Below are 72,089 nucleotides of genomic sequence, written 5' to 3' on the forward strand. Positions count from 1 at the left end.
CACTACAACTAAGGGAAATGAGATTACTTACCTCAATGTGGGTATATATATAGAACGATTACTAAAGCTACATTTGTATCATTATATAAATTTTTATTATAGTTTAATTATTTGCTCAAGCTTTGTTCACGTTTTTTAAAATGGCGGATAAAGGCAAGAAGAAAGCAAACGAAAATATTTCAAGTTTCTCAACAAAAAAACAAAAAGGTAAGAAATGAATCTGTTTGCATTAACAATGTTTCTCTGAATTGAAGTACAAAGAATTTTTTATTTGTAATATTTTGTAAATTGATACAATTCCATGAATTTCTTTTTTTGTCAGTTGGTCTGCCAGTGAATAAAAAGGACGAACCGAAAAACTTGAAGCAACTTCTGCACAAAGTCCAGACAAATCTGGACGATTTAAATGTGGCAAGACTCGATCTGAAAGATGTTACCAATAAAATGGGTAACATCATGGATTCTTGCATTGGCATTGTCTCTGATCTAAATAAACAGGAGAGTTTGGCTGCCGAAGAGGAATTGAAAATTCTTAAACAAAAAGTTCAAGATCTTTCCTCTACATCATCCAAACATACCTGATAGTAAAAAAATGATGATGTAATCGTGTTTACAATACAAATATAATAAATAAAATTCTTTTTCAATTGTCTCATTGTCAAATGTTTAACTGATTTAAAAGTTTATTATAGCATGTTCTAAATAATTTTTGTTAGATACAATATCAAACGTTAAAATACTATAATAAAAGAAGTTGATATTGTTCATCAATGATAGTAACTAATAAAAAACAGAATGAGCAATGTTTAAGTATATCAAACAATTAATCAAGCAATACCATGAAGAGATGAATGACAAGAAAGGAAAATAGACAACAGTTAAATATAACTCACTTTCGAATACCAACTGTTAAATTTTAAGTGTTGTAAACTTTATTGTTAAAAAAAAAAATATAACTTATTCGCGGCAATATTCAACTGTTGGTGAACAATTTTGAATTAATAATTGTACTTGCAAACCCATTGACAACAATATTTAATCTGTTTTCTAAACGTTTTCGAATTTATACATTTAATATATAATTATATACTTGTTTTATTGACAACAGTATTTAATCTGTTTTCTAAACGTTTTCGAATTTATACATTTAATATATAATTATATACCTATTTTATTGCATATGGTTCAAGCATTTGCTTTCATCTACTTCCATAATTGTGGTTTGGCAAACCATTGTATTGTTCTCAAATATTTTAGATGTGTTTAATTCCATAACATACACAAAAATACAAACCATTTAAATTTAAAGTAAATATATCTATATATATTTAAAAACATAACAATATCAATATGAATTTGTATTATTTAAAAATTTTAATATGTTTGTGTTTATTTTTTAACAGAAATCTATTAATATTCTGACTTTTACACTCCACATTATATGAAGAGTTGTTTAAATAGTTTTTAATAACTAATGCCTTTATTTATGAACATATACATGTTGGGTTCCCAACTGTTCATATTAGATTCTCATTTAAATCGTCTTCTCATGTTAATATCTATATAAGGATAAGTAAATTTGTATTTGTTTTCCCTTTACAAAATACTTGATTTATTTTCTATGCTTATCTCAATACGGCTGACAGATCATCAAATCCACAAAATTTTGTAGACGGTAACAAACATCTAAACCATTCTAATATTTTCATTTCTATGCAGAAACTCTGGATCTCTATATATATATATTTTTAAATTAACAATATTTGATTGTTATACTTAACAGATGAACCTGCTTTAATCGACAAATGGGTAGACTTGAAAGATATTCTTCACAATATCGAAACCAACATGGAGAAACTAAATATTGCAAGACAAAAATTGAAACAAACAATTGATGGACTGTTAGAAATCACGTAGTCAAGCATCAGTGTTATTTCTGATCTAACCAAGAGGGAGTTCAAGATTGTTGCAAAGGAAAGAGAATCTTTTGATGTTTACAATACAATACAATTAATAAAAATATAAATATATTCCATTCAAAAATAGAATAGCAACATTCCAAATTTGCAAAAATACTTAAAACAACAAACTAACAAAAATAACTCATTATTTGTAAATATTATAACTATAAGTTTAACGATTTTAGTTTATGATAACCTACATGCTGAACAATAATTTAACAACAGCGTTTATACTAAAAAAAATCTTTAACTTTGAATAATTACACCTCTTATATGATAAACATTATTTTATTATGCAGATTATAAAATTGCAAACTAATCAAACAATTCTAATGAAATATTATGCATCGACATTACAATTATGTATTCAACAAACAAGTCGAACAAACTGAACAATTTATTAAATAAAATTAAAACTTGCCATTATCAATGGTATATGTCAAACAATTTTAATAAACAATACTCTTGCCATTTCAATTACAGAACAACATATACCAACATTTTGTATCATGTATTTTGACTAGTTACAACGAATCTTCCAATGACCAATACTTATTACATACTGTTTTGGTAACATACCTATACCAAGATATGTTGCTAATGAAGAATTTGCCTTTGCCAACCATGGCAAGTAATTATTACAAAACCGTTAGCCGAACAATAATTAATAAACATTAATAATCAGTTAATACTGATTATAATGTTTCCAGGATACGTTTATGTTGACACATAGGAAGATTGACTTTGGCAAACCTTTTTCACATGATAAATCGTTTGGCACATGGTGTACAATTACCCAGATACAATTCAATGCTCAATAACAAAATCAACGTTCAGAAATACTAAAAGCTAGATGCAATTAACAATTTCATTTAAAACAATAATGTGTAATGACTATTCACTATCAACCAAAAAATTATATAAACTACAACGCAGATATCCAAAATCTAAAGTTTTCATAAACTCAAAAATCTTACAATGGCTGACGAAGGGTCAACAACACAAATCAGTAATATTTTACAATACCGGTAGATATACTACAACAAATCATTTTCAAAGCAACTCGAAGAAGCATCCAGACTCTATGCGCAATTTGGTTGACGTAAGTACTACTAACACGAATGGTATTGATTACTATATCAAAATACTATCACAAGATATAAATTAATTATACTTTATTTATCTAACATTTTGCAGATGCAAATATCTTAACAAACAAGCAAATACAAAAAAAGTACTGTGTAAAAGAAATAACTACAAGCAAAGATCCAAGCTACCAGCAATCACGCCGCAAGGACTTTTAATTCTAAAAAGTTTGCAAACGCAGAAAATATACATGCTTTATTACTGCTTGGAACACACTTAGTCTTCATCAAACATGATGTACACACAGGTTTACCGATGCTGAATGCAGCTTGCAAAACAAATACAATGCAAGCACTATATCCCTTCGCAATTGCTCTACTAACCATATATGAACGGAAAGGTATACGAATTCTACTAAAGTTGGTCAAACAACCATACTATTTTGTTAGGATGAGAAATTGTAGAGAAACCTTCAAATCCCTGACTCCAACAACAAAAATTCTTATCAAAAGAAAGATATTTGGGATTTGTGACAAACAAGATGAAAGTGTTGTGCACTAAGACAGAATAACAACACTAGAAAATATCATCTGCCAAAATTGTTGTGTAGATTACCAAATAGTATGTGTAAAATACAAATTGTAATAGAATCTTCAAATTAGGATTTCATAATATTTTATTGAATTTTAATATATTAGTGATTATTCAGAAAAAATCCTACTGATGATACGTGCATTCTAAACTATATTGTTGAACCAAAAATCTCAAATTGCATAATCCTATTTCCTAACTATAATAACAAAGGACGTTATTAACATAACATGTAAACGATTTTCCAACACATGATACCATGTTATAAGCCATGATTTTTGAGTTTTAGATTTTACTGCACGTCATTGATAATGATTTCTAATATATACATAAAAACAATTTGCTATGACATATAGCTTAATATAATTTGTGTTTCATAATTTTTTTGCATGAATAACATGTATTAACAACCTTAATCATTGAAGCTTTCTCAAAAATATACGTCACTATTAATTTAAAAGGCAAACTTCCCATTGACATTAAATATTTCATTTAGATAAAACTAAAATGTTTTATACCTAAAATTCATTTGATAATAATCTGAAGAATTACAAATATTAATGTAAATATGAACAATTTGAACAAAACTAACGATTCACAAACAAATTTACTTATTTATTAAACTTGATTTTTTGAATCCAATTGTCAACTTTTCATTGTGGTAAACTTCATTCTTATTGATTGTTGTTTGTTTCATATTGACAATAAATATTAATCTTTAATATTCAACATTCATGATAAAAAAAAAATTTGTGAATGTAAAGGGTCTTATACATTGTATGCTACTCAAAATGCATTTATGTGCATTTAAGGGGTTTATGAATATGAATGATTTGATAAGTTTTTATTTTGTTATATTGTATGTGTTGTGTATTGCTCTTTAATATAAATTGTTACAAATATTTATGAGAATGTGAAGAGTTACGAGCAATTTATTAATCTGACTTGATAATTGTGCGTTACGAACCATTGAATCTGTTTCCTTACACATTGTTTGAACAATTGTTTTGATCTATTGCCATAATTATTTTTACCAATCCTTTTAATAATAATAATAATTAAACTACCAAATAAATACTTATTACCGTTTCATAGCACACTATCCAACAATTTTTTTTTATCTTCTTTAATCCTTGTGATTATTTTTCAACATATGTCTTTTCGTTTTCTATTCATTCAATTGTTATTAAAACCGACTCTTGATATATATATCTATTTATAAGGTTAAGTAAATTTGTATTTGTAATGCATTCACAAAATACTGAATTTTTATTGATGCTTTATGTTTTTCCTGTCTATTTCGCAATGTTGGACAAAACATCAGATCTAAAGAACTTTGAGAGCGATACCAGACATTTTACTCATTTGGTTATATTTTTTTAATATACATAAACTCTATAATTGTTTAGTTTTCATAAACTAACAATTTTCTTTATTTTTTCAATAGTTGAATAAGCAATGCTTAACAGATAGTATGAATTAAGTCAAATTATAGAAAATGTTGAAAGTAGCGTAGAGAATATAAATACTGAAAGACAGAAAACGAAACATCTCATTGATAGGTTGGTGGATATCATGCATTCAACAATCATTATTATTTCTAATCTGATGATATTGGAGTTATCGATTACTGCAAACGAAATGGAACTGGCAAATCATCACAATAAGAAATGAAGAATGTGAATGTACACATTTCTTTTATAATTAATATACAATAAATAAAATAACAATATATTGAATTCCAAAGTACAATAGCAACACTTTTTGTTTTTCCATTAACTTACGATATTCAAATTTTCCAACATCATCTTAAGTTTTTTATTCTTTTTTTGTTAACAACCCATATTCCGAACAATAATAAATAACATATACATAATATTAACGTAAAAAAATCAAAATATATACTTGCTTAATCTTAAAATCATTTTTATAACCTAAAATAAATTACGATAACAAGTAACCCAACTATTAATTAATTTTAAGCATGATAAGTTATAATTAGACAATAAATAAGAGAAATTCATAGTTATACAAATGTAAATATCATATTCAACACTAAAATTTATAAAAAAACAACAAAGTTTCACAAAAACTAATTACACATAACTCACATATCCAATTCCTTTTGCCGGATAGTTAAATTTTTGGGTTTGAGACCACGTTTTTTCCCCGGTTTTGATTGACAAGGTATATCCACTGCCTTTTCAGCAGATTTTGAAACATTTGAACTTAAAAACATATCCTTCCATTTCTCCACATATCCAGAATATGATTCAACATGTTTCTCATGCTACAATAAAATTAAATATTTGTAAGTTATTTATCCAAAAATATAAAAAAAAATGATTAGAATAAAATTGTTCTATAATATAAAAAAACACATATATGTTATGCAAAAGAACATATATTCAAAACACCTTCCAAACAACACTAATTAAAAAACATGAATCCCGAATAAAAATAATTCAATAAATCAGACAAATATAAAAGTCATAACAAACATACCACTTCAAGTTTACCAAGCAAGTTTTCCAACTTTAAAGCAAGTTTATGGTTCTCCTGAGTTAAAATTTCAATATGTTTAACAAAACAACATCAAAAAAAAAAAAAAAAAAATTAAATAAAACAATTAAATCGATACAATAATGAAAATCCATATAGAAAACAATACTTTTACAACTATGCTGATAATACCTCTTTTCGTGAACTAAAATATAAATTTCGGTATTTGAATTGACGGCTACAAGAACTATCAAGAAAAGTAAGCTTGCTTTTTTTACTTTCTATCAGTTCAATCAAGTAATCAATTTTTTGTTCCAGAGTTTTGTTTTTCCTATTGGACTGAGAACTTTTCGTAATCACATATCTTGGTCATTGATCTTCTTCTTCTTCACTTTCACCATAAACAACATAATCAATAAGACACTGAATATCTTTATTTCACTTTTCAAGATCTGTTTCTTGAAAATGAATAGAGCATCTAGGATAAACATTAATAGGGCACTTTCCTTTCTTTGATGCTTGATTTGAGGTTGACATGCTGTCAACAATACCAGAACAAAAACAAAAGCCAAATATAAAATCAATCTTACAAAACTATAAAAGCCCAAACATATACTTAATCATCACTCTCATTATCCGTTGTATATCAAACATAGCTTTACAATATAATATGAACAACAGTACAATAGCTCAAACAATAAAAGAAACCAAATAAAGCTTCACTTTCTTCAACTCTTTATTTTAGATCTACATGCTACAATCAAATTTCAAAAATCAATCTTGCAAAACTATAAAAGCCCAAACAAATACTTAATCGTCACTGTCATTATCCAATGTATATCAAACAAAGCTACACAATATAATATCAATCACAGATAAACAAATCAAACAATAAAAAAAGAACGAAAACAAAGAGTTACAAACAAAAAAAAGAGAAAAAAGTGACAAAATAAATATTAGTTACATTCTTACAAAATATTGTTTAGATGCTAAAAAAAACAAAAAACAAAAATAGATACGAGACGGCAAGGTGAACAATACCCTAAGTAAATAGTAAACAAATTTAAAATAAAACCGGGCCAAACAATTCATACAACATTAAAAAAGTTGAAATAAAACTTGGCCCAACAACTGAAAGAGCATTAACTATTCGGTCTAAAAAAATAACAAGTTAAAGTTAATCCAAAAATATCCAATTCAAAAAAGACTATAATTAATAATAACATTTTTAATTAAATATATTTGACAATATATATTCACTATAATTAATTTTAGCAAATTGGATTAAATAATAAATATATATAAATGTGTAATAATGAAAAAAATTACTATTATTAATTCTATTGTCCAATATATCATAAAATAAATACAATAAAATATTGTTTTTTCACATAAAAGTAATATGTAATTAAAATAAAATATTATTCATTAATATAATATAAAAAAGAAAGATACCCATAATAAAATATTGTTTTTGCACGTAAAATTTATAAATAAATAAACAATCCGAAAGATAAATAATATGTACAAAAAAATAATATCAAAAAACAACTCACACAACGCCCGTCGCCCGAGGCTTAAACTAGTTGAATAAGTATACTCGGAAAACGCTCGGCCCATGTCTAGTATTTATTAATTTCTAAATTGAAAATCAGTGAAATTTTAAGGAACAGTAATGCTACCCTTACACGATCCTCTTACTTCATGATGTGGCAGCTGACATGGTATTACCACCTCATTTGACACTTCAGCAAGTTGCCACCTCACTTTCCCAAATGTATTTCTTTTTTAAATTTTAGTAACCTGTTTTTCCCCAAATTCAAATCTCCTCCCAAAATTCATCTGCCCTAAATTTGCAAACCAAACAATAATCCTAACCCATTTAGCAAAATCCATTTAGCCCCCACCACCTAAAACCTCGCGAGTCGCTGCTGCCGTCGCAACTTCGCCAGAGTAACTTGTAGAGATTTATCTGGATGGCAAAAGGAGTAAGCTAGCAAAGAAAAAACTTTGTGTCACATTCTCAAACAAAGGAGCGAAGATATCCAATACACAACCGCCATTTCTAACCAGGTAGAGATGGAAAGTAAAAGATGGGTAGGATTCTATTCTCTTTATTTTTTTATTTAGTGGATCATGCCTGTCAAAGTTGATATTAGAAATAATGTATAATATGTTTATAGCTTATTCTCATTCCATAACATTATCGAATTTAATACTTTTCATAAAATAATATTACTGAACCTTGTGATTCGTGGATCGTATAGGAGTTGATAGCATGACGCTGGTTTTTGGTTTATTTTCTGTTGAAAATCATCTCCAGGAAAAATCTTGTCCAGATACTTCATCCTTAGTAATGGACGCATCCAATTTCTGCGCTATATATGGAACAAGCAGAAGCAGTCAAATGGCATTAAGAGCTCACAGATGTATTAGACCAGAAAATCGAAACAAAAGAAATAAATATGAAGTCAAAATTTATTTAAATAGTAATGAACTTTCTCTGGAAAACATTACAACTGGGGGAACCTCATTATCAATTGTTATTGTGATTCAAGCAGCAAAAACTTGGTGCTTGGAATTAGTATAAGACGGTGCCTAGTCCATAAAGAGAGTGAAAGAAGTATAAACGGGAAGGTCTTCAGAACAAGCTGCCGTCGCAAATCAGAGCTCACTGCTTCAAAATCACACTCTCAATTCAGAGCCGGAGACTTTATAGCATTTATGGTAATTTGAGTTTGCTTTTCTATATTTTCTCCTAAATAAAATATGCATGTTTATGATTAATCATGTGTAATGCACTCTCATTTTGTTAGTGTTTGGCTTGATATACTGGAAGCTTTGTTGGTCGTTGTTTTCGCTAGTTTTGATTATTTTACTCTTGCTTCTAATTTAGCTCATAGCTGGCTAATAGGATGAAGTTTTGGTCAATGCATGTATGTTTGCATGTTGATTTCTTTATTTAATTTAGATTTGTGTTATGGTTTCTTTAAATGATATACAAAATTATTTCTGCAAACAAGTCTGAATGGCAATGTGGTTATTGAAGGTCAGTTTTGGTTGCTGAAAATCCAATTTTGAAGTTGTGTTGTGGTTATATGGGACTTTAATTTTGTTCTCTTCAACTCACTTGCAGTGCTTTCAAACAAATGTCTGATTTTTGAACCTAATTCATCTTCACACGATTAGAGCTCCCTATAAATGATCTAATGGTTGGAGAACCCATGGTCATATTGAACTTCGGTTGGACAGGGATTGCTGAAGTCATTTTTGGTTATTAAAGGATGTTGCTGCGGAGAAGATTTAGCTAATGCAGAGAATGTTGCTGCAAAGAAGTTTAGTTAATGCAGAAAAGATTTTTTTTGTTTTAAGATGCTGCATTACTGAAAACTGGAAAAGTTAGAAGATGTTTAGTTTGAGGAGGAATGTTAGAATAAAAATGTAAATGAGAGTTAATTGGTCTTATAAAAGCCTACCTCTGTATCAGTTTTATTTGGTTAATGAAAAATCAATTCTTGTTTTTCTCTTCATAAGTTTTTCTTTGTTTGTACCCCACGAAGCATAAGAGATAGCCACAAGAAGGTTAGAGACAACCATGATGGCCTGATATTTTTGTGGATATACTGACTGCTTGGGAATGTTATCATTTGGGAACGTTCTTCATCAATTTTGCCAAAGAAAATAGTTTCTATTAATCTGTTAGTGTATGCATTGTTACTTTAGATTACTACATTTTATGCAGAGTCCATAATTTTTGTGCAACTGGTGCAGATTGGTAGGTGCTGGAAATGAAGCTTGGGCATGTTGTAGTTTTTACATTGTGCAGATTGAGCAGATGTGAGAGGTTGCAGTTTGTTTCTGCAGTTTCCAAGAGTCTTGGGCAGTATGTGCAGGGTGGTGTGTGCTAGAATTGAAGTAGTGATCTGGACAGTGGTTTGTATGGAGCTGCAGCGTGATTGCTGCATTTTCTGCAGTTTCTGGCTGGAGTCTTCAGTTTGGTTGTCTTGTGTTTGTGTTGCTTTTGTGTATAAGGATTGTAAATCCTTGCTTGGTTTTGTTTCTTTTTGTGTAGTTTGGTCCCTTGTAATGTATTCCTTGTATTTTATCACAAGTTTCACTCTTTAGGGGAGATTACCCTAATTTTAATGATTCAGTTGTAATTTATTCCCAGATTGCTTGTAATGAACGAAATTGAGGCTTTATGATAATGTATAAATTTCACATCGTTATTATCTGTATAAATGCACATATTATTATGCATGGATGGTAATGTAGACCAATGTTGTCTTCCACCTAAAAGGACCAAAAACAGACAGTTTTGGTCAATTAGTATATAACCTTTTTTTTTAGGTAACTTATAATTTTATACAAAGATTAAAGAATATCCTACAAGATAAAAAAAAAAAAAAACCTAAGTTGCATGCCCTTATTTACAAGAGAGGGATGAAACAAACAATCAGAGACAAGGGAAAACCAGGATGCACAACCCTATAGACACCCAATCAAGCCCCAAGAGCAAAATAAAAACCAGCTAGGGGCACCTAAGCACAACAGCCCTTAACAGGCCCTAACAGCAGCAGAAAAAAGTCCCAACAGTAGTACCCGCAACAGCAGCTAAAAGACCACCAGCAACAGCAGTAACAAAAAGCCCCAGCAGCAGCAGTGAAAAAAACCCAAGAGCAGTAGCAAAAGCCCCAGCAGCAGCAAAACAAAGCCCCACCAACGACAGCCCCAAAAACAGAAAAAAGAACACCAACAGTAGCAAAAAGGCTCCAATAACAGCAGCAGCAGCAAAAAGGTTCCAACAACAGCAGCAGATCAACCCAGGAACAACAACACAAACCCTAGTAGTAGCAAACAAATGCCCCAGCAGCAACAGCCCCAGTCGCAGCAACAAAAGCACCCCATAAGCAGCAGCAAAACCCCCAACAATAGCAACCTGCACAACACCATATCCGCACAACCAAACCCAAGACCAGCAAACCATCCATAGCCAAAAAGAAACACCGCCTCACAACAAAACCATAAAATCACCCAAAGTGCCTAGCCCCAATCACCCACAACCCAAACTCCACCTGCCCAAACAACCAGACCAGCAACCAACAAATGGGCAAACAACAGAACACCTCCCATATTATACACACGCCAAGCCCCAGCGACCTCACCAACCATACTAACCCCTAAGTCCCCTCCCAAACACGCTCCTCGGGCAGCAAAAAGACAAGGATCTACAATCCTATATACCAGCGAGCTAGTCTCGCAGAAGCCTAAAACAAGCAGACCAGAAGCACAAAAAGGGCAGGCCTTGCGACGAAGCAAAAAAATAGTCTGCACAACTATACACATGAAGCAGCTATCAAAAAAGACCCGCTGCATATCAAAAAGGATTTTCCTACTCCTATAATATATTGTTCCTATATACAAGTCAAAAATTGTGATTGCTTGTAAGCAATTTTCCACATTGTTACTAACGATCGGCTACTCTGCATCTCCAAGCGATGCATCTCCAAGTGATGGCCTCAAACTTATTGACATGCCATTATAACCCTGACCAGTGAAAACATAATAACATTAATTTTTTACCTTAAAACAAGGTTCTAGTTACAACAAAAACATCTTATAAAATAAAGGATTCTTACCTGACTTAAAACATAGACTCCTGCATCATGATTGTGGAAGTTAATATCATTTACATCAGCTTCATTTGATTCTTGTGAACTCCCACCCTACAATTAAATATAAACGTAACATCTTCATAACATTTAGTAAAAGTGTTGTAGACATTAATGATGAAGAAGTTACACTCACTTGGTTAAGCAATTTCTTCCTTTTTCGAACAATTTGCTCGACCTTCGATTGCTTTCTTTTGAATGGAGGTCGACCTTTAGAACGAACAGCCCGTGGAGTCATGATTTTATTGCTAACTTGTACAGAAGTGCAATCAACACTATCAAAGTGAATTTTTCTTTTACATGCAACGTTAACACTTCTATCAATCCCCCCAACATTGTAATTCAACAATAATTTCTTCTTCATGTCACTTATCATTTGCATCACCATATTACAATCATCAACACTGGTTGATGCCAAGTCCGCCACCTCACTAAATGAATTAGACAATTGGTCAAATCGTTCACCTTCAGCACTAGTGCTCAAACTATTATAACTTACCCTAACTTTCATGTGGCATCTGAATATATTTTTCCTCCAACGCCTTAAAATGTGCTGTTCAGGGATAAGAGAAATTTCATTATGTATCAATACTGCAATTGCATGTCGACATAAAATCCCTTTAAACTCAAACAATCGACAATTGCAACAAGCCTCAGAACAACGGTTCTCAGACCAAACCACAAACGAAACCCGACGGTATGTCTCTCCAACCATTACATCTTCCTTCACAACATATTCAAGTTTGGACTCTATATCCTTCAAAGAATATATCTCACAATGGAGCTTACCTGCAAGCTCTTTTTGAAACTCTTTGAATTTTGCAGTAGTGTATGCCTCTTGAAATTGTTTCTCCATAGGATAAATGCTTATACAAGGGATCGATGATTTGATCGATTTGAAATCAGCCTCATTTTCTTTTTCAACTTTATCACGCAATGCATTCTCATATTGTTCTACAAATTGTTTTAATGTCGTTTTTGAATTTACGTACCCATCAAAAAAGGCATGCATACTTTCACTACGTTGCGTAGTAGACATTCCCGCCCAGAAAGTACCTTTCACAAATGCCGGCACCCAACGATATCTTTCATTATACAAACCAGATAACCAATCATTGTCGTGCAGGTTGTATTTTTCAATGAATGAATTCCACCATTCTTCAAACTCCTCACATGTCAATGAATCATATACAACATTTTGCAAAGTAAACTTTATATGTTCATATTCCCTATAACCTTTTAACTTTTCCGGCAACTTCTTCATAATATGCCACAAACACCATCTATGTCTTGTATCGGGAAACACAATCTCGACAGCATTTTGCATAGCCCTGTCCTGGTCTGTGATTATTGCCTTAGGAGTAGAATTTCCCATACAAGCAAGCCACATTTCAAAAAGCCAAACAAAAGTTTTTGTGTCCTCGTGAGAGATTAACCCACAACCTAATAATGTGGATTGGCTATGATGGTTAACACCGACAAACGCAGCAAACGGCATATCATATTTGTTGGTTAAATACGTCGTGTCGAATGTCACAACGTCGCCGAATTCCCTAAATGCGGCTCTGCTTCTTGCATCCACCCATAGAACATTTTGCAATCGACCATCATCATCTAAATCCATAACGTAAAAGAAATTGGGATTATCTTTTTGCATTTTCAAAAAATATTTCTGTAACGCAACAGCATCACCATCACCAAGTCGGATCTTCCTAACTTTTTCAATGTAATTTCTACAATCCTTTTGTAAGAAACTCAAATTCTCAACACCCCCAGCTTCAACTACAAAGGAATTGAAATTCTTACTCGGTCTAATCCCCGCTCTATCATTCACTTCAATCTTTCTTTTCACATGTGGTTGTATAAATCTATTGCTCTTGAAAAATCTTGTTTTGCTAGGACTTATGAGTTCATGGTTATGCTCATAGATGATTGACACTATTTCCCATTTACCATCTGAACGTCGAGAGGCAGTACTACGAGCCTTACAACCACTTTTTGTCAACGGATGCAATTTAAAGATATTTTTGGAGTTACTATCTCGCTTTCCACCGCAACAACAGGCAACGTTCGCATAAATCAACTCCCCATCATCTCCTTTCCTTGAAGATCTTATTGTAACTTCAAACCCCATTTTATTTCCATAGCTCCGGTAGTATTGAAGAAACTTATCAAATGATTCAAAAAACATTCCAGGCTTAGGCTTACCTTCATCTTCCGCACTACTTCTATCCCCTATTTGTTGTGCATCATTACCCTACAATACACAAATTATAATTGCAAAGAATTAGTATATAACATTCCACCCCCCAACACAAAAAAAAAGGTGCAAATAATACCATTAAAGGAATTAAGATCATATTAATGCTTAAAACAAATAGATAACAATTACAAGAATACCTCAATCACATTGATTTCTGGGGAATAATTATCTACTTTTTTCTGGCTGCACTCCTCCATGTGTAAACCGGCTAGGATTGGTTGTGGGGACTTGCTTATTTAACAAGTCTACATATAAAAAAAATCTTTCATTACAAAAAATGACAGTAGACCATCACTTGAAATACACTAGGTGCCAACCTCACAAATGTTCAAATTTATTCCCAATTCACAAACCAAAGTTTCCTAAATTGTCAAACAAGCAACTTCATCACAACTGACAACAGAAGTCTAAATCAGAATAAGTAAAAACTTAAGTTGCATCTTCCTAACGAACTACGATAAATTTGTTCTTGAAAATATATCACATTAGGCAATATAATATATCATTCCTCTTACATGAATGTTGCAAATATTACACAATCATTAGATTCCAAAAGTATGTGTATATATTTAACCAAAAAATGATATAAGCAAAATAATAGTATGTATATATATTTAACCGGCAAATGATACAAGCAAACTACTCCTATTGGGTCCTAAAATGGGGGAAGGATTAAAATAAAACAACCTACATACTCCATGGGATCAAGGACAGTAGCCACACAACCCACACCCCAAGCAGCAGCCCTGAAATTGACACCACAAGCAGCAGCCACGAAATCCACACCCAAGCAGCAGCCACGAAATTGACACCACAAGCAGCAGCCACACAACCCACACCCCAAGCAGCAGCCACGAAATCCACACTCCAAGCAGTAGCCACACAACCAACACCCCAAATCGATTTTGGATGGCCGCTGGATTCCGTGGGAACAAGTTGTGATTAGAGATTGAGCTGGATTTTCAAAGTTGACAGGATTTTTTGGAGAAATTTTTGGGTTTCTTTGTTTTGGGAGATATGAAACTGATTTAGAGAAATTAGTGTTTGAAATTTTAGGTGAAAATTTGGGTTTTTTTGTAGATTTTTTTTTTTTTAAAATTTGGAGGAAAGTGACGTGGTATCTTAATGATATGATAGCTGAGGTGATATATGCCATATAGGATGCCACATCATGGAGTAAAAAAAAAGGGTGTAAGCACTTTGTGTAAATGTAGCATTATTGTTTTAAGGAATGCTCTTGCTAATCCAATTTTACATTTGTTTATTTATTTTAATAAACTTTTGACATACGATTGCGTACAAGTTACGGCATTAAGTATTTATAAGTTCACAAGAAAAATAGCCGTTTGAGTTTGTAGGGCAACTTGGTATTAAAAAATTAGTTGTATTATTGGTGGATAATACTGCGGCGGTGGTGGAGACTCTAGAGAGGAGCGCGTGGGCCCTTCTTCTGTCTTTTATAACCTAACTTTAGCGTAAGGGTCAGGTAAATGAACGGTGATCCTTCTCTTACGTATACCATTTGCATTATCTTCTTGGGTTAGGTGACGATATTTCGCCGCCTCATTCGCCATTTTCTCCTATATATATCGTCTCCCTCTTCTTTGTTTCTTCGTTCATTCTTCTTCATCCCCCTTTCTCGTTTTTCAAAAGCTAGCTCCAAATCCTCTCAACGTAATTTATCTTTATTTTCTTTTAAATTTATCTTTTTATTTTATTTTCTGTCTTTGTTTCTGATTTGTTTGCTTGTGCTATTTTTTATGGTTTCAGATGCAGATCTTTGTGAAAACTTTGACCGGCAAGACCATTACTCTCGAGGTCGAGAGTTCCGACACCATCGACAACGTCAAGGCAAAGATTCAGGATAAGGAAGGGATCCCACCGGACCAGCAACGTCTGATCTTCGCCGGAAAGCAACTCGAGGACGGCCGTACCTTGGCCGATTACAACATACAGAAGGAGTCAACCCTCCATCTTGTCCTCCGTCTTCGTGGAGGGATGCAAATCTTCGTCAAAACACTCACCGGAAAGACCATCACTCTTGAGGTCGAGAGCTCTGACACCATCGACAACGTCAAGGCCAAGATCCAGGACAAGGAGGGGATACCACCAGACCAGCAGCGTCTGATCTTTGCCGGCAAGCAACTCGAAGACGGCCGAACTTTGGCCGACTACAACATCCAGAAGGAGTCCACGCTCCATCTTGTCCTCCGTCTCCGTGGAGGCATGCAAATCTTTGTCAAAACACTCACCGGAAAGACAATCACTCTCGAGGTTGAGAGTTCCGACACCATCGACAACGTCAAGGCCAAGATACAAGACAAGGAAGGAATCCCACCGGACCAGCAGCGACTGATCTTCGCCGGCAAGCAGCTTGAAGACGGCCGTACTTTGGCCGATTACAACATCCAGAAGGAGTCAACTCTACACCTCGTCCTCCGTCTCCGTGGAGGAATGCAGATTTTCGTCAAAACCCTCACCGGAAAGACCATTACTCTTGAGGTAGAGAGCTCCGACACCATCGACAACGTTAAGGCAAAGATCCAGGACAAGGAGGGTATCCCACCAGACCAGCAGCGTCTGATTTTTGCAGGAAAGCAACTGGAGGATGGGAGGACCCTGGCGGATTACAACATCCAAAAGGAGTCAACACTTCATTTGGTGCTGCGTTTGAGGGGAGGTATGCAGATATTTGTGAAGACGTTGACCGGAAAGACTATTACGTTGGAGGTGGAGAGCTCCGATACGATTGATAATGTGAAGGCAAAGATTCAGGACAAGGAGGGGATTCCACCGGATCAGCAGAGGCTTATCTTCGCTGGAAAGCAGCTGGAGGATGGCCGTACTCTGGCTGATTACAACATTCAGAAGGAGTCAACCCTTCACCTGGTGCTCCGTCTCCGCGGTGGTGATTTCTAAGGCCGTTGTCTAGCATGGTGGATTGGTTGGGTCGTTTGTGTCTTGTGTGTGGTCTGTCAAGTGCGTCGTTGTTGTGATTGAATTGCTGATATGATTGTAGTATGCCTAATATGGCAATTAGAACTTTACATTTAAGTTAATCTATCAATAAATTTCTCTGGTTTTTAATATATTCTGGGTTTCAATGTGTTATATATCAGTGACTTGAATTATCAAGCTTCCTTATCTCTGCATAATTATGAGATTTTAGTATCAATATTCATGGTGTTTACTTAGTAAATGGGAAATGGATTGGGAATGGAAGGGAAAGGATCGGGGTTTACACATTGTTTGTGCAACTCATGGTTTGGTTTTACAGCATTTTAATGGTTTTCTCATCACATTGGGTTATGCTCAACTGAAGACATGTTTGGCCAAGAAATGAGTTTGCGTTGGAATTCACTATTTTTTTAACAGATTCAAATCAATACATATCTGTACATTTAATAGCGCAACTCATCGGATTAGAATGAAGTCTTTCATTTAAATAAATAGAATACATAGAATCCGTATATAATATAAGAGAGAGGATGAATATGGAAAATTTTGATAAAGAATAATTTTTTTTTTTCAAGAGATGCTATTGAAACCCACCTATTATGTAATTACAATTTTATCGTAAATGAAATTACAAGAAAGAAAAATAAAAATCTACTTCATATTAAACTCTATTTTCGTTTATAAATTTCAATCCCTTTATCTTAGATTAAAAAAAAAAAAAAATCATTTAAAATCAATCTGAATTGATGTGAAAGAGATTATTCCAAGGAGCAGGGCAAAATATGAAAAAAAAAGAAAACAAGTCAATTTTAATTTTATTAAAAAAATCGCTTTGGTGGGTGGAATTACGTGCATTTTAGTTGACAAGCACCAAATTTGTATTTAACATAATCAGAGGGAATCCAATATTTTGCAACAATTCCAGCAACACTTATTATACAAATATTATAATGCATAATTTAGAGTACATATATCTCATGTCTTGGGCATTTTTTTTATTTGAGTATCCATTGGTTTTGAGAAGTGTATTTGTTTTTTTCTATAGTGAGTACCCCCTTTAGTTTAAAAAATGTGACCATAACCTCTAATATTCACGTAACGTTCAGTTATTTTGTTTAAGTTTAAAGAAAAATGATATTCTTATTATTAATTCAAATTCAATCAGTATAACATTCAAAAGCTACCAATAATATTGAGAAATTAATATATATATTTTAGAGATTGAATTGATAAAATTGATGATAAATTTGAAAATTGAATTGATAATGTTACAAAAATCAACCGATACTCACTATAAAAAAGGTGGTTAGAAACTTATAGTTACACTTACTAAACTAGTAGATAATATAAAAGAAAACCATCAAACCAAACACGCGAGAGTTGGGATAATTTTTCTAAAGCTAGATGCTCCACAAAAAAGGTGTACTCCAAAAGGCAAAAAGGTCAAACCCACTATTACTAAATAAAAAAAAAACCGTATTATAATTTCGTTTCGTGTGTAGTAATCTAAAATTAGGAAATTAAATATAAAATGAGAAACTAACAGCTATATATATAGAATATATATAAATCCTTGCTGACTTCGACTCGAATAGTTTGACGGTTGACTTCACGTTTTGAACTTGAAGTGGTGGTTCAACAAAATAATTACTATAACAGCGTCGTTTATTGTCGTAGAAGCTAATACAAACACTCCAATCTTTCACTCAATTTACCATAAAACCTTATCATACTTAAGCCAGCTGCATTCCCTACTTTTTACAATGAAAAGTAAAAAGAACCAATGAGAATCATAACCATTAATACAAACCGTCCATTCTATGGAACCCACTGAGCACTTCATTCCTTTTCTTGTATCAACGGTTCAAATTTAACGGAGCTGAATGAATCATATGCTGTAGCCCAGTGAGGCAACTTTCAGTACGGCATAATATTAGCAAATGTACACAACTTTCCTCTTTCACTTGATTCCCCTCAACCATTTCAAAATTTGCTGTTGGGTTTGATGATTGGTTGATTGACTAATCGGGGCTTAATCGAAAGCTATGAACTTGAGCCGGCCGGCGGTGCACCCAGTGGAGGCCCCCCCTTTGACGGAGGCGGCTATCCAGAATGGTCCCAGACTCAGAATGAAGGACGTCCAAGGCATGCCTGGGACACGTGGCGGCTTGATTCTTCGTCTCTGTCAGTTTGTTTTTTCATTCATCTCTCTGTGTGTCATGGCCTCCACCAGTGACTTTCATGAAGCTACCGCGTTTTGGTAATTATTTGTTCCTTTAGATTTCAGGGTTCTGTTTTGTTTTAGAGATGCTTATTATAAGGTTTTCTTTGATTTTAGACAGTGAAGGCACCATTTTTGTTTGTTTTATGTTAGATTCATTTCTGAAATGAGCCCCAAGTTGTAACTTCAGTAACTGAGCTTAATCAATGTTAATTTTTTTTTCTTTAATAAAATGTTATGATGAAAATCTAAGAAGTTTATAGGAAATTTGATTCCGATTGCTATAGAGGCCAAATGTGGATAAACAGGAGGAATAGGTTAGCATCATGTGTCTTCTTAATGGCCTGCTTTATCATCCTTACCTTGGTGTTGCGAATTTCTTTTATATGTCTCTCCAATCATTGTGTATATATTCTGTGATTGTATGTCTATGGATTAAATCTTGTAGGCTATTTTGTTTTTTGACAAGAATTAATTTGTTTACATTATTCTATTTCAGCATCGGATTAATTCGTAAACTCGGGACGAAATCCATTTTCATTTAAGTTTGTGCTGTCCTGCATGTATGATGCTTGGTTTGTAAATTAGAAGAGATGTTTGTTTATTTTCAATATGAGAAGATGGTTTCTTGCATTTAATTTCCTCTTTTTTTTTTTTTTTTTTTTCCTTTTCAGTTGAAAAGTGTATATATATTGAAACAGGTAACATGAAAATGATTTAAATTTATTATTCATTTTACTGCATCAGCTACTTAGTTCTTGCTGTTGGCTTCCAAAGTTTGTGGAGTCTGTCCCTGGCAGTTCTTGACATATATGCCATCTTGGTGAAACGAAGCTTACGAAGCAACATAATTATGCGTTTATTTACCATTGGTGATGGGGTAAGAAACCTTCTATTATTAACCTAGCAAGTCTCCAGATATGCATTTTATGGAATTGTTGTTGGTTATGTGTCAGGTGGTTGCTAGTTAAAACTCTAGGAATAGCTACCTGTATGTTCAGTATCATTTTATCATTTCGTGAATTAATAATAATGAGCTTTGATATTGATTGATGTCCTGCGGGGGTTATGGTTTTATATACAAGAACTTATTGCCTGGTGTCAGTGTCTGCTGTTTGTGAAGGTTAATCTATCTGCTATAAATTCATATTTTCATTTCTTGCAAATATTTGTATTATGTTTTTGTTATTCAACAATTGGCTTTGACTGAGTTGAGTATGCAAGCATGTGGATTGTTATTATAATCTCAAAGGTTTTATTTCTCGTTGTCTTTAGGATTGAACTAGTTTTATTATGCCTTCTATAATAGTTTTGTAGTTTCTAGCATTTGATGGGTCAAGGGGGCCAATAGAGGGAGTAGTGTGTAATTTCGGTTGGTGGAGATAATATTGAGTTTTAGGTTTAAATCTTTTAAAAAAATGATACTGAAAATAGCATAGATACACATAAACTTGTTGCAATTTCCAGTGACAAAGCATACCCTTTTCTTGACTGACATGACTCTTTAAAGAGAAAATGAAATCTAATATGAAGTTTTCAAGAGAAGGGATTCCAATTAATTCCAATACTTTTTAAGGAAAAAAAAAAAAAAAAAAAGGTGCTTGGTAAAACTAGTTGCTCATATTTTTCCATTTTGAATTTCTAATTTGAACGTGTTTCAGTTCTAATCCATGCTTGAACAGGAATTCCTTCTTTACACCCTATATAAAAGGTATTACCTTGCTCATAGTAGATAATTTAGACATTAATTGGGTAATGTAACCATTTGTATGATACTCATCATTCTTATTTTTTCTTCTTTTCTGATTTAAAAACCTTAGGATGTTTAAAGACTGGGATATCTAACAATTGCCTTCATAACCTGAAATTAGATTTTCTTTCACTTCAAGCTTAAAGAAATGGATGTTTTCTTGATGCAGATCACATCCACTCTTACATTTGCAGCTGCTTGTGCATCGGCAGGCATCACAGTCCTCATCGGCAATGATCTTAATAGATGTGCTGTGAACCACTGCACAAGGTTTGAGACAGCTACAGCAATGGCTTTTATCAGCTGGTTTGCCATATCACCGTCCTTTCTCTTGAACTTCTGGTCATTGGCTTCCCAGTAAATTTGGGTTTATGGAATCTATAATCAGCAAACGAGTCTAACTTTGATGCACAGAGTTTTCCTATGGAACTCCAACAATGGAGGTCAATTAGTTGCTCCTATAGTGTAAATAGATAAAGTTTTGCTAGAGTATTTCATATGCAAGAAACATAGAATCCAGAACAACTTCTTTGAAATGATTTTTTCGCCTTTTCTTCTGGGGTATTGTGGTTTATGGTATGTTCATAGTGAAGATGGCATAATTAATTAATTATCCATTCCACATTATCTTCTGCTGTTATATTATTGGTTGTTCCTGTTATTAGTTGTAGAGATTATACTTTCTTCGCCTTTCAAACCCGGTTGTTGCTTTAGAGGAATGCTACACACGAAATGTTCATATTCATATGCAGTTACGTTGGATATTCACAAGTAAAACTTTTTTACGTTGAAGTGAAATGTTCATTCATATTCTCATTAGTTTCAACGTCATGTCTTTGTTACATTTGTTCCGAAACCGTCGGTCATGACATAACATAATGGTTTTACTTTTACCGTTTTACGTTCACACCTCCAAGCTGCTGCTTTTGTTTCATAAAATTCTTGACCACAGTTCATGATTTACACGTTCTTTGATTTTGTTGTCACATGAATCGTTCTTTCATCTGGGAAGTGTTGAATTGGGGTTTTTATGTGGCGTGTAGTTACTTTATTAATTAATAAAGTGTAAAACTCTTATTATGGAATGTGGTTTATAATCTGTTACTGTCATTGACTGAGTTAGTTGTTTATGGAAGTAGTTAGCAAATATATGTGTGAAAGTTTTGACCAAGTTTTTTATTCACAAGAACTTCGTTTACAATGCGTATAGGAGAAGAGAAGACTAAAATTGGCGGTAATAACTGTCGAGGTCGGTAGTAACGGCCTTTTATCAGATATCTTAAGTAAAAGCAAAGCAACCCCCATTTCATGTTAATAACATGCTCTTAAACAGCTATATATATATTAATCACCATAACTACTACTATAATTATCCGAAACCAAAATCTAACAAAGACTGAATCTCTTCCTTCTTCATTATGTCCACCAATGAACAAGAAGACGAAAGAAGGTTCTATCAATGCGTTAGGAAGTATGCCAAAATGTTAAAGCAGGTATCTCACCAGAATGAAGCTTCTATGTACTTTTAATTATATTTAAGGGTTTGAATTCACCAGGAACTGATTTAAAAATTTTGGGGTGTGAATGGAGTTTCAGTTTGATCAACTGGTTGAGATGATGAATGCCAGAACCAAGCCACAGAAGAGAAGAAGGGTAGCATCTGTAAGTTGCCGAAACCTGCTGTTTTGTGCCTAGTTTTTGAAAACTACAATTTATGCAATACCTTTATTGGTTTTGTAGAGTTCTGTGGGAAGAAGTAATGCAACCACTCCAGTCTCCTCGAGTCAACCTGACAACAATGAGGTATTTGTGCAGACGCTATCAAGGTTTCTCAAGGAACTGAGAACTGACTCAACAACAAATCCTGATTGTTCAACAAGCACCCAAAATCAAGAATAGCTAGCTATCTTTGTGTAAATTAGGAATAATTTCTAGAGATATAATATCTGCCATGCATTTAACTATAATAACTGATTATCCAATATAACAGGTTCTGAATTATGACTTCATGTTCAAAATTTTTAAGCAACTGAGAATTGAGAGGTAGCCTACAAAAAGAGGCCAAAGTGCAACATTTTTACATCCTGCAAACTCATAAAGGTAACAAAAATGTATTTTGATTTCACAGAGATGTGATTTACCGATATTTAAGAGCTAATAAGAAAAAAATTGAAAATCCACTAATAGTTAGTTAGATCTATTAAAACTTGAAGGGAAAATAGGACCTGAAAAATAAACTCTGGCATCCATTCAAGATGAAGAAAACTCATTATAACAATGGCTTAGAGCACAAGACCATATTTTTCTATGAGAAGAAGGGGCCTAAGTTTGCTCTTAATGCACTTTAGTTTTCTTCAGGAGGAAGAAAAAGCATAAAGATAAAAAGGAAAACACAACAAAGCACGATAATATGACACAAACATATAACAAAAAAACTGCCACAGATCCTATAATTTATCATTGTTTCCTTTCCATTCAACCATCTTTGTTATGCCTAAAAAGTCACGTTGATGTCAGCTCAATAAATATCTTTTTGTACTAGCTGTTAAGCCCATACCTCCTCAAAGATATTCATACCAACTTTATCTCATTTCAAGAGATAAACGAACGAGAGCTCTCCATGTGTCAAGGCAACTTGCAAAACACTCATTACATTGACCTCAAAGATGTATAAATTGACACTTCTCTTCACGAAAGGGGGGGCTGAGCATATGAGAGCTAGACATAGATTTGAGCTTCATTATTTCTGTCTGTAAACAAAGTGTTTCTCCATCTTTGTATGCTTTACGGACAATATCATAGAAATAGCTAGAGAATATAAAATAACAGTGGATGTAGGATTTGCTTTAAGCATCCAAACCAACATAAAAACCTCTTTTGTTAGACTATTATTTATGTTTCCTGCAACATATATAATCTCAGCACCATATTCAAATCTCATGGATCCATCATGTGCAATTTCTACGACTCTCTTAGCGCTTTGCACGTGCGAGTCGTTGGTGTCCAAAATCAAGCATCAACAGTTTGGTGGCCCATGCAGGTCTCAAACCTGCGTTGGAGTTCCTCGATGGCGTGGTCAGATTGCAGATCGCACATATCAAAGTTCTCCAATTGCGTGCCCAGATTGCAGATTGCACACATAAAAGTTCTCCGATGGCGTGTTCAGATTGCTGATCTTCAGCTTTAGATAGTTGATCTTTAGCTTCAAATCCCGCATTCTAGATCGTTGAGATCATGTGTTCAGGTCGCCCAGATCGCGTGGCCATATCGCTAATCGCACGCTCAAGTCATCCTGATCTTCGACTTCAGATCGCTGATCTTTAACTTCAAATCGCGCATTCAAGATCGTTGAGATCACGCGTTCAGGTCGCCCAGATCACGTGGCCAGATTGCTGATTGCATGCTTAGGTCGTCCTGATCTTCGGCTTCAGATCGCGTGCTCAGATCGCTGATCGCATGCTCAGATCGTCTTGATCTTTAGCTTCAGATCGCTGATCGCACGTTCAGATCGTCTTAATCTTCAGCTTTAGATCGCGTGGTCAAAGTTCTCTGATCACGTGGCCAGATCGCTGATCGCACGCTTAGATCGCTGATCTCTTGTTCTCAGATCCAGCTCCGCGCTTTCTGACTCAAACTCCTATTTTCTGATTGAACTCCTTAAGCTCTTAGATAGTAAAGAGCTCTCAAGTTCTCAGATCGAGATCCTTATGATCTCAGGTCGAGCTCTTTATGCTCAGATCAAGCTCCTTATGATCTTAGATTGAGCCTTTTATGATCTCAAATTGAGCTCCTTATGATCTCAGATCGAGCTCTTTATGCTCTCAGATCGAGTTCTTTATGCTCAGATCAAGCTTTTTGTGCTCTCTGATTGAGCTCTTTATGGTCTCTAATTGAGCTCATAAGCTTGCTCATTTACTTGAGATTGTGTGCATTAGATCGTTCAGATCGCATGCCTCAAACTCTCAGGTCGAGCTCCTATCAGATCGCAATTAGCTCCTAGCTCTCAAATCGCGATCAGCTTTTAGCTCTGATATTGCGAACAACATCAGGTCGTGTTCTTAGATTGTGACCAGTTGCCAGCGTCAGAAAAAACGCGTAGAAAACTCAAAATAGCCTCGAAACATGCTGAAACGGTGGATTTTGGCCTCGAAAATAGCCCCAACTGGGTTTCCCAGTTACCACGATGTAGAGCTCAGAACAAGCTTTCTATGGATATCTTACAGGCCCCAAAAATCCTCCCGGATAAAAAGTTATGGCTGTTTTAAGTTGACTTATCTGTTTAAGGCCTCTAAGCCGTGTGTTTGGGCTTCTGACGTTAGCGCTCTCCAGGAATTCATCTACTAGACATTTCATCTCAATTATCAGATCGCGCTCAGCTTTGGATCGCTCCAAGCTCTCAGCACTCGATCGCGCCAAGCATAGTTCGAGCTCTTCAATTCGAGACTACAGCCTATAGTGCAACAACCATTCAGATCAAAGACCTGAGTTTTTGAAGCGCGATTACGTACTCCAAAAACTGGGGGGCTTCTGTTATGCCTAAAAAGTCACGCTAATGTCAACTCAATAAATGTCTTTTTGTACTAGCTGTTAAGCTCATACCTCCTCAAAAATATTCATACCAACCCTATCTCATTTCAAGAGATGAACGGATGAGAGCTCTCCATGTGTCAAGGCAACTTGCAAAACACTCATTACATTGACCTCAAAGATGTATAAATTGACACTTCTCTTCACGAAAGGGGGGGTTGGGCATATGAGAGCTAGGCATAAATTTGAGCTTCATTATTTCTCTCTGTAAACAAAGTGTTTCTCCATCTTTGTATGCCTTACGGGCAATATCATAGAAATAGCCAGCGAATACAAAATAACAGTGAATATATGATTTACTTTAAGCATCCGAACCACTATAAAAACCTCTCTTGTTAACCTATTATTTATGTTTCCTGCAACATATATAATCTCAGCACCATATTTAAATCTCATGGATCCATCATGTGCAATTTCTAAGATTCTCTTAACGCTTTGCATGTGTGAGTCGTTGGTATCCAAAAACAAGCATCAACAATCTTCATTACCGGATAACAGATAGAAGTTCATTTATATTCTCTTATCTTCATTTGCCTTTAATAATTTCTGAGTTTCAACACTCAATAATTTGCCAAACAAAGCAGCAGCATATGTTTGTTGTTCCCCCCCTCTTTCCTATAAATGTACATATATTTCGATAATGAGCATGTTAGAATTAACAGTGTTGCACCTAGTGATGCAATCGAGCCTTGACAACATGAATTAGCAACAGTACGGATCTCCAGAAAAGACAAGATAATATTACCACTAAAAAACCAGCAAAATTATCTCTTCAACAAAAAATAACACTTCAAAACTGTTAAAAAAAATGCATTACAAAAAATAATTATTTCAAATAAAAGAAAAAAATTAAATTATTTGGCATCAAACAACTGCAAAATTGACCAAGCACCCTCTTCTCAGCGTAAACAGTAAACCTCAAGAAAGGAAAACAGATTCTTCTCTTGAAAAGAGCAACGGTTTTGCCACTCCTTGGATGCCCCTTAGCTGAAAAAAATGATAACTAATTGGTCCTGTAAATAGCTGGTAAGGCATGGCATCTTAAAAAAATAGCTTTTTTTCCTGAAGTGGATTGGAAGCTGTAAACTCAGCAAAAATTGTGACCCAATACTTCTCTCCGACAACAGCTAGAAAGCAATGGAAAGATCCACTCAACCCAATGTTAAAGTTTCAGGAATCAATTATCCTATATTTGGCCGCACTTCAACTTCGCAGTCACTAGCTGTTTATTTAAGAGTTCCACCTGTTCAACCAATGCAGTGTTTTCCTAGTACATTGAGAACTTGTCAGAAATCAAATCAAAATAAAACAAAAGATACATTTCTAAGTTTGATTTAATACCCTGGAATTATGTGGTCTTCTTTGATCAATAAAGCAGAAAAAAGATTCAGGGGTCATTATACAAACACATATGCACAATAGATCCTTTCAAATAAGCCCCAAGAACTGCTTCTGATGAAGTTTTTAGGGTTTGATAAGAAAAAGCACGGTTTGGTTCAGTTTCAACAGAAGCAAAGTATATTAGTACAATAATGAAGCTATTCTCAGCAAATATTGAGAAAAGTTACTGATAATTGGTGTTCCATCAAATACTAAAAAGATACATACAGAGAGGTAAAGAAAGGGTAGTCGATGAAAAATGAACCATGATGGATTTGGTATTTAAAAGTCACCTTTTGGAGTGTTGACAGTTTTGCGTTAATGCTAGCAGAATCCTCAATTTGCTTCTCTAAACTATCCTTAACCTGTTAAGGTGACAAGAATTATTCAAGTTAGAAAACACTCATGCTTCACTTCCTAAATATGATAAAAATAACAAATCAAAAGAAAAGAAGCTTCCATAGTTTGACATGCATGTTGTTAAGTAAAACACCACTATAATTTAGTTTGACATATATACTGTTAACTAAAAAACCGCTAAAATTTGTTATAGCAGGAAAAAGGAATAAGACTTCACAATTTCAGTTGCTGAAAACCCACGGATACTGTTAGATCAATATAATGGTTCATACTTCATATTATACATCTACAAAAAGTTCTTCACATATGATTTGAATATTTATGTTTGAAAAATTTTCAGAGTAGCCATTTTGGAGATATCCTTTAGAAAAATTTTAATTGAATTTTACTATTAACAAGGGTGGATCCAAATTTATGAGTCTTGATGATATAAGGAAACCGAATTAATAAAAAGCTACTTAATTAATATCATAAGTTTAATAATTTAACATATATAATTTCTTTTGGAAAAGAAGAGAAATTAAGATAAGAGTACCAACATGATAAATTGAACTTATTTTAATCTTGTTTAGAAGAAAATAAAGTTTCCATTTAATTTGAAAGCGCGGAAACAAGAGAAAAGAGCAAGTATGATGACTTCTAACAATAATGCCTCCATATCTTTCTTTTTTCTCATGACTTTGTTTGAAAATTATTTTTCTTCCACAAAAAAGTGGCTAAGAAGTTGGAGAATTAAAATCATTTAATAGGATTGACAGGTTTATACTGTATATATATAGGGTAAGCCTCCCCCACCCTCCACTCTACCTATGATTATCAATAAAATGTGCTCCAATATACATCACTGCTACTCAAATTAAGAGATAAATAAGCTGACAAGAACCATCAGTTCAGAAAAATGCATTGTCTATAAGCCTAAATAGATAGATATCAAAACGGTTGCTCTACATCCTACAAGCTAAAGTTTTACACAAAAGATCCAGCTAAAAGAGAGAAGGTAGCTAGATACAGCAAAAAGCAGCCATCAGAAACAATGTTTCAATTTTCCCACAGTGATTTAGTGGCTGAGTTTATCCCGATCCCATAATCTATGCAGTGTTTTAGGTTATTTGTAAGTCTCTAAGCAAGCAAAACCAGACCCGTATCATGAGTTGTAATATGTCACCTTCACAGGAATCTGTTCCACAAATACAAATCAATACCTCTTCCCCTCCCACACCAAAATAAGAAATTGCGCAAATGTGCATGAGTGACTAGTTAAGATGACAATTTTCAAAATACTATAAATGAGCACATCACATGGAATTCGGAAACATAAGCTACCCATTACATGACACCTCATAGATAGCACAATTCACAGAAAAAAATCGAGTAAAATTCAAGGCAAGCAAGAACAATCTGAACTTGAACTTGAATTTCATTTCACAATCGAATAATTACCTTTTCAATAACAACATCGATTATAAAATAACAATTTCACAATTGAAATCATAAAATTCTATCATTGAATGAGCAAATATAATATACCTCGCTAAGTTCCTTCGAACACTTGTTAACCTTATCTACCTCTCTATCATATTTATATCGCCATTCTGCAGATTCATCCATTGCCTCCCTATTCGCAAGATCAAATTGCCTCCTAAAAAATTCCAATCGACGGAAACATCATTTGGCAAATGCTAGACAAAATTTCCCAAAGTAGCAAAATACCCAAATACCAATATCATTTAAAAAAAAAAAAAAAAAAAAACTTAGTTCTGCAAATACGTAATAATCGGAGTAAAAAAAAGCCCTTTACCTGAGCAACTCGTTGTCAGAAGATGAAACAGAGTAATCGATAGTCCAAAGCCTCAAGTAAATGGCAATTCCCATTACCATAACCAAAAACAAACCCAACAAAATGGGTTTCCTTCCGCCTGCCATTCTGTATTAAGTTTTATTCTTTTTAGAAATTCTGATATCTCTGTATCTGAGATTTTTAGTTTCTATGTGAACAAAGAGATGAAGAGTGGGAGGTTAGCTCAGATGTCTCGCTGAGAGGAAGACATGTCAAATTGTCAATAATCTTGCGTTCATGGATCATAATTCAGTGCGGTTGTTGTTTGTTACAGATCTCTTCATCTGTTTCAAAAGATGTTTTGCACGTGTTTTTAAAATTTCTTTTATTAATTATTTTATAATTCGGAATTAGTATATCTAATATCATTTATCTTAATTATGTTTTTAATAATAATTAGATCATCATAAATTGTCTTGTTCTCATGATTATTATTAATATGTAACATAATAATTAAAAACTTGAAACAATAAAACATAATGGCTCGCTTGGTTGGTTTTTGAGAATACTATTATAAGGGCGTTTGGTTGGGGATTAAGTTAGATTACTAGGGTAATGTCATCTTATATTACTTGATTACCATGTTTGGTTGTCAAGTAATATAAGATACCGGTAATCTTCAAATACCAATAGTAGTTACTATTGGTAATATCTGAGGTAATCTGATTACCTCTATTTTCTTAGGTATTCTGAGATTACCAGGGTTATCTTTTTTTGTTACAATTTTATCCCTTATTAATAAAATTTTTGGACAATAATACCCCTACTTTAAAACAAATTTACATTAATATCCTATTTCAATTTTACCCTTATTTAATTAAAATTTTGGACAATAATGCCCTTATATTTAAAATTATTTACAGATCACCATTGCCACCCAACCACTACCGCCGACCGTGGGCCAACCACCATAGACCACCGCCGGAAAATCGCCGGAGTCCCTAAAAAAGAAGAAAATTCTGTGGGAGGCTCCGAGAGGCTTCGCTATGGCCATTTTCGGCCATATTGATGGCCGAAAACGGCCATATCAAGCCAGATCTGGCCATTAACGGCCAAGTCTGGACTAGATCTGGCATGATATGGCCATTTTCGGCCATCAATATGGCCGGAAACGGCCATATCGAAGCCTCCCACATAATTTTCTTCTTTTTTGGGACTCCGGCGATTTTTCGGCGGAAGTTCATGGTGGCGGCAGGCGGCGGCAGGAGGTGGGGGTGATTTCGTCATAAATTAAAGTTTTATATAAGCGGGGGTGTTTTAGCTAAATCTGAAATATTGGGGGTTAAAAGAAATTATTCAAAAATTAATAATAAAAATAATATTATATTAAGATTTAAAAGGAGGACAATTTAGTAATTTAAATAACATACCCACCAATTTATTCCCCATAACCAAACATATTAATATAACATACCCACTAACTAACCAAACATATTTTCTTAAAGATTCCCCGTAATCTTCCAAGATAATCTATCTTTCCAGTAATCCAACATTCCTAGTAATCTAACATTCCTGAACCAAACGACCCCTATTAGTATTCCCAAAAAAGTTAAACAGTAAAATGCCCAAAAACTCACAATATTATTCAACTTTTTTTAAACCCCCTAAATTTGTTAATTTAATTAAATACCCCTAAATATTTTTTTCGAAATTGCAAAAACACCCCTAAACCCACATTATACCAGATTCCGGCCACCACTACCGGAAGTTAGCCGGAATCTAATATAATGGCGCACTATAGGCTGAATCTGGCCGGTAGTGCGTCGATCTAGCCTTTTCTGGCCAGATCCACAATGGATCTGGCCAGAAAAGGCCAGATCTTTGGCCGTAACCAGACGTCAACGACGGCCAACATATGGTCATCGTTGACCATCAACGATGGCCGTATCTTTGACCATCATTGACGAGCAAATGCGGCCAGATCTGGCCGTTAATGGCCAGATCTAGCTACCGATATGGCCTTTTCCGACCAGATCCACCATGGATCTAGTTGGCAAAGGCCATATCGGTGCACGACTGGCAAATCCAGCTGGTCATGCGCCGATATGGTGACTTCGGCCACCCTCTGGAGGTGGTGGCCGGCTGTGATTATTCAATGGGTGGGTTGGGGGTGTTTTTGTTAACTTTCAAAGTTTTATTATAGGGGTGTTTAGTAAATAAACAAACATAGGGGGTATTTTTATTAATTTCTAAATCCTACATCGTAATACCTGCTTTTTTTAACTTTTTTCAAAAAACTTTTCAAAAAACTGCAAAAAAGTGAACCAAACGGAGCCAATCTATCTCATGTTTTCTTTCATATTTTGATTAATTTAAACCTCGTTGAACAAAAGTACCTTCCATCGAAAGAATTAGTATAATAATCACTCAAATCTCATCTTGCCGTGCCTGAATTTCCCCAAGGGCAAAAACATAATTTTATTTTAGTGAATATTACTTATAAGAATAATACCACACCATTAACTTTCTCTCACAACCCTGACGGGCAACTTGCAATCGATCAGTTCACAAAGGATCCCCCATCGGTCCTACTAATTAATTATAAACTAACCAATTGTAAACTGTCACGTTAGGATTGTTAGAGAAAGTTGCGAGAGAGAGTTGTTAGTGTAATATTACTCTACTTATAAATAATCCAAGGGATATTCTCCTTAATATAAAATAGAATCATAATTAGTGAACTCACTTAAATTAGCAAATGAATGTGGATAAGATGCGATTCAATAGAGGGAAGGGATTTCACATTCCTCTAAAACAGTCTCATGCCTCAACTTAGTGTCCTACAACAACAAGCAATTCTCTCAAACTCTATCTTCTTTACTATATCAAGGAGGCTAATGATGTAAAAAATAAAAAAATAAAAATTCATATTAGAGCATTCCAAGTGAAACCTGACCATAGCCTAAATTAGCCTCCCTGGTCCCTTTTCTATCCTAAACCCTAATCCATTTTCTAATATTGTTCCTCCAATCCTGGTACCTTGTTTTCTATAAGGTATACTTTGATGTTTTCTACAGCTATAGGGAGCAACGTTGTAGTCAATGACGACTCTAGAGACACCAACACTGGTTCGAGAGCAAAACGTGACAAGGTCAACGTGGTCCAAGGGCAAAATCATGGTTTTCAAGTTCGTCAAAATGTTAATATCAACACATCTACACACTTTTTTGTTGAAGTTTGAAAGATTTAATGAAAGAATCTCATAGTTCTAACATTTTTGGTGGTTCTCATATTGTTAGAAATGATGAATCCACTTAAATCCCATGATTTTAGTACTTCATATTCAATGATACACTTATAACGCTTGATTTTGATGTGTGCTCCAACCATAGATGAATATATCGTTTAAAATTAAAATGTGCAATCAATGCTACCAACATTCAAGTTTCTTGATAACGCATATATTCTATTTTTGGTAAATGGTAATTTTATAAAGAATAAAGAGATACACCTAAATGAGGAGAACCATCCAGCACCATGAGACGAAGAAGCTCAAAAAAACAAATGAAACGAGGATGTACAATCCTTTACAAAGCAGCCCACACCTAAAGCATAAAAGAATACATTGAGTGCATGTATAACGAATCCACAAAAGAGACACAACAAGAGCAGTGCTGCCACACGCCACAGGGGGCAATAAAGAACAACATAAAACAAAAGCAAACTGTTTAGACGACCCTCCTTATCCAGCACACCACATACCGAAGTAATATCTTGAGCCTGGAAGTGATTGCCTATAACAATCACACTAGCCTCTTTCCAACCATAAATCCAACAGCCTGGAGTCACGGGCGGAGAGTTTTACACCTAAAAGGCTAACCTATTAGGTGGAGAGACCCCCCCCCCCCCCCCCATTTATAAGCCCAAGACCTCCCCAATATCCTTCCAATGTGGGATTCGTTATATTCTCCCCCACCCAATCCTGTGACGCCCTCATCACAGGTGGGGCCCCCTGCCTACCTATCCGCCTGACTCTCGTGTGGACCTATAATCACACATGGACGCCCCTGCGTGGGCGCTTGGTAGGACATCGAAAGACGGATCGAGTCTGCTCTGATACCACTTGTCATGGGTTAGGAGTTTTAGACCCAAAAGGCTAACCTATTAAGTGGAGGGACTCTCCTTATTTATAAGCCCAAGACCTCCCCAATACGCTTCCGATGTGGGATTCGTTACATTTGTCATGACCCGACTGTTTCCCTTCGGACTCGTGCGACCTTAGGTGCCAATCTCCTGACGATTGCCCTAAGTTAGCCTTGCTCGCTTACGTTTCTAGCCCTGCAAATAAGGGAACACTCACGCAAACTCACTCACAAGAGATGCTAGAAGAGAACTCTTTACTAATGAGAAAAAGCTTTACAATTCTTGGATGGTTTTGGCCAAATGAAGGCCTCCCCCTTTAATAATAGATGGAGCTTACAATGGACGATCTAGATCTTCCACAATCAATGGTGAAGATTAGCTAACTCCAAACTACCACCTACCAACTACCAACTACCATATTAACTAGCAAATACAAGAGTATTTTAGAAGGTTCTAGAGTGTCGGGGTGACGCACACCAAGTGTTTGATGAAATGCTTGAGAGGCATCACATTCTCCCCCACCTAATTCGGAGACATCCTCGTCGACTCTTTGTGGAATTCTTGGACATTGTCTTTGAATTGTCACAATGCATCTTTGGGTTCCCAACTAGCTTCACTCTTTGGTAGCCGCTTCCATTTGACAAAGTATTCCTGACTTGGAGGATGACCCTTTCGTCGAATGACACGATTGGCTAACATACACTCCACCTCTTTGTCATAGAACTTGGTATTGCCAAATGGTGCCCGTTTTGATTCTCCTCTCCCCGGCTCTTCCGCATCTTCATGGTACAGCTTCAAAAAACTCACATGGAAGACCAGATGGAGTCTCAACCAAGAGGGCAATTCAAGCTTGTAGGATATATTACCGACCCTTTTGATTATAGGAAATGGCCCCTCATATCTTCGGACAAGGGCTTTGTGTAGTGGTCGGGTGGACTTGTGTTGTGATAGGGAGGATTTTAATAAGTACTAGATCTCCCATATTGTACTCCTTATGCCTCCACTTCTTGTCCGCCCACTTCTTCATCTTCTTGGTTGCTTTGCCAAGATACGCCCATGTGATGTCAGCTTGTTCATGCCATGACTTAGAAACTTTGAATGCCGTAGGACTGCTCCCCTTATAACTTGTACCTAAGGTGTGCGGCATAAGTGGTTGTTGACCCATCACCATCTTGAATAGGCTTTTGTTGGTGGCTTCACTCCTTTGCAAATTATATGAGAATTGGGTTACATCAAGCAACTTTGCCCAATCAAGTTGGTTGGCGCTTACAAAGTGTCATAGATATATCTCTAGCAAAGCATTCACTCTCTCGATCTGCCCATTGGTTTGAGTGTGAAAGCTTGTAGAAAAGTGCAACGCCTACCCCATAAGTTTGAACAACTCAGTCCAAAATCTCCTTGTGAACTGACTATCCCGATCACTGATGATAGACTTCAGAAGACCCCAATACTTCACCACATGTTTGAAGAAGAGCTTGGCCGTGTCTTCCGCTGTACACTCATTTGGTGCGAGGATGAAGGTAACATACTTTTACAACCTATCCACCACAGCAATAATGGTACTAAACCCTTTGGATTTCGGTAAGCACACTATGAAATCCATTGAGATGCTCTCCTATGGTCTACTTGGTGTGGGCAACGGTTCCAACAATCCTGCGGGGCTTCGGTGTTCCACCTTATCTTGTTGGCACACAAGACAAGTTCTCACAAATTGCTCCACATCGTCCCGCATTTGTAAGTTCTCACAAATTGCTCCACATCGTCCCGCATTTGTTGTTAATAATAGGCTACCTCCAATAGTGCTCAAGTGCGCCTTTGTCCTGGATGTCAGGCCCATTTGATGTCGTGACACTCCTTGATTAAGGTTCTTCGTAAATTCCCCCACTTTGAACATGCACCCTTCTCCCTTTGGTGTAAAAAAAGGCCATCTTCTACCAAAAAGCACTTCGTCTTGCCATCCTGAGCTAAGGAGATGAGTTGCTTGGCCAATGTGTCATGTTCGAGACCTTCTTTTATGAGCTTAAAGAGGTCCCCTTGTATCTTGCTAATGGCTGTAAACTCGACCTTCCAACTCAATACATCCGCCACCAAGTTGGATTTCCCGGGCTTGTACTCCATCACATAGTCAAACTCGGCCAAGAAGTCTTGCCATCTAGCTTGCTCGGGTTGAGTTTCTTCTGACTCTAGAAGTAACTTGTTGCCACATTGTCTGTCTTCACCAAGAACTTGGACCCAAGCAAATAGTGCCGCCAAGTATGTAGATAATGCACCACGGCTATCATTTTTTTTTCTTGCACTGTGTATCGCCGCTCCGTACCATTGAGCTTTTAGCTTTCAAATGCTATGTGATGTTCATCCTGCATTAACACACCTCCAATAGCAAAGTGAGATGCATCAGTATGTACCTCAAATGGATGGGCATGGTTGGGCAATGCTAACACCAACTCCTTCATGATGACCCTCTTCAAAGAATCAAAGGCATATTGGCAATCAACCGTCCACTTCCATTTGTTGGTTTTCTTAAGCAAATCTATGAGTGTTGCAACAATGGTGGAATAACCTTTGATGAATCTTTGGTAGTAATTGACGAGGCCTAAGAAAGAGCGTAACTCGGTAACCTTTGTTGGGGCTTCCCATTCCTCAGTAGCCTTCACATTGGCTTTATCCATGATGAACTTCCTGTCTGGTATTGTGGCCGAGAAACTCTACCTTCAGCTTGGCAAATGAGAACTTCTCCTGCTTGACATACAACTCATTTTCTTGCAACACTTAGAACACTGTCCGTAAGTGCTCGGCATGCTCATCAAGAGTATTGCTATACACCACAATGACATCGAGGTAGACCACCACGAACTGATCAAAGTATGGATGGAAGATGTGGTTCATGAGGGTGCAAAATGTGGTAGGGGCATTGGCGCGGCCAAACAGCATGACTTTGAACTCAAAGGCTTCATAACGTGTTACACATGCGGTCTTTAGCTCATCCCCTTCTGCAATCCGCACTTGGTAATACCCTAATCTCAAATCATGCTTAGAGAAGTACTTGGCCTGTCCAAGTTTATCAAACAAATCAGCAATTAGTGGAGTGGGATACTTGTTTTTTATGGTTATCTTGTTGAGTACTCGGTAGTCGATGCAAAGGTGAAGCGACCCATCATGCTTCTTTTGAAAGAGAACCAAAGCTCCGTATGGTGCTTCCGAAGGCTTGATAAATCCAGCTTCTAAGAGTTCCTTGAGTTGTCTTCGCAACTTGTTTAATTTTGGTGGCGACATCCGGTATGGGGCTTTGGCAGGTGGTTTAGCTCCCGACTCTAACTCGATCTTATGATCCACCTCCCTTCTAAGTGGTAGGCATTTGAGCAACTCGGGTGGCATGACATCCTTGTACTCTTCAAAAACTCGGGATATTTCCTTCGGTACTAGCTCCATGGCATCTACACCTCCCTCATCGTCCAACTTATGCACCATGGCAAGAAAGGTCTCTTCTTTCCGCTTAAGTCCCTTCTCAATTTGCATTGCAGAGAGTTGGTTGTTTGGTGCGGCCTTGCTAACTGTTGGAACCATGCATGGAACTCCCTCAAGGATGTACATAAAGTTGTATCGTGGTAGGGGCATTGAATTACCTGAGAAACTTCATGCCAAGAACAAGGTTAAAGTCATCTAAAAGTGCAACTGAAAATGTTACCTTGCCGTTCCATGTGCCAAGATGTGGCTCAACATTTCGAGCCACACCCCTAAGTGGTTTAGCTTCTGCATTCATTGTCTTGAGCTAGCCATCTGATTTCTCCACCATGAGGCCTAACAGTCTTGCCTCGCTATCTTTGATGAAGTTGTGGGAAGCACTCGTGTCTAACAAGGCTTGAACTTTCTTGCCATTGATGGTGGCTTCAACATGCATGAGAGAATTATCTTGAACTTTAGGTTGTGCGGGCTTTACCTTCATGGCATTAAGAAGTTGAAGGCACCCCATATTGGCAGTCTCGGATGCAGGTGTTTTAGGTTACTTCTCTTCGAACATGGCATTGAAGGCCTTGCGCTTGGGGCAATCTCGGATCCAATGATCCCTATCATAGAGATAACAGTTTTCTCGGTGCTTGTATTCCTTCTTGACATCCTTCCGCTATTCCTTCTTATGAGGCGGCTTGTCTCCTTTTTCTCAGTGGTGAGATGGTTTGTCTCCCTTCCCTCCTCCATCTTTTCTGTAATCCGGCTTGCCATCTTTCTTCAGCTTGGATGATTCGCCCTTGCGGAACTCAATAAGGGTGCTGGCTTCGGTAAGGGCTGTGGAGATATTGACAACTTGATGCCTTTGAAGCTCCCTTTATGCCCAGGGTTGGAGCCTTTCTATAAAATTGAATAGCAAATCTTTCGAGTTCATATTATCAACTTGAAGCATAAGTTTGGAGAACTCATCCACATACGTAGAAATAGGCCCCGTGTCCTTAAGCTCCCGCATTTTCTTTCGTGCTTCATATGCTACGTTGCCCGGATAGAATTACTTCTTGATCTCACACTTGAGCAAGTCCCAAGTGTTGATGATGCATGTACCTTGTACAATCTTAGCATGCTTTCGTTGTCACCACTGATAGCATGATCCTCAAGGTACTCAATTGCGATGTTCACCTTCTCTTGCTCACTTTGGACATTAGTAGCTTCGAAGTACCTCTCCATGGACCATAGAAAGTTCTCCAGCTCTTGGGCATCTTGGTTTCCCCCATACTTATGTGGTCTTGGAAATTCGACCCTTACAGGAGGTACGACATTGATGACGACCCCGTTTGCCATCGTCTTCTTGCAAAATGCCCAATCGCCCTTGCTTTCCTCCAGACCTAATTAGAGTTCTTCCACTTGAGCTTGTAATGCCCTAAGGGAGTCCAACACCATCAATTGGAACTCCGTAAAAGCTTGGTGCTTCTTGGCAACATCTTGGCGAAACTCTCCTATAGTTTCGACCATGCCTTCCACATCGTCTATCTTTTAATCAAGGATGTCGAGGTGCTCCTTCACTTCAGCAACATTTACCTCGTTGTGCATCACCTGTGCTTCCATGGAGGCCACCATGTCCATGGACTTGTCCTTCCCTCCTCGAGAGTTCTTCTTGGAAGGATTAGGGTTAGGATTGGCCTCCCTCCCTCTTTGCTCTTCATGGCAAACTTCGAACGACATCTCGAACCAAGAATCTTCCAGCTCTAATATCAAATGTCACGACCCGACTATTTCCCTTTGGACTCGTGCGGCCTCAGGTACCAATCTCCCGACGATTACCTTAAGTCAGCCTTGCTCGCTCACGCTTCTAGCCTTGCCAATAAGAGAACACTCACACAAACTCACTTACAAGAGATGCTAGAAGAGAACTCTTTATTAATGAGAGAAAGCTTTACAAATCTTGGATGGTTTGGCCAAATGAAGGGCTCCCCCTTTTATAGTAGATGGAGCTTACAATGGATGATCTAGATCTTCCACAATCAATGGTGGAGATTAGCTAACTCCAAACTACCATCTACCAACTACTGTATTAATTACAAGATTCTAACAAATACAAGAGTATTCTAGAAGGTTCTAGAATGTCGGGGTGACGCACACAAAGTGTTTGATGAAATGCTTGAAAGACGTCACACTAGGCAACTACACCTGACCTGTACATAAGACAACGTACCACAACTGCCAACCTCACACCCAAAACCAAAAACCAAACACATAACGAGAAACTATCGCAAGACAAAATAAAACAGTCTTTTTCCAATGCTTCATCCAGCGAGGGGAAAAGGCATAGGATGGGAAAAGACTATCGAGGATAGAATTGCTACATTGCTCAACCAAGCCATCTTGTCAACCCACATATGCACCCGCCCGACCAAATCCTCTATGATAACAAACAAGCATCGGCATCCAACCTCATTAACATACACACTACCATAATGCATCATAAGCTACACTAAGCAACACCACACACAAAAACAATACTACTGTAATGCATCATGAGCTGCACTGAGCAGTAGCAACCAATAGCACACACAAAAACAACACCTGACAGCATTTGCCCACCTACCTGTACATAAGTACCCTCTCATGCACCCTCCTCACAAGCAAAACAAATCCTTCCCTTAGGCACCAAAAAAAATTCTCTATAGCATCCTCATCACAATCACACTAACTCCTCCTAATCGACGTCAAAATCAGCTCCTCCATACCTACATGAAAACCAAAATTAGCTTGAAAAACCAAGCCCAAATCTCCTCCCCCCAAACTTGCACCCTTACCAAACAACAACATCCACAAAAGTATAAGGTCACTCATTTCCTCTCGTACCCACCCCTAAGCAACACCTAGGAATACCCCATTCCTCCATAGCTCTTCTAACCCGAGCATTGTCCTTAAATTTAAGGCTTAGTAATCTAAGCATAATAATCACAACAATATGTTTTTCTACTCACTGACGGTTCTGTCTCTAGCCTTTAAAAAACTACAAATTTCCCTCTTATCAAATCTCATATACAAACGGCGCTAGTAAGAGACGATGTATGACAACCCATACACCCTTACCTTGAACTTACTCGCACACCAAGTGATGGTGTTATCCCAACCATCTACCTGCACATGAAACTTACCCTTTGCTTGGGCCATTCTCTAAATAGTTGAAGAGAAGGGACAATTGATGAATAAGTGATCATGAAAGTCCATAGGGCCATTACAAAGAGCACATTCCATGCTTTTTGAGTCTATCCTTAATCTCATTCGATCTTGAGTGAGAAGCTTATGCTTGATTGCAAGCCACATGATGGAGTGACAAGGGATACCATGTCCTATCCACACGAGAGAGTGCCCAGCGACTTGGTTTCTTACCAGGATCATGTCAAACCAAGCTTGCCTTATAGAGAATTTAACATTCTTACCCTTCTTAATCTTCCAAAACACCATACCCTTATTACTATTCTAAAGGATAAAAGGGGTTTGGTTGACCACCTGAGGGCACCGCTCTCAGATAATCTTCGACCACGCCCATTACCCATTTTGAATTATCCCACTTACTTTAGCTCTGTGACCCAGTCTCGACTCATAAACAGTTTTGGTAGGGATAATCTCATCTAAAGGACCCAAAAGATGCCAAGAATCATGCCATACATAAATAGATTAGCCATTTCCCAATATAACTCTGATGTGCCTTTTGACTTTCTTGCTCATCCTAAGAAGCTTATGCTAGTACCAGCTACCATCCCCAAGGAATTCTAACACTCTAGAGATTTCTTCCTCGTAACCTAAATGTGTGGATCCATTTCACCCACAGAGAATCCTTCCTTGAAACAACACTGCATAAATAATAGGCCATCAGAGTAATTCCACCTCTTCAAAAGCCGAATCCCCATTCATCATTAGTCTCAAGAATACATAATCCTTCCAAGCCACTTTAACCTTTCCTCTAACCATATCATTACCCGACCATAGAAATCTCTCATCATATTCTCTATTGCTTTGGAAACGAAGCTCGAAAGGATGAATATAGATGTCCAATACACTTGCATGGATGATAAAAACGAGATAACTAATTGAAAGCGTCTGATATAAGAAAGACACTTACTTTTCAAAGATTTGAGTCTCTTCTCCACCTTGTCAATAAGAAGCAGGCAGTCACTATGGCAAAGATGATAAGTGATCAAAGAAACCCCAAAGTACCAAGCAAGGAGATGGCCTTCAGCGAAACCCATAATGTTCATAATAAGCATTTTATTCTCCTCACTAACATGACAAACAAACATAGAACTCTTCAAGAGATTAGGATGTAAACCTGAGATTTGAGCAAATTTTGTCAAGGTATCCTTAATGACCTTAGCCGAGAGAGGATCCCCATCGCAAAACAAGAAAAGGTCATTTACAAAGCAAAGATGACTTATCTTTTGGTTCTCACATCTATAGTGGAACTTGAATTCAGCACTCTCGACGATCCTTCTACGAATAATTAAGGATAAGACTTGCATTATTAGGGTGAACAAGTACAAGGATAAGGGTCCCTTTTCTCAAACCTCTTTTCCTAAGGAAAAAACCATGAAGTTCTCCATTAAAAGACACTGAGAATAAGGCTGCGGTGACACATTCCTGGATCTAATGAATCATTTGTCGAGGAAACTCGAATATGTAAAGGATCTGCAAAAGGAAACCTTGATCAATACTTGTTGGGATAGTGCTTTGAATCTCACATTTTTTGGGAAAGGGAGTTGCTATGAGACTATCCCTTTTAAACATACCAATAGTTTGGACTTTTAAAATATCTTAAAAAGTGTAAGAAAATACACCAAAGGAATAGTCAACGGGTTGTTAGTAAGAGTGTAATGAGGCTTTTGGGGATAGTATAAGGAGTTTACAATTTTTTCTTCTAAAAAGTGTACAGTTGTAAGCTTTTGCATAGTAGATTATTTGAGTGGATAGTAGATATAGGCTAAATTGATTGTAAATTGATTGGGCCAAACCACTTTAAAATTCTTGCGTTTGTTTTGCTTTATTTTTAGTTACTTGCTTTAGTTTTGTGTTTAAGTTGTGGGAATCTTTTTTCCCAACAAGTGGTATCAAAGCCGACAATTTGTGATATGGGAGAAGGCAAGCTAGAGAGACAGCCAAATTTAAGATTAGACTAACGACTATTAGGCATCTCAAATTTTTTGGAGATATGTCTAAGTTTGAGGTTCCTCTACTTGATGGTAAAATTAATTTTATGTTATGGCAAAGTACGATAAAAGACCTTTTGGTACAACAAGGTCTAGATCAAGTATTAGAAACGAGTAAGCTAGAGAAAATGTATGATAGAGAATGGAATAGAATTCAGAGGACAATTGTTAGTACAATCAGATTGGTAACTCTAAAGATAAAGTACAAGGTGCTGACTGAGGCTACACAAAAGCATTTGTGGGAAAAATTGGAGTGTATTTATGCGACAAAATTGTTGACTAACAGACTGTGTTTGAAGATGGATTTTTGTTCTCAGAAGATGGATGAAGGTATGAGTCTCCATGATCATTTAAATGAATTTAATAGGCTAGCATCTTAATTATTGGCTATTTTTGATGAGTTAAAGGATGAAAAAAAGGCATTGATATTGTTGTCATCTTTGCCTAAATATTATAGACCTTTATTTTAGACTTTGTTGATAGACAAATCTACTTTAAAATTAAATGATGTGACTCCCTTGTTGCGAGAGAATGAAAGATCTATGAGATCACAAAACTAATCACTTAGAGGAGATCTGGTAGTTGCAGAAAGATTTAATCAAGGGAGAACTCAAGAGAATGATGATGAATCAAAGTGGAGATCCAAATCAAAGGGCAAAGATTACAATAATAAGGAGTGCTATTACTGTGCAAAGAAGGGACATATCCAACTATAGTGTAAGAAATTAAGGGAGGATATGTTTACTTTCAAGAAGGCTCAACAGATGAAGGATTCGAATGATGAAAGGAAGAATAACGTTGGTGTTGTTGATAATGAAGGTGAACTTTTAGTAACATGTCAAGATGAAACTCAAACATTAAAGGGTGAAAAAGGTTAGGTTTTAAATTTTGCTGCATCTATGCATGTTTGTAATGATAAAGATTTTTTTGTTGAATTGAGAGAAGATGGAAATTATGGAAATATTGTTGTCGGTAATAACAAGAAAGTGAAGATTGAAGGCTAGTAGCATTAGCCTCAAGCTTCACATTGGTGTTGTCAAGAATCTCTGTTATGTGAGGTATGTACCGAGTTGTAGTCACAATTTGATTTCTTTAGGTGAGTTAGCTTCTTGTGGATATACCTATATTGGTCAAAGAGATAAGTGTGAAGTGTATAAAGATGATGCTATGATTTTGCAAGGCAAAAGGATTGAAAAACAACTATTTTTGCTTGATAAAGGTGTGTTTCTTAAGAAATCAAGAGATAAAGCTGTTCCAGTTCTTGTTGTGAAAGAAAAGAAGATTGTCAACCAAGTAAGATTTTTAGATGCTATTGTGATGCTTGAGGATTCAAGTCAAGGGAGGAATTGTTGGGATAATGCCTTGAATCTCACATTGCTTGGGAAAGGGAGTTGCAAGGGGACTATCCCCTTTAAATAGACTAGTAGTTTAGGTTTTTAAAGTATCTCAAAAAGTGTAAGGAAAGACACCAAAAGAATAGTCAGTTGGCTGTTATTAAGGGTATAATTGGGTTTTTTGGGATAGTATAAGGAGTTTGCATTTTTTCTCTTCTAAAAATTACACAGTTGTAAGGTTTTGCTTAGTGGATTGTTTGAGTGAATATTGGATGTAGGCTAAATTGATTGAGCCGGACCACTTTAAAATTCTTATGTTTGGTTTGCTTTATTTTTAGTTGCTCACTTTCATTACAACAAAAATGGCCTACAGTAAGTAACACTAGACAATAACACTTTTCCTTAAAGTGTTACTATAGACTATCTATGGTAACACTGGATGTTAAAATGTTACAATAACAATTTTTATATGTAACACTTTAACTTTTTGTAACACATTTTATATCAATGGTAACTCTTTTTTGTAGAATGTTATTAATACTACAGTAGCATTTTTAAAGTGTTACAATAGACCTAATAATATAGTAGCCTTTTTAAAGTATTACAATAGACCTAATAATATAGTAGCATTTTTAAAGTGTTACAATAGACCTAATAATATAGTAGCTGTTTTATAATGTTACCATATATCAAATAACATTTTAGAAGTGTTACCATAAACCCAATTATTTCCCAGGAAATAAAACATCATTCCCACCAACATGAAATGAGGTTGATTTTGTCTCATTTTATTGTTTAGGGGTCAAAACATATTATTTTGGGTTTATTTTGTCACTTTTCATTCATGTAGGGACCAAACCAAATTTTTTTACTTAACCATGAAAACAACACCTAATACCCGCTAACCCAAAATTTCACAAAATTTTCCAAAATTTCAGAATAGCCTCATTCACTCATTTTCAACTCTTCCAACCTACTCTCGCAAACAAAAAACCCTACTGGCTTCACTTAATCATTTTCATTCGTAAAAAACTATTGAAAATCGTTGGCTTCATCCAATTTTTAGCTTAAAATCTCCAATATCCATAACCTATTGAACCATAAATCGAAACCCCTAGCCTTTGAGAGGTAAATCAATGAAGCACTCTTCATAATTGGTGAAACACTTCCAAATCCATGAAGATCAGTGGATTTTTCATTCACTTTGTTTTGTGTTTTGCTTTTTCGTTGGTTTTCGACCTTCACCGTTATGGTTATTACTTTTGTAAGGAAGTTTATGCAATATCAATTATTGGGCCTTTCCCAATTGTTGTTACCAATTTGTTAGAGTTAACAAGATGTAAGTTTTTCCTATTCCATTTTGATTTCTTTAAGTTTTTTCTTATGAATGAGCTTTGGAGTGTATCACATTTAATTTATGTGTCTTTGAGGTGTGTTCGCAATGTGGTTGTGAAATATTTGAATAAGTTGATAAGAAATGTTTGTATTAGTTGTTTGTTTAGTTTGATGGGGTGATGGGAGTTTGGTTAATATTTTTGAAACACATTGATATTTTCAGTATATTTTTGTTTGTTGAATTTTATCAAATGGGTTCTAATTAATTTTGTAGTAGATGTTAACAGAATTTTGTTTGGTTTGATGGGTAAATTGAAGACTTTGGTAAATGTATTTGGAACACAGTGAGTGTTTTATGTTTTTGTTTTTTGTGGCATCATATTGAATGGGTTGCGTTAAATTTTATAATTGATATTGAGAAATGTTTGTATTGTGTGTTTGGTTTGCTGAGTAATAATGAGGTTGGTGAATTTTTTTCAATAGGTGGCTGACATCAAAAGGCTGAATGGATTGGCTATAGATCTTCTAATGTTTGCTCTATTTTGCTGAAGTATTAGATGTTGGATACGTGCCCTTGCATTGGATGACTTAAGTATTAAGCATTTTTCCTTGCATGCTCTGAGAATTTTTAAGTCATTAAGTAGTATTAGTTGTGCAAAGAACTCAATAGTAATTGTTGTCAAAAATGTTTGTCATCCTTTGAGTTTTTTTCGGGTAAATGCTTGTGAATTTTAGCAGTTCCTCTTTGACTCATGTCTTCCTATTTGGATGTGTGCTTTATGTTCTGTAATTCTTTGGTTCATTGGTTTTTGATCATGTAAGATTTTATGCATTCACTAGTCAAGGAGATGATTCTATGTCTCAAATTGCAAACTGCAGTTTGCAAACTGTGTTTTGCAATGCAAAATTGCAGTTTGCAAAAAGCAAACTCTCAAACAGTTTGCATTTGCATACTTGAAGATGAATTTATTGTATTTGTCAAATTGTAATAGTGTTTCTGTTTGAGCATATCGAAATTTGTCCCATATCAAGAAGGAATTAAAGATTATTGCAACAAGAAGGATTATAGTTAATAAGCTACAACCATTAAGTATTCAGAGAGTAAGCATTATTGTGTTGTTCAATGGAATTTGCATATTATGTTTGTTAAGTTCAACTCATGTTTCGTTGTTTTCATAATGTTCTTGTCATGTTTACCTATAATTATTCATATATTGTTTGGCTTTAATTAATTGTGTAGATTAAGTACTATGAAAACTAAAGGATATTCTTGTAGAATTTAGGCATGGCAATGGGCCCCGAAATTCCAGGGCCTCGTCCCGACCTGCCCTGTATGGGGTGGGGATTCCCCGGTTTTTTCGGGGATAGGGTCGGGGATGGGAGGAGTTTTAATCCCCATCCCTGGAGATGGGCCCCCCACCCCTGTCCTGCATATAATATATAAAATTACATATATATTTACTTTTCACTAATACCCTTATATACAAACCCATATTTTCCCAATTTTCCTCAACCTAAACAATTGAACAAGAACAAACCCTAACCCTAAGTCTTAAACTTGTCGCCATTGCCATTCACCCTTAGCCAACTTCATATTGTCATTCGTCATGTGGACGAATACATAACGAGTTTGTATTTTGGACAAGTACAATGCCTTAGGTTAAGTTTAAACTATTAATTTAAGTGTTTGTCATGTGGACGAATCTAAACATTGAAAGAGAATTAACTATTGTTTTTGGTAATGCTCAAATTGATGTTAATGTAAAATTAATGGGGTGGGGACGGGCCTCCAACATTCCCTGCGGAATAGGGATAGGGAATTCTTGGCATCTCCACAATGAAGATGGGGCAGGGTTGGGGATTGATGTTGAGGGTGGGGATGGGGACGGTGATGAGATCCCTACCCCACCCCATTGCCATGCCTAGTAGAATTTAGTTAGCAGATAGTTTTTATAGTTTTAGAATTGACCACAAACTTCATAAACATTATGAGTAACATGCATAATTTGTGCCTAACAAAAGGGATTTGAATTTGAATTTGATGCATTGGTCATATCAGGACAAACATTTCACCAGTGTTATAATGATGATGAATAAGAATTTGGAGCATCTGAATAGGTAAGAAAAAGATTAAAAGACACACTTCCATATATATGTGTATGAAGTAATAATGATTTTCCTTAACAAGGTTTTAGATTTTTTTTTTTTTTTTTTTTTTTTCTTTTGATAGACCTACGGATGCATACATGCAAGGTGCATGGGACTTTTCCATTATATCATTTCTTTTAGGTTTCATCTATTGTAACATATATTATAATGATATAATTTGGAGATAAGATTTGAAAATATGTAATTTTGATATGTCTTTTAAACTTGCATGGTGCCATTTTTTAGAACTAGTGATTGTGAAGTTGAAGATTTAAACATGTTCTTTTCCTCTTTGTTTTGCATTAATTATTTGGGGTGCTTTTGTCTTAATCTTTTCTTGAATTTACAATATATATGTGTTGCCATCTTTGAGAATATACATGGGAATTGAAGATGTTTTTTGTATTAATGGTTTTGTAGGTTATGAAAATGCAAGAGTACTTTTTTGGTGAAGCACAATTGAGAATGGAAGATGGTATGCATGATTGTTGTTTTTGTTAGAATTTTTTGAATGATTGGAAAGTATTAACTATTGTTCATAGTTAATTTTCCAATCATCTAGGTATTATAATGTAAAAATAATTGGTCCATATTTGTTAGACATATATGAAGCTTTTTGTATATGAAGGTTTTATATGTTACAAAATATGATATGATATATGAAGCATGTTAGATTTTATGGATGTAAAGTATGTTGGGTGCCTATGTATTAGGCATATATACAAACTTTTTGTATATAGAGGTTCACCATCAATGAAATGTTCTTTGAAAAATTAGTGTATCATTGTTTATAATTTGTATTATTAAAATAACAACTGTAACAATTTTTATATATGTTATAAAAGATTCATTGATAACACTTTCAAAATGTTATAAAAAATAATTTTGTAACATTTACAAAATGCAATAAATGATACTTTGGTAGCACTTTTACCATGTTATTAAAAAACTCGCTTGAAATTCTTCTTAGAGCAACGCATTGCCACCCCAGAACAACAAAAGTGGGTCGCCAAGTTATTAGGATATGACTATGAGATCCTCTATCGCCCTGGTGGAGAGAACTCTGCTGCAGACGCACTCTCCAGGCGAGAGTCGAGCCGCTGTCCACCAGAGCAATTACCTCTTGGACACCAATGGTGACCTTGACTCGCATGGTTCTGGGTGCATCCCATCCAGTAAAAGCGTGCAAAGTTATTTCGGGTTCTCTAACTTCTACCATATTCTTGATTTCTCTTGGGACAATCTCTTCATCATTTGAGGTTTCCACAGTTAAACCAATTTCATCTTGTATAAAACTTTCTAGTAGAAGCAATTGTGGTACCTGACACTTGTGCCCTAGAGTAAATTTTTCATTGCAGTTGAAACACAACCCTTGGGCTCTCCTCTTCTGCATCTCTTCCCATGAAATTCTTTTGACTGCTGGTACTGGGTTTGTCATGGATTGATTTTGATTGTTTGTCATGGTTGAAGCTCGAGTAGTGTTTGGTCGAACGAATCTTCGTTGTCGAGTTAACTGGTCATCGCGCATCTTCGCAAGGTTGATGGCTTCCTTGACAGATTGAGGCTTAAACATTCGAATTCCATCTGCCGCTTCTTGTCGAGATAATGGCGACAACAATAGACCCTTTTTGTCGAAGATTGCCAAGCTGGAATTGCTGAGGTTCTCTGGAGACGACCCATCGGAGTGGATCAACAGGGTGACCCCTTTTCAAGCTCTCTATGGGCGTCTACCTCCATTGATTCCTACGTATTCCATTGGTACTTTCGCGGTACACAAGGTTGATCAAGCACTGCAGACAAGAGATGAGTTACTACAGCAGCTTAAACATAACCTTCACGTCTTGATCAATCGGATGAAACAATATGCAGATAATCACAGACGAAGGTCGTCACGGACCTTACGGCCCCACCCACGTTACTTAGACTGATATCATCAGCCCAGTCCAGTCCAGTAGCCTTCATTTTCTATTTGTTTGTTTAATTCCATTTGTTTAGACTTAGTCAAGCTATTTCCTATTTCCAGAATTATAGTTATTTCCATGTTTCCATATTGGAGAAGGTTGGTACAGTTGCTTATAAATTACAGCTACCTGACTCAGCAAAAATTCATCCAGTATTCCATGTATCCTTACTCAAGCCATATGTGGGAGAACCACCAAACATAACTCATGAACTGCCACCAATTTCTGACGAAGGAATGGTCATGTTGGAACCTCAAAGTGTACAAAAAACTGAGAATATTACAAAAAACTAAACTGTAATGAGTTAAGAATGATATAGAAAACTTATTTATAGCATTTATGCAATGTTACCAAAAATCATTCACAACTACGAATAAGTGCTACAATATACTTAACAACAACATTTTATTGTTGTTACTGAAATGATTAGTAACATACAAAAAGTGTTACCAATGTCTACTTTTTATTAACATGGGTTGTCACGACATCCTTATAAATGCTACCAATTACCTACGGTAACACTTTTTGCATGTTACCGTAGGCCATTTTTCTTGCAGTGTAATTTAGTTTTGTGTTTGAGTTGTGGGAATTTTTTTTCCCAACAACACTAACATAGGCTTTCTGGATATCTACTGTAAAGGCACACCAAGCAGCTCCCACATCTTTATGATAGTTTTAAAAAATCTCCTGCACAAGCAGAATATCATCAATAATTCTTCTTCCAGGGACGAAGGCTGACTGAGTATGAACAACAACATCCTCAAGGTTATCCTTAATATAGTTGGGTATAATTTCAAAAATGCACTTGTAAACCACATTACAACAAGAAATAGGTCAGAAATCACTTACTATCAAGGGAATACCTTTTTTCGATGCTAAAGTAATGATTGTAGCATTGAATTCCTTGAGCATTCTCCCATAACAAAAAAAAAATCAATCATAACAGCATTAATATCTTGGCCCACAATATCTCAAGCCTTCTTAAAGAATTTAGCAGAGTAGCCATCCAAGCCTGGGGCTTTGTCATCCCTAATAAAGAACATAACCCTCAACAGCTCCTCAGTGGTGACAGGGTGAGTCATACTTGTGCAATGAGAGTCTAATATCCTATTAGAAAACATGTCCTACAATCTCTCTAAACTTGTAATTGGAGGAATTGTACCCAACATATTTTTATAAAAAGACACAAATGCCCCCATCATATCCCTATTCTCTATCAAATCACTCAAATTCATCATAAGTAGACTTGGCGAAACGGTTTTGTATTCGCAGGTCGACCCATACCCACTCAAAAAATGTTGGGTATGGGTCCTTCCTTATAGAACCGTTGGAAATAGACCCGTACCAGGCCTTGCCTGTTTTCTGGTGGGTGGGCCAAGTAAACCCATGGGTACTTGTATAACTTAATTATTTTCCTAAAAGCTAAAACACATAACAATCTATAAAGTCTGAGAGTTACAATTACGATTTACAGATTTCGTTTTGGTGAGAATGAGAGTTACGATTACGAGTCGTCAAACGTTCACCATTCCTCGTTTCTGTCGTCAGCTGCACAGTCATTACCCAATCTCCTTCTTGCATTTTCTCTCGTTTTCTCGCATTCCAGAAACCAAGGTATTTCAGACATGAAAACTGGGTTTATAGAATAATAGAACTGGGATTTTAGTTCTTTTTTTTTTTTTTTTTTTTTGTTACCGGGGGTGTCTGGGCCAGCTTACACGCACGTCGACTAGTCCCCCAACCCCGAACAAGACTTCTGAAACAGGGCAAGCCCTACGGTCTATGACCAACAATATTAGCAACCCTTCCTTTTTCATTAGATATGTTCCTTTTTCATTGTTTTTTGAGCGATATTTCATTAGGTATTTCATTCTTTTTTTCTTTTTTTTGGAGAAGAGAGATGGTCCGAGGAAAATGAATTTGAGGTTTTAGGGTTTCTGGAGTTGTGTTTACATTTCTAGTGCTTTTAAGGTTTTGGTGTGAAAATTTGTGTTGTTGAAGAGAGGTATTGGGATTTGTTTATCTTGTCAACATAGAGATGTGATTTTCTTCTCACATTTTGTGTTTTTTGAAGGAGATTTTGGGGCTAGGATTACTTTTGAGTGTTCTTGGTGCTTAGGGTGGCTGCCTTTGAAGAGTTTGTGCATATGATCTTAGCAATTTGTGGACATAATGCAGTCCAAGTTTTGTTTCTGATTTTCTTAAATTGAATTTCAGGTTTTGGTTAGTTCTTTTGTAGTTGGTTTGTGCTCGGCCTTTGCCACTCTCTACAAAACACTAACGTGAGTTTTCTTTATTTAATTTTCATTTCAGGAATTATTTTTTTTTACTGTAATTTGTGTTTACATCTGAATCATTACCTCCTGTTCTTGTTAATTTTAAGTTTACGAGTTCAAACTTAAATCTGAACTGGAGTTAACTTCTTTAATAATCTATATATAATTCCTTGAGTGCTAGTTGGTTTTGGCTTTTGCTGGTCTGTTCTTTTTCCTCAAGTCTGCTGCTGGTGTTTATTGCCGTTTGGCAGTTTGTCTTTTTAGCTGTGTTGATGCTTCAGTTGTGCTGCTATTTCTTTTGTGCGGTTTGATTGAATTTTATTCCCACTATCTCTATCTATTACTGTTTGTTGTGGATGTGAGAAAAGTAATTTAAGGGCAGTTGAGCATGAGCTGAGTAACTGTCTGTCAAATGCATCTTCCATTACCAAAATAAATAAACTCAAAATAAAACAAACACAAACAGTGGTTGATTTGACTCAAAATGAGTTTCTGAAGAAACTTCAAATGAGGAACAATTACAGAGAGACTCTGATTAAGGCACAGGCGAAATTGTTTCAGTTTTCGATCCCCATGGAACAAAATATTGAGTTTGTCAAAACAAATATGTGGTGGATTTGCAAGTCCTGAAGCAACAAGTGAGATGTGCTTGAAGGAGATGGCGATATTTTATGAAAATAATGTGGGGTTGGAAGAGAATGTGATTAAGGAACGACTGAAAATGATGAAGAAGAAGAATAGAGGAATGCATGTAATGAAGTTGAGGAAGATTGAAAAACTAGAGATGAAACTGAACCTGAAGAGAGCGGAGATTGTAAATAGCCAAATGAAGTTTTTCTTGGATGCTTACGATGGAATATTAAAGAGTATAACGCATCATTTTTTAATTAAGGATTTGAATTAAACTATATTGAACTGTAATTGCACGCCACGCCCTCACTTGACCAACTAATATCTACTTTGCATTTTTCTGGCAAACTTGAGACTGAAATCACCAACTTTGGACAGTCTCGAATAACAAATCTTTCCAATGAAGGAAGATCTGCAAATTCTCCAACAAGTTTGGGACATTTTTTGATGCAAAGCGCACAGAGCTGAGCTAATCTTTCAACATCTTCATTTCCTCTCCAAGTGTCCCAATGCTCCCATTCTTGCAAATTCTTAAAGCGAAGAACCTCTAATGACTTCAAAGGCATTTGGAAATCTATTCTTTTTAGACTTGTCATTCCTTTGATGGTTTAAGTGTTTAAATGAGCTCAACATTTCAAGTGAAGGCAAGGATATGCATCTTTTACAGTTCTTTAATTTAAGGACCACCAAATTAGAGAGTGATGGCGGATCTTTGAACCAATTGGATGGGAAACTTTGACCACCATAGCACTTGATTGTGAGTTCTGCTAAACTGCTTGGAGGTTTTAGCTTGTCAAGTACATGCATTTCTACATCCTCTTTCCGTGAGTCCTCAAATCATTGATCTCCCCATTGTAGCAACAAGACTTTTATATTGCTCTTATTGCTTAGTATTTGCCCCCCTGATTGCTTGGATCTGTCACGTTCTCTAATTTTGAAATGTGAAGCTCTCCTTGAAGAAAACTTAAGCTCTTCAAATCTTCCAAATTCGAGCTCGGTTCTTTCCCCACAATAAAGTTAGACAACATTCGTAGATTTTTCAACTGTTTTATTCTTGACGGAATCTCTTTCAATAAATTTTGACCACTTATATCAAGCTGATATAGATTGGTCAAATATCTCATGTTGAAAGGTAACTTCACGAGATGAAAACAATCTTTTAATAACAAAGTTTGCAAGTTAAATAATTGGCATGTTGACTCAGGCAAATTTTTGATCTTAGTGTAAGAAAAGTTGAGATACCTTAAATGTATAAAATCTCCAATAGGTAAATGAGTGATGTAGTATATTTTCAAAGATAGTACTCTAATTTTTTTTATCTTTGACAGCAAATCAAATAGAACCATAGCAGTTATGTATTGATCAGTAAAATTACTTCCATACATATAATTAGGCATCGTAAATATTAGCAAGAATGTTCTTAAACTCTCAAGTTTTTCCAAGCCTTTAAATTTATTTTCTCCATCAATACCATTAGAAATATAAGAAAAATGACGAGTCCTTTTAATATTTTCTGGTAGCTCGATAATGGCTTGCTCAGATTTGAAGCAGAATTCTTTAAAAATAGATTCAGCTAGATCGTGGATAAGAACATGCATTACATATTTAGAACCATCATTACTTGATTTTTGAAAAAGCGAACTTAAACACAAATCATTAAAGCACTGACTTGCCAAATCTAGTTGCTCTTCAGATGATTGAATAATACCTTCTGCTATCCATAGAAGTACAAGTTCCTTTTCCACAAATTCATAGTCTTTTGGGAAAATCGTATAATACGCAAAACATCTTTTTAAATGCGAAGGGAGATTGAGTAACTTAACTTTAATATGGGGAGAACATCTTTCTCTTTAAATGAATTCCATATTTTGCTGTCTAATATTCTTTCCCAAGTATTAATTGGCTTAATGTGTAGAAGACCATTGAGGGTCTTTGCTGTAAGAGGTAGACCACTACACCTTTGGAGCTCGACCTTGAGTGGGAAAATTATGAAACCTTGAGTGGGATTCACTCCTCTGCACGATCTCCTCCTTGACCATTTTGCAGCTCGACCCTAAGCCAAAAAAAGATTAAAATCCTCTAACAATGCCCCCACTTGCCTCCCTCCCATATGCTTATCTTCCTCCACTCACCAATCACCGAAGTTTTGCTCGCTGGTGGCCACTTTTCTAGCTACCTCCATCACCTTCTTCTCTCCCTTCTTTCTTTTCTTCTTCCTCTCATTCTCTTATTCTTCTTTCTGTCCTTTCTCTCTTTTTCCTTTGTTTTCCTTCTTCTTCTCCGTTTTTCTTTTCTTTGAATAGTCATTGTTCATCAAAATATCTGTAAAATTCTATTTAGTCCCCACTTGTTTTGGCTATTACACTATACTCCCTCAAAACTTTTAAATTCTTACACTTTACTCCCCAGATTCACAAAATAAAATTTAATAAAAATCCATACAAAAAATACAGGGTATTACAGCTCGAGCCATTGTTACTTTGCCGATCCCTCTCATGCCGACGATGGCTATCACTCGAAAGTTGGTGCCACTTGGTTGAGCGCTTATCACCATATCAAGTAGTTTGGCTTCATCTTCAACTCTGCCATAAACAACTTTTTCAAGTGGGATGCTTGAAGTGTCCTCTGGTCTTTCGGGTGTAGAGACGTTACTTGATGTCCCTTTAAAAACCACTTGCATTTCATGTTCAGTTGATCTTTCCTGCTGCAGTTGTTCAAAGCAACTAGTGATGCCTTTGATATTGGACCCCATTTGGACATTGAAAAAGGGGCTAGGGAAAGAAGTAGGGAGGCAGCTAATTCCCTTGCTAGAGCTAGCCTGGTGTTCTTCCTTCAATTTGCATCGCGAAGCATGGTAGACAAACTCATCAAGTAAGTCCAAAACATCATAAGCCCAGTGTTGAAGATTGTCAAGCCACTCTTTAACGCTTTCATCCGTCAATTGCTTGTCTGTCGCACTATGAAGAAGATTTCCAATCTGCCTCAACTTGTTTTCCAGAATTTTTAGCTCTGAATCTATCCCTCCAAAAAGCTATTAAGCAAAGTCTCGCACCTCAATTGACCCCTAAATCTTAAACAACCCCTTAAAGAGTTCAGAGACCACAGGCTCAACAACAAATTCCATGGTTTCGGTTGTTAAAAGAATGAAAAGATAGTAACAAGAAGAGAAGGATAAGAGAAAGCAAGAAAAACTGGTTAATTTTCTCTTAAGAGTAATTAAAACTGAACTCAAATACAAGAATAATTTACTATGTTAATGCGGGCACCACTATAATATTTAATAAGAAAAATTAGACAATAATTACTTTGATAGATACTTTGCTTGAGCAAACAATATTTACTTTGTTCTTCAGCATTTTGAGATAAAGAATGGAGAATCTTTCACGATAATCAACTTTTAGTTGTTTGATTGTGAAGCCTTCTGGATTCCACTATGCCTAAAAAAATCAAAGCTGACATACGCTTGCATCAATAAGCACCAATCAGAGTTTAGAAAGGTTTTACGCCATCCAAGAGCTGCCACATCGCCCCAAGATAGAAAGAATACGGTTATCATCAACCCAACAGATTTACGTTTTGTCTATAAGTGAATGAAGACTGCACGCCTGTCCAAGCCCCAGATAATTTGAGGATATTTCCTAAGTTCTCAACCAATGGGAGGCAAGGAAGGACTTGCACGATACCTACCCACTTGCAGATTTGTAATCATTACCTTGAATTCATCTACCATAACTAGAGGAATCCCCCTCTCATTTTCGGGATTCTAATTCTGATTGTAATCTCTCTTTTCATGGCAAAGACAACCTACAAGAAAGAGACTTACTTGATATTCTCTCTGAAAAATCAGTTATTGTACCTCTGCTTGCTGTTCGCTATATACGACCTCTTGTAAAGTCTCATATATAAAGGAAACAATGGACATAGGAATCGCTTTAAGGTCTGAACCACTTTAAAAATCATCTCTCTAATTTATTATTTTGTCTTTGCATTCATTATTATTGTGTAACCTTGTCCTGACTCATAAATCAATTATATCACGTATAATTTCTAAAAACAGCTTAGTACTTTACACGTGCAAGTCATTGGTGTCAAAATCACGCATCAATAGTTGGGCGCTAAAAGGAGGGCCTGATTTTATATCTACTCGTCATTTAGAATTTCTGATCAACTAGTTCTATTTACGAACTTATGGCTTTCGGTCTTGAAATCGAGCGTACTAGCACCAATAATGAGGAGATCCCCTAAGTACAAGATGTTACTTCTCCCGAAGTACCTCCAATTCCCCAAGGTACTGCGACGAGCATCCCCTCATCCTCTTAGCTCAATCCGATTGTAATGGATTACCTAGCAAGGTTCAACAATACTGTCCAAATGGTTAACCGAAGGTTAGACGATTTGGATCAAGTCGTATCGACAAATTCTGACCTCCAAAAAGGCTTGTAGATCATGCTAAAGCATGGAAATAGGCGAAAGCTCATACCACGCGCACTACAGCATGTAAGAACAAGGGAAAGCAGGTAGTTGACAATAGGCCAAAAGGCTCAAAAGGATCAGTGAATACCAGTCGTGAAACAAGTAAAATACCTGTAGCTTTGCGACTTGACGGTATGCCACATCATGAGTCGTCTCATGCCATATCGCAAGGGCACCCCTACAAGAATGCTTGGCATAGAGATTCCCACTATCGTCGGAATGATGGTTCCAACCATCACCGCGACGGAAATACCCACCATTCGCGAGTCAAATCTAACCACTATAGAGGTCAGGATAACTCCCTAAGCCATTTAGTGCCTTCACATGGCTCTAGCCAGCATGTGTCAAGGTATGCCGAAGGCTCTAGCCAAGGCATAGAAGAGTCTGATCTATGATCTCTCTTTAATCGTAATCGTGGGGAGTGAACCCATATTACGAAAAGTGATCCTTAGGTGGCTCCGCTTCCTTAGATTGAGGAGTTTCAACGAGCCCTGGATTAGCTTAGAGCTTAGAAGAATGAGCGAGGGCAGGTCGTTGAGGTGTCTCCCTTTTCTCTGGCAGTTTTGACTGCTCCTCTCTCATCAAGATTTAGAATGCTTGATATGCAACATTCGATGGGAATTTTGATCCGCAGGATCATTTCTATGAGTTTAACGACCTCATGAAGCTTCACCAAGTTTCTAACTTGGCAAAATATTGCTGCTTAATAGTGACTCTGACTGCCTATGCTAAGCACTGGTTTAGATCGTTTCCACTAGGATCTATCAACTCGTGGTAACAGATGAGTTTGTTATTCTTGAGACACTTCTAAGCCAATAGGAAGTTCTCAATGTCGTTGAGTTATCTTAGCATATGTGATAGGAAAGGAATGAATCTTTCTAGTACTATATTGATAGGTTCCACAGGAAGCTGAATAAGGTGGCTAATACACCTAAAGATTCAGTTCAATCTCTCATCATTTCTAGAGTTCGCCCACAAACCAACATATGGAAGAAACTGCAATTTGAGGTCAATATTTCCCTCACTTTTACAACATCACTGGGAAATATCTCATAAATAAAAATTCAATGGCTACTTTGAATCGCCATGACCCCAGTCCTTCAACCAGCACTCCCAGTCGGAGGGAGAAAAACCGAAGAGAGAGTAGTAGAAGGTCTGATCGCAAATGGGCTAATAACGACCAGAGAAAGGGAAAGAAACAACGATTTGAGCCCAAGAAATCTTATGCCTAAGTCCCTCATCGCGATTGCGACAAGAATTTGTTGCCTCCACTGAATGCATTAGAATCAGCTATTCTGGACAAATCAGAATAAGCTAATCTGCTCGGAGAGCCAGAGCCCATGAAAAATCCTCCTTTTATAAGAAATAGCAAGAAGTATTGCCGTTATCATCAGGATAATGGGCACCATACCAATGAATGTCAAGCTCTTAAGCAGGCTATAGAAGACCTCATTAAAAATGGGCACTTCAAGGAGTACATTGATGGTCCAACTCCCACTTGGGAGAAGGAACAAAAGGACGATGGGAAGAAGTGTCGTGGTCACAAGGGTCTCCATTTTGTGCACTTTATATTTGGAAGACCATACCTCGCAAGGAATTCTCGAGGTGCTCAGGAGAAGTAGCTCGAGAAGCTCGTCATGAGCCTTGAGTGTATTAAACACGACGTTGCAACCTGCTAAGGTGCGTAGAGAATATGAGATTACCTTCTCAGAGAAAGATGCGATACAATTACATCACCTTCGTGAGGATGCACTCGTCATCGTGACTAAAATAGGACGGTACGAAGTCCACAGAATGTTGGTGGATAATGGGAGCACCATGAATATCATGTTTCAGTGCGCATTTGAGGAAATGCAATTGGAAGAGAAAGATCTGAAGCCTGACTCTATCCCCCTCTATGTCTTCACTAGGGATCATCTGATTCCTAAGGGAACGATTACACTTCCAGTCACTTTAGGTGAGACCCATGAAGTGACTAAGATGACAAAGTTTTTGGTGGTAGATTGTATGTCTGCTTTTAATGGCATATTAGGACGACCTCTATTACGGAACTTTAAAGCTGTCACCTCTACCTATCATCTAAAGATGAAATTTCCTACTCCAAAAAGGTGTGGGGAAGTCAAGGGGTCTCAGCGTGAATCTCGCGACTGCTATGTAAGAGCAGTGTAGATGGCATGCAAAAGGAAAGGGAAGCCAGTGGGTGTTCCTGAGCAGGCTATGATGATCAGTAGGATCGAACAACAACTCGATTTAGTGGAAAACAACATTGATCCTCATGTTTAGGAGGAGTATTCCCATAGTGGGCCTGTTGAGACTCTATCTGAGGTATCAATCGACTAGAATGAGCTGACTCGTGTGTTGAGAATTGGAAGCAATCTCAGCCCTCAGCTTGCTACTGATCTAACGAGCTTCTTCAGGCAAAATATAGATGTTTTTGTATGGACTCATGCTGACATGTTTAGGATTAGCCTAAATGTGATATGTTATGCACACAACATCAATAGTGAGGTCAAACCAATTCGCCAGAAAAGAAAAGCCATAGACCCGGAGCGTTATGCTACTCTTAAGATTGAGGTGGATAAGCTCATCTCAATCGGGTTCATTCATGAGGCTCATTACCCAAGTTGGGTCACCAATCTTGCTTTGGTGAAGAAACCCAACGGTAAGTGATGAACCTGTGTTGATTTCATGGATCTTAACAAAGCTTGTCCAAAGGACAGTTTCCTTTTGCCCAAAATCGATCAGCTCGTTGATACCACTTCCTAGCATGAGCTGTTAAGCTTCATGGATGCCTACTTGGGCTATAATCAGATCCTGATGTACATGTCTGGCAAGGAGCACGCCTCATTTATTATAGATCGAGGACTGTACTACTATAAAGTCATGCTCTTCAGTCTAAAAAATGTTCGGGCAACCTATCAACATTTCGTTAACCGTATGTTTTCTGAGCACATCGGGAAATCAATGGAGATCTATGTCGATGATATGCTGGTGAAATCGTATATTGCTTCAGATCACATAGCTAACCTCGCAGAAATGTTCGATATATTCCAGAGATATAAAATGAAACTTAAGCCTCTCAAGTTTTCATTCAGAGTATCCTCAGGGAAATTCCTAGGGTATATGGTTAACCATCGAGGAATTGAAGTCAACCTTGAGAAGATCCAAGCTCTTCTAGATATAAAAAATCCCGCCAATCAAAAGCAAGTGCAGAGCTTGAATGGGAGAATAGCGACTCTCAGTTGTTTCATATCGAGAGCAACAGATTGTTGCTTGCCATTCTTCAACATACTCAGAGCCAACAGGAGATTTGAATGGACTCTAAAGTGTGAGCGAGCCTTCCAGAGCATAAAAGAACATCTCGTCCAAGCCTCTTCCTAAGGAAATCTTATTTCTCTACATGTTCGTCTCTTAGTATGCGGTTAGCGCAGCTCTCATTTGGGAAGAGGGCAAAATTCAGTGGCCAGTATATTACACAATCAAACAACTACTAGACGCCGAAACATGCTATCCAGAGATGGCGATTAGCTTATGCCTTACTGATCGTTTCCAAGAAGCTGCGACCTTACTTCCATGCCCACACCATCCATGTATTGACCAACTACCCACTCAAGCAAGTCCTTTAGAAGCCAAAGGCTTTGGGTAAGTTGCTTAAGTGGGCTAGGGAACTAAATTAGTTTGATCTGCATTACAAACTGAAAACAACAATCAAAGGGCAAGTTGTTGTTGATTTTATTTTAGAGTTCTCTTATCAACCAGATTGGGAATCTGAATAGCCAGCTAGTGAAGTTGTCCAGAAAACTATTTAAAACTTGTCAACCTGGAGTCTCTATGTTGATGGGTCTTCAAATAGGAGAAGAGCTGGAGCTGGTCTTCTGCTCATTAGCCTTGAGGGGACTCGCATTTATGGAGCCTTTAGGTTTGGATTCAAAGCTACGAATAATAAGGTCGAATATGAAGCTTTATTTGCTAGTCTACGACTAGCAAGAGAAATGGGGTCAAATATGATCGATTTCAATAGTGGCTCCCAGCTAGCTGTCAATCAAATTCTGGAAGAGTATCAAGTCAAAGAAGAGAATATGATCAGTTACTTGAAGAAAGTCAAGGCCGCACTCGAGCCTTTCAAGCATTATATGATCAAGCAGATCTCGAGAGATATTAATTCTATCGTGGATGCTTTGGCAATGATAGCCTCTTCGCTGGACTCCAACACATCAAACAATATCCCGGTTAAGTACATCAAAGTTCCCAGCATCAGTTCACCTGAGCAAGTCATAGCTACAATTGAATCCATTTCCTAGATGACTCTGATTATTCAGTATCTTAGAGATGGGGTTCTTCCTAACAGCAAGATCGAGGCAAGACTCTTACGAACTAGAGCTGCTTGTTACACTCTCATCAAAGATCAGTTGTATAAACGAGGGTTTAGTACTCCCCTCATCCGATGTGTAACTGATGATGAAACAGAGTATATTATGAGAGAGATACATGAAGGGATCTATGGTAATCACACTGCCGCACAATCTCTTGCCAATAAAATTATCCGCCAGCGATATTATTGGCCCTTACCTCATGAAGATGCTTTCAACTTTGTGAAGAAGTGTGACAAGTGCTAGAGATTCGTGAACATCTCGCGAGTTTCTTCCTACCAGTTAACAACGATGACTAGCCCTTGGCCATTTTCTATGTGGGGAATTGATCTCATGCCAACCGGTAAAGGTGGTGTCAAATATGTGGTGGTTGCAATGGATTATTTCACTAAGAAAATTGAAGCAGAGCCTTTGGCTGTGATCACTACGAAGAAGCTCAAAGACTTCGTCTTCAGGAATATAGTATATTGCTATGGGATTCCTTATACACTCATCTTTGATAATAGGAAACCGTTTGATAATAAGGAATTCAAGCAGTTTTGCGAAGAGTTGGGGATTCATAAGAAATTTCCCTCAATAGCAAGACCGCAAGCTAATAGTCAAGTTAAAGCTATCAACAAAACTACCAAGCACACATTGAAGGCCAAGCTTGGCACAGCTAAAGGCAATTAGGTCGATGATCTCCCAGAAGGTTTATGGGCATATAGAACGACTCCAAGAACCTCTAGTTCAAAAACACCCTTCTCGTTAGCATATGGCTGTGAGGCAATGGTTCCAATGGACTTAGTTGATGACCACCACGATAAGACTCAGTTAAGGATAGCTTCCTACCAACAACAGACAAAAAGATTCTTTGACTCTAAAATCAGGAGAAGACTTCCAAGTTGACGACCTGGTGTTAAAAGAAGTCATTCTCGGTACAAGAGAACCAAGTGCGGGGGTATTGGGACCTAGTTGGGAAGGCCCATATCGTGTCGCTAAGGTGGTATGACCTAGAACATATCACCTCAAAAGGCTCAATAGTTCTTAAGTACCATGAGCTTGAAATGCTGAACATCTTCGCCCTTATTATCAGTAATTCCTAACTCATGTATAGCTTACTCGATTTGTTTTTACTTGTAATTTTTCTTTGTTGTAAATGTTGTGAATAAGATTATCCCAATTCTTCTCAAAGAATCACTTGTGTCGTAATCTCAAGTTTAAAATAATCTAATTATTTACAGTGTTTTACAAGTTTTATGATCAGATATGCTATATTTGTCTTGTGAAGTACTTAAGTTATAAAAGTGTTATCACAATTGGTCAAAAGTTCTTTTATATAATGCAAAATATTTACAAAGGATGACCTGGAGCTACAATAAATACAAAAAGAAAGTACAAAAACTCTTCGCGAGCAAAGGAGAGAACGATCACCGGCCTTGAGAACCAAAATCCCTGACTTCAGTTACCACGACCTCTAGGTCATTCGCTTGATTTTTAGAGGCTTCTATTTCTTGTTGATCGTCCTCTAGAGTAGGCTCTTGTTCTTCTTGCTCTTCAATAGATATCATGGAAGCAAGAGCAACTTGATACTCCTCAGAGAGGTCGAAGATATTCATATTAGGATTGTTCGGCCGCAAGCTGTGAATAGCTTGCAGTGCCCAATGAGCAACTTTTCTCTCCATCTCAAGGTTCATTTGCTTCATCTGCTCAGTTAGCGAAGTGATTCGCCCGTGAGCCAGTTCAAGATCTGTCTACCTCGCTCTCTTCTCTTTTTCTGAGTTTTCCCATAACTTAATTCGAGTCTTTTTTACCGCCTTTTCACACTCTAAGCTTTCTCGCAACTCCTTTTCTCTTTTGCCTAACTCCTTAGTGAGCCTTGCTACTGTTAGTTGGAGCTCCTTATTGTCGTCATCCTTCTTTGGGAGCTCGATCTTCTGGAAGTCTACTGTTTGCATAATAGAGTTCCCTTTTGTCAAATACACATTTGCCTGAATGTGGGAAACCTTCGCAGCTTCGTTTGAAGTCACAAGATCTTGCTTCAACTTGGTAATCTCCTTTTCATCTCATGGAGCTTTTTGGAAGAGTTGATCTTCATCTTGTTATGGGCCACATTCAGAGCAAGCAAAGACTGCAAGGAAGCGAATAAAGAGTTAGTTTTTTCTTTAAGACTAAAGGATTGACTTATATAAGTTAGTTTTTTTCTTTAAAGCCAAAGGATCAACTTATATGAAAGAGTTCTCGAAGAGAACAAATTATATTACTTGACTTTGCATCTGAAGTGCAGTGGCCACTAGGTCGGTACGTCGGGAGGCCACGAACCTATCAAAGGTTATGGCTAGCTGGCATTCCAAAAGGGTGTAAAACACCGGCCTTAAATGGTCTGGTAGTTTCCCTAAGAGGTCCGATAAGGACGGGTCGTGCCTCATTGCGACAAGGATTTCTTCAACCTATTCCTCGCCTGTTCCCTCATCAGCAGTCGTGGCCGCTCCTTCTTTTCCTTGAAAGATCCCAAGCACAGTTGATGTCCCAAGAGCGTCTTTTGAGGTCATCCTCAAAGTGAAGAGTTGATAAGGTTATAGCCTATCTATTAGTATCCCAAAGCCTTCTGATTCAGTTTCTTCTTCGGTGGGTATTGTTTTTCTCTTCTTCATCTTTGAGGTCGTGGTCTTCTTCCTCGTCGAACGAGTAGCAGTAAGCTAGGGAGCTTCTTCATGTCACTTAACAGGTGGTTGCCTTTCAACACCAACTTGTATCCTTGTTACAAGGATATCGTTGGAGGTCGCTCCAACTGTTTCAGTTGGATTAATTCTGGGGAATATGAACCACCCAGATTTTTTTGACGTTTTTGTCATATTTGGTGGCATGGCTGCTGTATAGCATAGCAGACACGTCAGCAAATAGAGTCTACTTTTGTTAAAAAGACTTGGGTTTGTTCTATATAAGAAATACTTACGAGTTGAACCATCCAAGTATGCATCAAGAGTGAAAAATTTGTATCTCCAAAGGTTGGCGATAGTCACGAGCAGCTTTGCGTCGCGACTTTGGTCGGGTAGTCGACCAAATGCTTCGATATGGCTGCGATAAGCTCGCACCGACAACCTGGTCATTTTTTTTCTTGCAAGGAAGCAAAGAGTTCGTTAGCTTAATATGTTAAAGAAAATTTAAAGTTAAAAGATTAGCGATCTAGAAATTAAAAGGAAAACCTACTCGGTTCCTTAAATCTACAGACTCCATCGTACTTGAAGAAAAAATATTTAGTTTCATAAGCCCCCACATTGCTGGGGTAACCAAATATCTCTCCCTCAATCGTTGATCACTTGGAAAGGTAGTACGAATCTTTGTCTTTGCTCTTCTTTAAATAATAGGCGCAAGCGAGCTCTTCTGCCATTGGTTCGCCGAGATTGTGCTTGCCAAATGCAATATACATAGTATCCACTATCATATATGCATTTGGCGTCATTTGGAATGGCACAACCTGGAAGTGATCGAGGATTGACTTGATGTAAAGGTGGAGGAGTACCCTCACTCCACATTTGAAGATCGCTTCTGAGATCGCAGCCATTCTCTCGAGAGGATCCTGAACAGTGTACGACCTATACCGATACACGTCCACATCGATCGTGTACTGGTCTATTGCTCTCTTAATCTCTTCCTTCGTGACAGTAGATTGTATTACCTTTATGGGACCTACCGAGGTGTGTGGTGGTTGTGAGCTTCTAGGACCTACCGAGGTGCCCGATGGTTACACACTTCTAAGACTTGCTGAGGTACCTAGTGGTTGCAAGCTTCCCTCTCCAGTTGTTCTTGTATCAAGGATGTCCATTGCCCTTTGAGTCTGTAAAGGTGCGACATGTAGGGGTGACTCAAACTATGAATAATCTACCTCGTATGACGACTCAAAAGAGTAAAAGAACCCTGGTTTCTCTTCCATAGCCACCAAAGCTCCTAAAAACCCTAAAAATTCTTTAAAATGATTTTCTAAGATCTGTATCGTAAGTTTTAACTCTTAAAAGTGTTTCTTTCAAACACTACCCAGGAATGTTCATCATCTAAGTCTATTAGACGTCCATGACCACCATTACTGTAAAAACCAAGTTTTTGACATAAATGAACAGGAGAAAAAGGGAAGCAATTTCTTTACCTCTCAATTGCTTGGAATGGATGCTCTGTCATAGCGTTGAGTGCTAACCGGGAAGAAGATGAATTGATTTTTTAAGTGTGAAAACGTTGTTTTCTCTCTAAAGATTCAAGTTCTCTGAAAAACTTGGGATGGGTTTAAGGTTTTATAAGGTGGGAGACAATGCTTGGCTTCTTTCATAAGCAACGTTTGAGCGGGAACGAGCCCCCAACCATTGATCGTGATCACGTGTCGCCAATCCATGCAAAGAGTGACCTTCACGTTTTGCGAAGATCAACCATCGTTCTTCTTATATCGAGATTGCCAAGCGTCGACGTGATTATCTCCTCCACATTAAATACGCCCTCATCCGTATTTAATGCTTCAAAAGGGAATGTCATTTTAGCATGGCTTACGTTTAATGCTCATGGCTGACACTTATTACGCAGAGACACGTCTGTCAGATAAAGCTTATTTTATTAAACAAGTCAGCTGTCAAGCGCAATGAATAACATCTAAAGAGGTCATTCGAATAAGACATTTTTTCCACGTGTCAGACTTGAACACCGAACGAGATGATTCTTAGCTTTTAATAGCAAAATGTTCTAAGTATTTTTAGGTCGTAAATGACATATAGAGTTCGAAACACAATTTTATAGCACTGGACAGGATTTGGCTCAGGTCGTTAGACCTCTGTACATGATCACATCAGGTCGTTTGTGTAACTCTTGAAACCCATGTCACAATCCACACTCAGCTCGTTGGTCGGCTCAAGTCGTCAGCCTCATGTCGTTTGTAACAATGTGGCTATTTTCAGTTGTTGGCTTGAGCAGACATTCTTGGAGACAAGTCAGGTCGCGACATAATCATGAAGTTCTCAAGATTCAATTCTTGAACCTTAAGAATTGGGGAGTTCTGTTATGCCTAAAAGATCAAGGCTGATGTAAGCTTACATCAGCAAACACCAATCAGAGTTCAGGAAGGCTTTGCACCATCTAGGAGTTGCCACATCACCCCAAGATAGAAAGAATACGGCTGTCATCAACCCAACAGATTCAGGTTTTGTCTATAAGTGAATGAAGACCGCACACCTCTCCAAGCCCTAGATAATTTGAGGATATTTCATAAATTAACAACCAATGGGAGGCAAGGAAGGACTTGCATGGCACCTACCCACACTTGGTGATTTATAATCATTACCCTGAATTCAGCTACTATAAAAAGAGGACTCCCCCTCTCATTTTCGAGATTATGATTCTGATTGTAATCTCTCTTTTCATAGCAAAGACAACCTACAAGAAAGAGACTAACTTGATATTCTCTCTAAAAAATCAGTTATTGTACATCTGCTTGATGTTCGCTATATTCGACCTCTTGTAAACTCTCATATATAAAAGAAACAGTGGACGTAGGAATCGCTTTAAGCATCCGAACCACTTTAAAAATCATCTCTCTCATTTATTATTTTGTCTTTGCATTTAATATTATTGTGTAAACTTGTCTTGACTCATAAATCAATTATATCACGTGTAATTTCTAAGAACAACTTAGTACTTTGCACGTGCGAGTCGTTGGTGTCAAAATCACGCATCAACAAAAACTGAACTCAAATACAAGAATTATTTACTATTTTAGTGCGGGCACCACTAGAATATTTAATAAGAAAAATTAGACAATAATTACTTTGATAAATACCTTGCTTGAGTAGACAATATTTACTTTGTTCTTCAGCATTTTGAGATAAAGAATGGAGAATCTTTCACGATGATCAATTTTTAGTTCTTTGATTGTGAAGCCTTCTGGATTCCACCAGTCTAAAGTACTGATTAATTACTCATGATAGCAATTAATATATAGTTTTCTGATGTAGTGTAGATGAATACTTATCTAAAAGATTGAAAACAAAGAACCTAACTTTACTTAATATTGGGTCCTTGAATCATATTCTTTCTTTGGGAACGCTTTAATTTTGTTTATTCTTTAAGAGTTGTTTACATCTCATGCCTTTAAAAATGATAAAAGAATGTATTTTTTCCCCCGCATTTAAAGCTATGTAACAGCGGACATCTGTTCCTTTCTGCACTCAGGGTTACAACATCTCCAACAACAAATGTTGAAATTACAGGTAGCTGAAAAGAAGACTTGTTTAAGCTTATCACTATTATTGAATAAGAGAAAAAAGCTATACATCTTTGTTCTTCAATAAGAGCTGAAAGTATATATGATTGTTGTCAAGTGAACTACTATGCATCTTTGTATAACTTTAACTTTGTGATGATTTAGGAGCAAGAAGCTAATCTCGTTACAGCAGTCACATACCCATAGAACTTATCCAATAATATAAAAGATGTCAACCTGTATAACCAATATTCATGAATGCGGATGATTTCAACCACTAAGCATCATGAATGTGTATAGTCTCAAAGCTTAAAGCTCCTCTTATGCTCCTAGATGAAATCAGTTTGATTGCATTTAACTGCCAAATTTTCTGGGTGAGTGAAAGAAAAAAGCAACCCTGTGTGAGGGCATACTTTATATACAAAATAGGATTCCAATTGAATTTGTCAGATATAAAAAATAATAAAGGCAATAAGAAAATCACACACACATACGAACACTGAATTTAGGTGGTTCGGTAAATCATGTATACATCCATGGAAACTGAGTCAAATCTCTAAAATAGAGAATACGAGTACCAAGTCTAATACACTTGTGTTAAACCCAAACCTAAACCCGAAACCCTTCTCTCATATTGCTTTTAAATCTCCCCCATTTCTTTTAAATCTCCCCCACTTTATGCACAAAAATCCCAAAAGATGAAACTTTCTTTTGTAGTATTTGGCTCTTATTATTTAATAAGACCTTACAACTTTCAACACTCACTCTTCACCACTTTTCTATTAGTTTTCTCTGGACAAAGAAACTGTCTCAATTCCAGTGCATAAATTGCTACCCTTCCACTGCAATTTATCAGAATTCACATTCCTCAAATTATGACAATAAGTTCACATACAGAGCCATGGTACACTGACTAACCTCCAAATTCAAAGAGAAAAAAATTGGAGCAAGGATTTATATGCATAGTTCATCCAGACAGCTTCTAATATCAACATGTATGGCAGCCATGGACGCAATGTTTTCATCTCTTTTCTTTATTAAATTTATTTTAAATTGTAGGTTTTTTTGAAAAACGAGAAAAAGAAAGGGAGAGTGGATAAAAAAGTGATGGATGATGGATTGGAAGTAAATTCAGCAAGAAATTAATAAGGCTATGTTGAGGGGCCGAAAATCCTTTACGTTTAGAATAGACTTACGAGTTAGGTAAAGACGATGAATGGTGAGATAACCTTAATTAATTAATTAATTAAAATAATACAATATCAAAAATGTTTGATACTTTAATTAGTGGATAAAATATTTCTTGAAAAATTTACCAAAAGAGAAATCAATTAAATGCGAGTGAAGGTGTCCTCATTGGAAGTGGACCCTAATTTGCAAGTCTTGGTCAAGTTAATCATGAAACAATAATATTTTTGTATTCCCCACTTGATAGTATTAAAATTCTAAGCTTTTTGACAAAATGGAAAAAAGTGATGGACAATAGATTAAAAGCAAATAAAGCTAGAAATAATGTCATAAAAATCTTATCATGTAATCTGCTTATATTTTGTCTTTAATTAACATACCAAAAAGCACATTAATGTAGCAAGAAAAGGATGAGGCATGATGATTATTCGGTGGAAAGAAACAATTTTTGCTGAAATTACTTGCAAGGTTGCAAGGAAATTTCTTGGAATGATTCATGCAATTGGTTTCCATAACATATATAGTGGCCATAAGATGGTCTTAATTAAGCCTTAATTTCTTTGAAAATGTAGTTTTAATAATATGATAATTAGAAGGTCTTTAATTCATTAGTCAATTAAGGCTGGCGAGAGCTTTCATTTCTTCTGTATAGTGGTCTGATACATACAAAAAATCTAGCTTCTTTGAAGTTGCATACATGTTGTTGGAATTTCCAGGTTAACCTTCACAAATTTCTTTCAAACCTAATTTCAACATTTAGCAAATACTAGTTTTGACTCTTCCATGTTGCCACAGAGGTCTTGCCAAATATAATAAAATGCTTCGGATTTTCCTTTAACTTAAATTTGAACCTTATATTTACTAATATAATAAAATAATAAATAAAGCAAGAAATTAAAGGTTATGTTGAGGGAGTTAACACTTTTTCCCACCCAAATAATGGCTTAACGACACTTTTTCACTGATAGACTTTTAAAATACCACTTTACCACCCAAATTTATATTTCGATGGTGAACAAAGACCAAACTCAGGCTAGGTTGTTCGGGCTTTTAAAGAGGAGAGGTTGATGAATGTTTTAGTGGTGGAAGGTTGAATTTTGGTGGTTGAGATTGATCAGATTTTTACTTGGGAGGGGCGGTTGTGCAAACCCTAATCGTTTGATTGCCAGCGATTGGCGGGGTCGGCAAGAATAGGGTTTGAGGGGTTTTGGTGAGTGATGATCGGGGAAGAGAATGATGGTAGTGTGAGGTCGTAACGATGCTGGAATTGGAAATGGAATATAAATTTCAATAGTAAAATTGTATTATAAAAGTTTATAGGTAGAAAATTGTCATTAAGTCATTATTTGGGTGAGAAAAAGTCGTTTACTTTATGTTGAGGGGCCGGAACTTAGAAATAATGGCATAACAATCGTGTCATTAACCTACCAAAAACCAAATGTAGTAATAGAGAAGGATGAGACACAATACCAAAAAAATCCTTGTCTAATTAAGGATATTATTTATTTATTTCAATAGAAAAGGACCCTAATTTGCAAGTCGTGGTCAAGTTAATCATAATCTGAATTTAGCCAGTTTTATATTTCCAATTCAATGCCATTTAAACTGTTATTTTGTCTAATTCAATTCTGATTGTACCATACTACAATCTTCCTAATCCTACGGTTCATAATGGGTGTTCATGTCAAGGCTACAGGCAACTGATACCATCAACCATCATACTCAAACTCTAATGGAGGAGATTTTCAACTTTTTTATATAGAATTTGAATCCCATGTACGAGGTGTTAACATCAGAAGGATTTGGTAAATCCAATGGTGGAAATTGGAGTTCAAAATTTTGATTACATACATACATAGTTTGATAACATAATACATACATACAGAACTAGCAATGACATGGTCTTAATTAAGGCTTAATTAATTTTGATAGACAATGAGTTGATTCTCATCCATTACTTCATACTGTCTCCCTCTCATCAAGAACTATTTCAAAAGGCATAGTAGAAAGTGTTATCGAATTGTGAAAACATAAAATTTAATTGGTTGATTTAACATTTTACAAAATAGTAGTTCAAAGTATTAGAATTTAACTGTTGAAAGTGAATTTGATAGATAACAATACAAAACATATGAGACTATTACTTATGAGCTACAAGGAAATATCAATGAAGCATGTTACATCACGCATTATATCAACGCACGTGACATGTAATCACTTCCAGATTGATGCATGCACCAAAGATTATTCGATCAACTAGGAGATATTTTGTGTTTCGTCATTTCTAGTTGCTTGCGAACATTTTTTTAAGGAGTTTAAACTTTCCTAGGCATTACGTTTTAGTTGTCATTTGGCTCTAATAGGAAGACATGCAACTATGGAAGGCAGAAGGAACGTCAGTGTATTAATAGTCTGTGCTTTAATCATGGAAGTTTTTTCAGATTTTGTGGTTGGATAGGAATAGGAGAAATTTAGAAGATATTTGTGGAAAAGGGAGGTTTTCTCTTGGTGGGATAAAATAAAGTTTTGGATATCTCTTAGGCATTTATGCCCTCGAAGTTTAAGGAAGTCTTTTTTATTTATTGAAATTGTGAAGTTTCTATGGCTTCATCGGGAAGGATTAGGGTTTCTTTTCGTTTATCGCTTGAGGGTCCGTTTCTTTTTCTAGCATAGTTTTTGGAACCCTTTCAAGGTCTTGAGAAAAACGTTGGGGCAAATGGACTGAAATCATCTTTCTCATTTTTCATTTACTATACAATCGAAGTTATACTATTATGTTGTCTATATTGATTTAAAAGGTCAACCATATGGCAATACTGTTGATAAACTTACAACTTGTTATGCTTTCATAATTATAGCTACATTAATGTTTGTGATGTAGATGGTAGGGCAAGGCGATACCACGCAATGAAGACCAAATGGGGTATCACCAAATGCATAGACCTGAAATTATTTCATGACCCTCTTAAGAGATACCTTATTGATTATACTTGTGTCTTTGGTGTCGAGGTTTTTGTTGTCAAACGTGTTTCAAAAGGGGAGTGCTTATCAATGATCAAAAAACCTGTTACATGTTACCATCTTTGGAAAATCAATAAATTTTCAAAGTTACTCAAGAAAAGTTATGAGTCTATACCATTTGGAGACTGCAACTGGTACATATACACTTTTGATATGGAATGGCTTTTCTTTCTCTTTGCCATATGAACCACTTCATGAGTTTGATTAATTTTTAATTATAATGCAGGAAAATTTTGTTCTTCCCTAATGGAAATGCAGAAGCCGAGCAAGTATCCCTGATGGTACAACTAAATTGTTTGTGAAATTCATTCTGCGTGTCGAAAATCAAATTGAAGGAAGGCACACTGAATTTACAGGTGAGATTAAGAATTCGTACCATTCATGACAATATAGTTTTACCAAAAAGTTCCTTAATGTTAAGAAAAAAAGTATGATATTTGCTTAGTCACGCTTTAACTCTTTTGGTTGCAAGAGTTTAAATTTAGTGTTTAAAGTTTTCAATATTATAAGTCTTTTGGTGAAAAAAAAAAACGGTGTCAAATGAATACTAAAGATCGCACATTGAAGTGACATTTAGGAATCTTTTGAATGCAATATAAAGATTATTCATTTTTTTAATGCAGACGTTTTGAAATTTTTAACATGCGGACAAAAAGTGAGCATCTAGACGCTCACTTCACAAACCCTACAATCAAAAGTAAGCGACTAGGCTCAACTTTGGCCCGCATGTTAAAAGTTTCAGGCATGGGAGAATTTTCAATATAAAGATTGCATTAGTGCCTTAATCTCTTGCCTTGGTTCTTATGGTTAGAAGGATTAAAGGTGGAAAATTGACCCGCCGGGCCCGACCCAGCCCGACCCGTGGCGGGTTACGTTCTTTGGCGGGCCGGGCCTAACCCGCCCGCCAACAAAGGCAGGCCAGGTTAGGCCCGCCATTATGGAGAAAATGGTTAACCCAGCCCGGCCCGCCAACCCTAACCCGTCGGGTTAGCGGCGGTCCGGGCCGGGTTAGCCTGATTTTCTTGTTTTTTTTGTTTTTTTTTTTTTTGTTTTTGTTTTTTTAATTTAACTTTTCAAATAAATGTTTTAGTTAACTTTCAATATCAATAATTCAATTTTTTTTTGTTAACATTCAAATATTAATTCAATTTTAATACAATAAAATTCTAATATAAGAAAATTAGACATTCATTTATCAAAAATAAATAAGAAATTACAACAATTATTG

General features: G+C 36.3%; 4 protein-coding genes across 5 annotated transcripts; 2 read left to right on the forward strand and 2 right to left on the reverse strand.

Moving 5' to 3' along the window:
* Window positions 1–12,046: 12,046 nt before the first annotated feature.
* LOC116123635 (protein FAR1-RELATED SEQUENCE 5-like) lies at window positions 12,047–15,649 on the reverse strand. The gene is made up of 4 exons (XM_031409383.1): window positions 15,540–15,649; window positions 14,808–14,991; window positions 12,206–14,069; window positions 12,047–12,087 (listed from the first exon to the last, which is right to left on the reverse strand). The coding sequence occupies exons 1-4, from the start codon at window positions 15,647–15,649 to the stop codon at window positions 12,047–12,049; spliced, it is 2,199 nt and encodes a 732-aa protein (XP_031265243.1).
* LOC116123755 (polyubiquitin 4) lies at window positions 15,591–17,188 on the forward strand. The gene is made up of 2 exons (XM_031409490.1): window positions 15,591–15,749; window positions 15,846–17,188. The coding sequence occupies exon 2, from the start codon at window positions 15,846–15,848 to the stop codon at window positions 16,992–16,994; it is 1,149 nt and encodes a 382-aa protein (XP_031265350.1). The 5' UTR covers window positions 15,591–15,749; the 3' UTR covers window positions 16,995–17,188.
* A 1,734-nt stretch (window positions 17,189–18,922) lies between these two features.
* Window positions 18,923–21,796, forward strand: LOC116123802 (CASP-like protein 5A2). Of its 2 annotated transcripts, XM_031409542.1 has the most exons (4): window positions 18,923–19,293; window positions 20,002–20,134; window positions 20,937–20,965; window positions 21,174–21,271. In XM_031409542.1, exons 1-4 carry the CDS (start codon window positions 19,079–19,081, stop codon window positions 21,259–21,261), a joined length of 465 nt encoding a protein of 154 aa, XP_031265402.1. In that variant the 5' UTR covers window positions 18,923–19,078; the 3' UTR covers window positions 21,262–21,271. The 2 variants fall into 2 exon arrangements, with proteins under 2 accessions (XP_031265402.1, XP_031265394.1); XM_031409534.1 differs by lacking the exon at window positions 20,937–20,965 and having other exon boundaries at window positions 18,927–19,293; window positions 21,174–21,796.
* Window positions 21,797–26,343: 4,547 nt separating this feature from the next.
* On the reverse strand, window positions 26,344–29,460 carry LOC116123837. The gene is made up of 4 exons (XM_031409574.1): window positions 29,130–29,460; window positions 28,859–28,970; window positions 27,265–27,336; window positions 26,344–26,858 (listed from the first exon to the last, which is right to left on the reverse strand). Exons 1-4 carry the CDS (start codon window positions 29,252–29,254, stop codon window positions 26,778–26,780), a joined length of 390 nt encoding a protein of 129 aa, XP_031265434.1. The 5' UTR covers window positions 29,255–29,460; the 3' UTR covers window positions 26,344–26,777.
* Between the last annotated feature and the right edge of the window lie 42,629 nt (window positions 29,461–72,089).

Source organism: Pistacia vera, unplaced genomic scaffold, assembly GCF_008641045.1.
Source record: "Pistacia vera cultivar Batoury unplaced genomic scaffold, PisVer_v2 Contig103, whole genome shotgun sequence".
Classification (NCBI taxonomy): Eukaryota; Viridiplantae; Streptophyta; class Magnoliopsida; order Sapindales; family Anacardiaceae; genus Pistacia; species Pistacia vera.

What these genes read in the sequence shown, in the direction of transcription:
- LOC116123837 (XM_031409574.1), bottom strand. Translation starts at nt 29,254, where the DNA reads ATGGCAGGCGGAAGGAAACCCATTTTGTTGGGTTTGTTTTTGGTTATG. An exon ending in TCTGACAACGAGTTGCTCAG is followed by an intron (nt 28,971 to 29,129) that starts GTAAAGGGCTTT and finishes GGAATTTTTTAG; the next exon opens with GAGGCAATTTGATCTTGCGA. An exon ending in GTTCGAAGGAACTTAGCGAG is followed by an intron (nt 27,337 to 28,858) that starts GTATATTATATT and finishes TCACCTTAACAG; the next exon opens with GTTAAGGATAGTTTAGAGAA.
- LOC116123802 (XM_031409534.1), top strand. Translation starts at nt 19,079, where the DNA reads ATGAACTTGAGCCGGCCGGCGGTGCACCCAGTGGAGGCCCCCCCTTTG. An exon ending in CATGAAGCTACCGCGTTTTG is followed by an intron (nt 19,294 to 20,001) that starts GTAATTATTTGT and finishes TTACTGCATCAG; the next exon opens with CTACTTAGTTCTTGCTGTTG. An exon ending in TATTTACCATTGGTGATGGG is followed by an intron (nt 20,135 to 21,173) that starts GTAAGAAACCTT and finishes TTCTTGATGCAG; the next exon opens with ATCACATCCACTCTTACATT.
- LOC116123635 (XM_031409383.1), bottom strand. Translation starts at nt 15,649, where the DNA reads ATGGCGAATGAGGCGGCGAAATATCGTCACCTAACCCAAGAAGATAAT. An exon ending in TTTCAGGGCTGCTGCTTGGG is followed by an intron (nt 14,070 to 14,807) that starts GTGTGGGTTGTG and finishes TGTGTATTGTAG; the next exon opens with GGTAATGATGCACAACAAAT. An exon ending in ATCAACCAGTGTTGATGATT is followed by an intron (nt 12,088 to 12,205) that starts GTAATATGGTGA and finishes TCACTTTGATAG; the next exon opens with TGTTGATTGCACTTCTGTAC.
- LOC116123755 (XM_031409490.1), top strand. Translation starts at nt 15,846, where the DNA reads ATGCAGATCTTTGTGAAAACTTTGACCGGCAAGACCATTACTCTCGAG.